The following is a 72,089-nucleotide window of genomic DNA, read 5'->3' on the forward strand; positions in this document are numbered from 1 at the left end:
GGAGATCTGTACAGGTGACTTTTATTTACGTTAAGTTATCTGTGATTTCCTGTTATTATTATAGATCACATTAAGAATTTTAACTGTCCATGAGTTAATGTTTTCATAAATGGCAACTTACATTCTGTAAAAGCTGGGATTGTTGGAAGTTCAATTTTTCGTGCTTTGAAAGTATTTGATGTGAAATGTTTCTAAGTTTCCAAGTCAAAACATCTGGCTTAAATTTTATTGAATGCAGCTTGGAACAACCTGGACTATCTGAAACCTGCTTAAATTAATTTTTAACATTTGTTTTTGGAAAGTGCTAATTTTTATTTTTCTAAATGCTTTAGATAGAAAACCTTGTCTTATTTCCATGAGCAGCAAAGCAATACTTATAAGCTTTCGTGGTGGAAGTTGATTATTGGCTAATTTTTGATAGGCATTGGAGGCCATTGAGAGACTGCAGAAATGCGTAGATACTTTGATTGTCATTCCAAATGATAGATTATTAGATATCGTTGAAGAGAATACTCCTCTTGAAGATGCTTTCCTCCTTGCTGATGATGTTCTTCGTCAAGGTGTACAGGGAATTTCTGATATTATAACAGTAAGTGGGATTCAGACTTAGTGGGTTGTCGAGTTTACATGGTTTTCAAGCATATAAATGATTGAATATGAACATTTCATCTTTGAAATGTGCAAGATAACAGTGTGTCAAAACATCAAGTTTGCTGATATAATGTACATATGAAAACGCAGATTCCAGGTTTAGTGAATGTAGACTTTGCAGATGTAAAGGCTGTTATGAGAAATTCAGGAACTGCGATGCTTGGAGTGGGTGTGTCATCTGGAAAAAACCGCGCAGAAGAAGCAGCAGAGCAAGCTACATCAGCTCCCCTTATTGAGAGATCAATTGAACGTGCGACTGGTGTTGTATACAATATTACTGGGGGGAAGGACCTTACACTACAGGAAGTAAACAGAGTTTCTCAGGTATACCAGCTTATTATAAAGTATGCTAATGGGTGCTTTTTGGTTTTCTTTTAGAAAGACATTGAAATCAATAGCTACGTATAGCATTATTTTTTTGAAATCTTTAGCATGATTGAAAATTGATTTTGAAACCGTTTGCAATTTGTTGAGTGGCTGAATAGCTGGCAGGGTGCATCACCACTTAGGAATTTTGCAGTAGTGTGAATTTGCATCAAAAAGCATTCCCTCTGTATGCTTGTCCTGCATCCATTCTCACTTAGGGTCCGAAAGGAAAAATCCATACTTACCATCTTTTCTGTAAAAACCCCTTATATAAAATCTAACCAAAAGCCTTATGCCTCACCATGATAGATTCAGAGACAACATTCATTGTCTTCCTCTTTGTTTACCATTCAAAATATAGGCGTATTCATCAAGACAAGCATTGACTGAATCAAAATGTTGACATTTAATTTTTTATTAAGTTCCACATTGTGAACTGCTAACATTTTTTCCTTAGAGAACATGCAACAATTTTATATTGAGACTACTTCCCTTTTGTCTTGCTTACTGGCTTTCTTAAGGGAAATAATTTATCCCAGCCAAGATATTCAATATATACATAAGGCAACGGCATGCCATGTTATCAGTAACTCAAATGCATATCACAAGTGCCAGGCAATTTAAACATACCATCTTGGTGGGTACGTTTGAATTGCTGATACTCATTGAATGCTGTTGGGACTTGTGTATCTTGAGAATGGAGCCTACATTTGTAAATGTGTGATTAGGTTTGTAGTTATATTTATGTATATGATGCCAGTTTGAGTATGGGTTTGGCCATATGACAATTTTTTTGGGTTGAACCTTACTCAACTTGCTTATGTGACAATAGGCACAAGTTGGAATGCACACAGACCGATTTTGCAGCCAGCTGGTTGTGCTTAATTGAGTGGATAAAGTAGTATGTAATCTAATGTTGTTGGAATCCAATAACACTAAGAGAGGGGGGGGGGGGGGTCACTGTTATACCGGAATGATTAATTTTAGCCTTATTAAAACATGCATACACCAACCAGTATACTAGTACATACAGAATTGAAAGAAGTAAAGCAACCGATAAGCCAATCACATAAATGAGAACCATAACACAGATTTATATGTGGAAAACCTCAAAGAGGAAAAACCACGGTGGTATTTGTGATCCACAATATCAATCCACTAGCCATATGAAGAGATATTACAAAATATGAGGGGCCTGCACTTGCAGGAAGGCTTACAGCCTAGAGCACACTGCTCAATCACAAAAGGAGCCTCATTGACTACATAAAATTCCAGACTACAATTTGGAGAAGTGGGAACTACTAAGATAGGATCTTTTATGCCAGAATACAGTTCCGGTTTAAGCTCTGTTTGTTCTAGTCTGAAACCCTAAACCTTTTATTGGAATAACTCTTACATGAATTTCCTCACATACATGATCTCTCTGATATATTTCGCATCATATTACATTCCCATATCCATAATCTCCTATCTCATGTCTATATCAAAATGATCTATCAAACTGACCTATATACCCTATACAAATTTACATGTCTTATGTCGGCTTACAAAGATATATACAATATCAAATTACATGTCGGCCAGATAACATAAATGTATATACTATAAACACTAAAATCAATTGCCGATGCCGGATCCAAGATATGTCGGCCTCCAATACCGATAACCTTTACTAAACCATGTCGGCCTGCATTGCCGGTGAGCAATGAAATCCTTCTGCCCTGCCGGTGCCGGTGCCGGTGAAGTATCTGTGAAGTGCCTGCCGGTACACAACTGAACCAAAGTATGAAGCCGGAACACAATACCATGTTGCCATCAATGACAACATAGTGAAACCAACCAATTGAGTGTCAATTGCCAACAAATGTTTCAGGGCATACTGCATGATCCACTATTAGGATACAAACAGCAAGAGTAGGATACAAACAGCAAGAGAGGAGAAGTGAGAATCTTGATGATGGATCATGGAATATGTTCCAAAACATTTTTGAGAAGGTTTTACGCAGTCCAACTTAAAAATATCCATTATACAATATCATGAACTGTGGAAATTTATTGACTTTAATTAGCATGTACTCCAATTTTGTATATATGAAGAACTTACAGCATGTTGAGATTGAAGACAAAAGTCAGTACAACATTCGCAATTATAAAATTAAAACATAATATACAGCTGCCAGAGAAAAGTAGGAAAGTTGTTTTTTAATCAAAATGTGTATTTATTATAAAATTTTGCTTGCTAGAGGCTCAGGTAAACAATGCATTGGCAATGGAGGTAGTGCCATGTGTGAGTGTTCTACATGTATTTGTCTTGAAGGGTGCTAAGATTGTGAAATTTATAAAATTGCTAAACTCAGCCACGGCAATTTCTCTACATTTGGATTTGGGAAGGGTCTAGTGATTTACAGATGGGGAATGTCTAGATGTCTCCTAGTGTCCCCTAATGTATCCAGGTGCAACCTGCAAATTTTTTGATGTCCCAGGGATGTTTCCAAAATTTTGTTTAAAAAGGGACAGGTTGAGGACATTTCCCACGTGCCCCTGCATCTGCTATAGGGGATGGGATCATTTTGGGGAGGGGATGCATACCTGACGACTGTAGCTATTATTCTCATCATCCATAGGGAAAAATAACAGAAGTAGAGAGGGTTGTAGGGAAAAATAAATGACAGGATTAATCTCCAAAATGAAAAGGGATGATTCTTCACAAAGGATAGCTCAAGAGTCTACTAAGCTTATAAATATCGAGATATTTTAACCTTTTCCTTTGCAAGATCTCTCAATGAGAATCTTTTTACCAGCTGGAGACCAGTGGCCTAACACAATAGGACTTCAAGTTTGAAGACCTATGACAGATAAAAGTTAGATTCCAGGAACTGGAACAAACTTTCATGTGATCTGATCAAGATTTAGCTCTTGAGTGCTGAAGACTATCTTCCAAATTACAGAGTTGATTTCTTTTTGAAAGATAAAATCTGCAATAGCCCAATCTGTTTAAAACTTATTAGAAATAGAAAGCCCTGGCTCCATTCTAGTCTCTAGAGCATGATAGCGAAGTATTCACATCTGTACTTCCAATTTCAAGTTTTTACCCAAATGCTTGCATGGTCTCCACACTAATATAGAAAAGGTAGTTTATTTCTGATTGCCAAACTATATCTATGAAATCAATTCAATCCATACTATTCCTATAAATTTTGACGGAGGGAAGTTAAGACTCTTGCAGTGAGGGGTATCATCACTGATAAATATTCTTGTACCAGTCAGTCTGTGTATTTATGTTGATAAGTAAAATTACGCTCATAAAATGGGATATTATTGCTAAGATTAAATTTCATGCTTTGCTTATATTCTTGACATTTTCTGTTGGATGTCTCTAAATGTTCTGAAAGCCGTTATTTTAGGAAATCCAGTTTGGACTGTTTTTTTTTTATGTTGTACTCATTTTTATCAAGGAAATTTCCTGTCATACATTATGTAGAGGTCAGGTATTTAAAACAAAAGTAGTAGTGGGACTTCTTGTTCTCTCATTGATACTGTAAAAAAGGAATGGCTATCTGGAACGAATGTAGTTCTCATTAAACACTTACTCTTGAGTTCTTTCCTCACAATGTGTATATTTGGATTGGATACATTCCCTTTGTAGGGATAGTAATGCATTTGATGATATTATGAGTAAAAATGAGAGAGCTGATCATACTTGTACCTGGCTTTTCCTGAGACAGGTGATCATCCTTGTATCCTGGCTCGTTCAAGAGGAGCTGATTGTCCTTGCCCCTGCTAATTCTGGATCTACTAACAGAAAATAAACTGTTTACTATTCAAAGTGCTTTTGATTCAGTGTTACCCACCCTTACTTGGGTAATGATTTGATTTCTAGTTAGAAATGTATAAGGGATCCTGAGTTAAATTCTATGGCACACTACTCCAGTGAGAGTCAGCCCAGTCTGCAATCTGAGATTAAAGCTCAGGAAGATGAAATTAGGAAATATTAATGTGCTCTGTTGACGGAATAGAGGCATATGAAAACCAAAGTTGCATATGAATAGAGGAATATGGAATTCCACCAACAGTTTAAATTTTGTTAAAATATGATTTTAAAAAAAAATTGAATGATTGAGTTTTCAAGGTTGGGGGACTCCCTGCTGTCCTTGGGATGGTTGAGAGATGCCTAGGTGTCCCTGGAGCATCTTGTGCATAGCAGGGAGTCCCCTGGCCGCCTCCTGTAGGACCCTGCAGGAGAAAATGTACTAGGAACATCCCAATTCTGCAAATGCCTCGGCGGGGTAGGGGAGGTGGTTTAAGATGCATACCCACAGAACACTGTTTTTCAACCATTGTTCCCCATAGTGGTTTCTAATTTTTTGTGGCAATTAGTTAATGTTTCCAAACTACATACATATTGATGCACCTTCCATTTTGATCAATTTGTTATTAGTAGTTTAGTATAGCTACACTTAAATCGATTTGCCCTTTTAAAGTGGAAAGTTCACACATTAACTCTTATTCAATTTACCAAGGATAAGGCTGTATTTTTCTATTTTCACAACATATAAGTGAGTTTGCTTTGATGAAGTTTCCTTTCCAATGTCTAGGACATCTAAACATTTGTGAAGGAGAAAATTTAGTTTGTGACCTAGCTTATCTCTTGCGTGAACTCCATCTACAGGTTGTGACTAGCTTGGCAGACCCATCGGCAAACATAATATTTGGAGCTGTTGTTGATGATAGATATACTGGAGAAGTACATGTAACTATAATTGCTACGGGGTTTTCTCAAAATTTTCAGAATGTATTGGTAACTGATCCAAATGGTGTGAAGAAAGAGGTTCCAGAGACTAAAGTATCAGAGCCTAACAGGAAAAGTTCAGCTTCTGTTTATTCAAGACCTTCTGGTAGAAAGTGGCTTCTATGATGATGCAAACTAATTTGTTTTGGAGTGTTGCAGCACCCGTCAAATTCACCATGCAAGGCAGTTAATTATTTGTAATACATAATAAATATGATTTTTCTCCTTAACACATAGGATTATTGTTGGCTTGAGCAGGAAATGAAGAGATGTGTTAACAAAAGGTTCCAACATTTAGTAAGCATTATAAGTGGTTCCGGTAACTGGTTTAAAAGCGCAGAAAATGCTTTTGGCACGTGTTTTAATTTGAAGGCCTTTTATCTCCAGTTTTACTCCTGTAAGCTTTATTTTATTTATATTGTGGTAACTCGTGCTGTAATTTGAAATTGGAATTTGAATAGATTTCTTGAATACTGGTCTTTGTTGCTCTGCATGTTTTAGTGTTTGGGACAAGAAGTTAAGGAAAAGGAAATCTGCATTACGTATGACATAGGCATACTTGAGTGGCTTTATCAAGTTTGTTTTATTTTGTTCAGAAATGTGTCTTGAAATTGAAAATCCAATGATTTCTTGAACCTTAACATAAAGTGATTGGAAGAAGAGGTTATTGGATAAGCGAATCTGCTTAAATATGGCATTTTATATATGACATAGGTATTCTTAATTGGCTTTATCAAGAAGATTTATTTTGTTCAGCAATGCGGGACCACAGAGAATTTACTATCAAATGCAAATCCATGCCAAAACAATGAACCATGGTGTTTGGGGAGGCACTGAAAAATTGACTGGAAGCTCTTCCACGTGGCACTTGACAGTTTCAGGTGCGTCAATAAAATGTTAAAGGCATTTGGAGTATGTATCCTAGACAATATGCAAAGAGTAAGATTAACAGGTGGTTGTCACGAATAGACACTTACAGCATCAGTCTAGAAAAGGCCACTAAATTCTGTTGTAGATTAATGAATTTTGCTGTTATGTAAACATGTTAAAAACATAGGAAAGACAATGTCATATGAAAAGCTTTTTTTTTGAGAAAGCAACCTTGCATGGTTTTCGACAAGTATTTTCAATACAATTTTGAAATTTCCAGGAATAATTCCTAGTAGCTAGAGAAAAACACTAATGTTTGTTTTCAATCATAAAAAGCCTTGACTGCATCATATCTGTAGGTTCTATTTGTAAGCTCTATCAACTCTTACAGTATTTACTGGAATGTATGCACCCTCATCTAATCTGAAGTTGCATGCCAGCAAGCATCTAGTGCAAGCAATTCGGGTCCTTGGATTGCAAGGTCAGCTTGCAAGTGCTTGACTTCAAAATTACTTTTTATATCACTTTCTATGATGTATTATAACTTCCAAGACAAACAACATAAGTAAATATTTTTATTAGGTGTAACTGCTCGGTTAATGATATGTTTCTGGGAACAAGTTTTCCTATCTCACGAACTAGCAGTGATCCATATAAATTTCGGTCCAAAGTTTTGTCGATATGTATCATTTCCAAGGTTTTTGCAGACTATTTTTTGGTCATAAGCAAAACAAGGTAATGAATTGTCAAAACAAAACATTAACTATTCAAGTAGTTTGACCAGAGACGTTGCATGCAACAGTTTGAGTCTGTACAACTGAAGTCTGTCGAATATCACTTTTTCTTACGAAGGACCATTTTGCATCCTTAAAAAATAATCAATGGCACAAAAATTGTGCGCTCCCTCATATTTTAGAATGTGTCTCCATGCTTTCTAACCAACAATTATAGATGCAAAGGAATCCTGTATGCACATTCAAAGTTACTAAGTTCAAATATGTGCAAATAGTCATTTAATTTTTTTTTTTTTTTAACAGAACATAAATAGGCAAGCATATGGACTGTAAAGGAAAAATAAGTCAAAAAAGCTTTCGAAAATTCGTGATACTCGATCACATTAGATTTGCTTAGTAGTAATAACATAATAAGAATGAATATAAAAAAGAGTGCTTTTTTTTTTTCTGTTTTGATATCATTTAAAGCCTATAGTTGATCACCAATGTGTTGTTAACATGTTAAAATAAAATTCCGTTACCTATTTTTGGTACAAAGAAACCAATTTCTTTCATTTTAGGCCTTCTTGAAAGAACAAAACACAAGTTGCAAATTACTGCATAGGGCTCATAAGTTTGGTTTAAAATTTCTCGCTCAAACAAAAGCATTTATGATTGCTTGCAATTGCAGTGACTAGCTTCACGTCTTGTTGAATTCTCTCCATTTTTTGATGTCACGACCAAAATTGAACTGAATTTTCCGTCTTGGCTTAATGCCTGACATTTCTTTATGAAACAAAAATAGGAAGGATGCCAACTGAGGACTCAAATTTTGCTAGTGCAATTAGATCTCCCTGTTTGTTCCACAATTTTGTGAAGTTTACCATTGGGAAGATCCAATTTAAAATAGCTACATGCTTTTTCAAGACTTGTAAGTACTTTGTAATTAGCTCATGCATATGGGACTTTGGCTACCCTTATAGTTAGCCCTACCATTTCAATTATGCAATAGATAGAAGAAGAAATAGAAAACAAGCATAGGTTTTCACTTCGAAGATCAAATCCACTTTCTTTTAGAGTTCACTTGGGTTTCGATGTTGTTCACCTTTGCAATGTGGCCTTCTAGGAGTAAGAGGACATAACCATAGGCTTTGGTTGACATCATTGGGAGGGGACTTGAGTATGTTGAAAACTTGATTATGTGACTCATCTAGCTGGGCCTACACTCTTGAAGTTGTTACATCAACCTTGTGATTTCTTGAGTCTTCACCTTCAAAGAGTTGATATCCTCCTTCAGGATGTTGATGTCAAGATTCTTGTCCTTATCCTTTTATGATTGATTAGTCTTTGCCACCTTTTAAAGGACTATTTCATCTCAACCTTACTACCCAAAATGTATAGGTAAATCTAGTTGTGGGGAATCAAATAGGGGAGATCTATGGGTTATATGTAAACAAAGCATAAAGAGGATCAGTGGAATGCAAGTACATGAAGAAATGTCTTCCCTTCTTGACATTGGAAAATTCTTTATCCATATTCCTTTTGATGACTTTCCTTGGTAAGAATAATTGCCAATAGAGGTACCTAGCTTGGGTACACATTGTCCTTTATAGTAGCGCTATACACTATTAAATAAAATTGGCTCATCTTTGATGGTTAAGATGATTTTTTTTTTTGATCGATAATTTTGTATTTTATATTATAGATTAAAATAATTGTATACATGATTTTCTAGTTTATGAGAAAAAACAAGGATGAACCCATAAAGTCTATAAGTAGAACATAAAACATACTAACAATAAGCCATTACAGGTTGTATGCATAAACATTACTATCTGGCTACTTATTCCAGCGAAAACTAGCAAAAATTGGAACAAGAATCAAAGGACTCCTACTTGAATTCCATACTCTTGCTCGAAGACCCATCTCGGTCGCCTTCAACACTAGTCACTTGTTGTTTTCCACGATCTTGCTTTTTCTTTGCCGCCCAAGCCAATTCTCTTGCCTCTGAAGTTGAGCAGATGTAAACTAGAAGATCCTCCCATGCCTCCCGCGCTCCTCTGTCCTTGCCACCCGGTCTACACCATCTCGCCAAAGCATGAAAGGCTAGTATTCCACATTCACCTAGTTTGGCATCAAACCTTCCCAAATGGACGCCTCGGCCCTTGCTTAGGAACTGCTCTCCCCAACAAAAGACCAAACCACACAGCGAGTGAAGGGGGACACACATTTTGGCCACCCATTCAACTTCTATCTTTGTCCTAAAGGAAAGACCCTAGGCCACAAACATTGACACAATGTCCATGTTTGTTCTGTAACGAAACTCAAAGACCAAATATTCATGACCTAATAAATGCTTGACGATATCCAAAATTCCTCCTCATTGCACAGAAAAATCCCACCCAGACGCTTATCCAAAATGCACCCTAAAAAAGCAAGCTGTTGTTTAGTGGAATGCAAGGTAAAATTTGTCTCCATCACAATAATTTGCCTGTGGGATGATAAATTTCAGCTCCGCTATACATCACACCTACACTTTAGAAAACTAAAAAAAGTTTCGCTTCAACAAATACAAATGCCACCAAATCCAGAAACTTCGATTACAAAGCCATGCCAACTCGTACACATGTTGAAAAACGTGTCACCCAACCTCCTAATAATCGCAAAGAGATTGTCATAATGATCAGTCTGGGTGGCACCTCAAATTAAATGATATTAAAGTGAGATCGACCCAAAGAATAATGCGAGAGTAAATTTAGTGAATTTGTGCATCCTAAAGGCAAGAGTCATCATTTCCACGTACTTGCTCAAGCAGACCATGCCACATCAGCCCTTGAGCCGTCCCACCACCGAGTCCCTTGGGGGTCCAACTCACAACCCAGGTTAGAAAGAGCATTTGCCTCCCGGTTGCCTTCCTGTCAGATATGTGAGATTTTAAAAGATTGAATAAAATTTAGTTTTGTGCGAATAATAGAAATAAATTTATTTATTCGCCAACATTGGGATGATCCACTAACGATTGCATCTGTTACTATCTTGGAATCCCCTTCGAGATGCAATTTTGGAATTTGAAGGTTATATACCAGCTCAACTGTCATCAAAGTAGCTTGGACTTCCGCCTCATTATTTGTTCCATTTGGTAACCTTTGAGCCCCTTTTACAAGAACCTTTCCTACATCATCTCTCGTGATACAACCAACACCGAAATGCTAGGGTTACCCCTTGAGGCACCATCAAAATTAATTTTTACCCAACCTTGCTCTAGCTTACCCCAAACCAATATAGAGACATTCCCCCATTAGGATTTACCCTAGACAACCCATTAACGGACCTAAATTTAAGAAGGAGCCATCGTGATTGAATAAGTTTATCTGCCATAGAGAAAGGATACTTATGAAAATTATGACTCCATGTTGATACTGACACCACTTCTGATATAGCCTGTTCAATTCTATCACAAAGACTTTCCCTTGATTCCTCCTTACTCTGAAAGATGCGCCTATTTCTTTCCTTCCAAATCTCCCAAATGACAATCGAGGGAGCAACTGTCCAAACAATTGAATATACCGATTTCCTGGGTTCAACAAGCCAACTCTTAAAAAGATCAATCAATTTACCAGGGAAAGGAGTTTCCCACGAAACTTCGCCTTCAAAAAGTTTCAACAATGCTGTGCCATTTCACAATTTAGAAGCAAATGATCAAGACATTCATTATCAGCTTTACACAAAGCACACCTAAAAGGGCCGTTAAAACCCAGTTTTCTAAGTCTATCCCCTGTCAAGATTCACCCTTTCAATGCCAACCAAGCAAACACTCCCACCTTAGGCAAACAATGAGTATTCCAGCAAAGGCGAGAAGGCCATTCCTCAATGTTATCAACATCTTCAATCAACTTATATCCAAGTTTAACAGAGTATCTACCTGTCTTGGACCCACACCATTTTAGTTCATCATCTCCATGAGACAAATAAGGGGAATATTCTGAAAGAATACCATCAAATATGATCTTTTGTTGTGGGGTTAAGGGTAAGGTTTGAGTATCCTTCCACCGCCACAAACTTAAACCATTGACCTTGATCATCTCCATGTAATTCCTGATTTTTTATCCTCAAGAAGTCTCAACAATGCGTTTAATATCCCCCATGCCATCTCTCAACTTTAAGGCAAGTCTACCTTTCCAGGAATCATCCCAAAAATCTGGTTTCTCACCACTCCCTAATTGCCAAGTGACATGATCAATAATAACCTTCTTGTAGGATAAAATGAAGTTCCAAACCGCCGAGCCTTTTGGAGGATCTTGAGTAGTCAGAATGCGCTCCCTATCTCGGGAGTCCAAATATTTGTGTGTCAAGACCTTGACCCATTTGTGATTTGGGCAGATATTAATTTAGCTCCCATCGCCTCATTAAGCAAATTCCAATTCCTAAGGCCAACACTACCAAATTCTTTAGGTTGACAGTGTTTATCCCATGCGACAAGAGGGATTTTATCCTGATCATGTTTTCCATTCCAAAAGAACTTCCTCATTCGCTGGTTAATACCCTAATCCACTTTCTTAGGAATTTTGAGGCACATCATAGAATAGATCAGAATAGCAGAATGTACCGATTTGAGCATAAGCAGCCTACCAACAGAGGTAAGCCATTTACTCTTCCAACCTTCTAACCTATTAACACAACTGTCCACCAATCTATGCCAAAGATTAACTTTGATTTTGCCCCCAAAAAGAGGAGTACCCATAAATCTTCCTAGGAGAGACCCAACCTTCACTCTAAGAACCCTACCAATATCTCTTTGTTTATCTAGAGGATTATGAAAGAAAAGGATTTTAGATTTTGCCCAATTTGCCTGTTGGCCTGAAGCTCCATAGAAACAACGTAAAGCCTTTTTGATGATGCATGCTTCTCTCAATGAAGCCTCCCCAAACAATATGATATCATCAACAAATTATTGATGTGTAGATGATTCAAGGCCTTCAACAATATTAACCCCTTTCCATTTACTATCCAACCTCAGTTTTCTTATGAATCTACCTACAGCCTCCGCAAGATAATGAAAAGGAAAGGGGAAAATGGGTCTCCCTGTCTAAGACCTCTCGAGGATTGAAAGAAACCCCAAGGGCTGCCATTTACCAACACTGAGAAACCATGGTCCATCTATATAAGCTTTTACCCAATTCAACTAATGCCCAACAAACCCAAAATGATTCATGACTTGAATAAAAAAAGAACAGTCCACCATATCATAAGCCTTCATAATATCTAGCTTAATCAACATTCGATCCACTTTGGCTTTCCTAATAGTGTGGATGGCTTCATGAGCAATTATGGTATCTTCCACTATGGATCTACCTGGTATAAAACCACTTTGTTCCTACGAGATTGTGAATTTTAGAACTGAACAATCAGTGCATCATGACCTTGGCAATAACTTTATATAGAGTATTACACAAAGAAATAGGTCAGAAATCATTACAGGTCTCCACTTTTTCAGTCTTTGGAATCAAAGCAATTAGAGTGCAATTCAGTTCCTTTGCCACCCGAGCACTCTCTCTGGATTCCTCCACAACCATCCAAACATCATGCCCCACTACTTCCCAAAAAACTTGATAAAAGAAAGCAGGAAAGCCATTTGGGCTCAAAGCTTTGTCCCCTTCCATAGAAAAAACAACTCTCACCTCCTCCATAGATTTTGGTGCATTCTGATGATCCTTGGAATATTAGAAAGTAACAAATTTTGTTGTTGATCATTCACTAACTCATTCCTCGAGAGTAATGAATTGAAATACTTCATTGCCTCATTGACAGCCTCCAAATCGTCTAGCTTATTAATACTGGAGTCTTTAATCTCTGTAATTCTATTCCAAGGTCTTCTCGCTTTCATTGAATAATGAAAAAAATTGGTATTATGGTCACCTGCCTTTAGCCAACAATCACGAGACTTTTGTCTCCAATGTTCCTCCTCTCGAGCTAAAATTTCATTATATTTGCCCTTAAACTCTTTCTACTTCTGAAAAAGGTCATTTGTCATTCCATTATTCATAACGTTTTCTTGAATCACTCTCATCTCAGCTTCAAGATTGTATTTTCCTGCAAAGATGTCCCCAAACCTTTTTCTATTCCACTCCTTTAACTTCTCCTTAATGAATTACAATTTCTTGAAGAACCGAAAAGCATTTGTTCCATCCAACTTAGGAGCCAAATTCCACTAGTGATTTATCAAATCCCGAATACTAGAGTCCCTAAGCCACATCTTCTCAAATTTAAAAGGGAATCGTAAGGGGGCACCGCGCAGCTCAACAATAAACTCCACAGGGAAATAACTGAGGCAACCAAAGGCTTAAAAGAAGCCTTAAAAGAGCGAGGGCTGATTAGCCCAACTTCCTCCCAGGAAAATCTGTCCAATTTTTTTGAAATGTGATCCAAACTGCATCTTCTATTAGGCTAGGTAAAAGCACCACAATTTGTCCTAATTTCCCATTGTCCATTATAGGAAACAAAGTTTTAGAAATCTGTCTGTGAATATTTAAACCCAGAATAACCTCCTTTCTTATCAACCAACTCTAATGTTGCATTAAAATCACCTCCATTGATCACTAAATTATCAACCAAACCCTATAGAATCATTGAAATTTGTAGCCACACTTCTGGCTGTAACCAAACTTTCGCAGGGCCATAAACATTCAAGACAAAAAAGTCACAATTTAGCCTGAAAGAATGGGCTTTACACAGCTGCCAAGGCTGAGAACTAACAAACTGCTCAACAGTTAAAGAAATAGGGTTCCATATAATGCCCAAGCCACCCGCAACACCAATCACATCCACAAAGATACCTTATAATGACCTCCATAGTCTCAGAAGGTTAGCAAATTCCTCTTTACGTAGCTTAGTCTCTTGCAAAAATATTAAATCCAGTTTCATTTGATCCAACCCCTGCTTAATAAAATGCTTTTTGTCAGGGGCGTTGCATCCCTTGACATTCAAGCTTAGGATTTTCATTGTCCTTTAGGAAGGCCCCCCCCCTTCCCTACTTTTAGTTTGCTTTGCCTTTGGCGCACCCTACCATTTCCAATCTGAGTTTGTTTGATTTGCAGCCCTGTGACTTCTTTTCACCAAACCTGGCCTTCTACACCAATGATTGGGATTGGTTAATAGTCCTCACTTCCACTATACCTTCTTCATCCATCAATCCTCATTCATCTTCATCATCCTCGAAGGACAAATAATCCAAATCATTCTCTAAAGTACTATCTTCACTCAAAGAGTTTGAATCATTTGGTTCTTGTTTATAATTCGAAGGGCCAATAGTCTTGGCTTGAACCACTAGTTGCTCCAAACAACCTGCCCCCATCGCTTCCATCACCTTTTCCACCTTAGCAATGGCTTCACCCACTAAATGAACAACTTCCTCCCGACTATTTAGGTTGATTGTATCATCCAGTGCCACCCTAGCTTGTCCAAACTGTCCTTCCATTTTAGAAGGAAGGGAGCCCAACTCTTGCTCAGTGGTACCCTTCAATCCCAAAACACCACCTGTAGTAGGAGGACCAATATCCAACTATACTAACTTTGACCCAACAACATTATTATATTCATTCTCCAACATTTGGTTGTCCATGGTTGGAATCTCATTCTCCCCGATTTGTTGTTGGTGCCTCTCTACTTATTTTCACCATCCTCAGATTTTTGTAACTTTTTGGGTCGCCATTCTTTGTTTCAAACTTTTTGCCATACCGTTCTTGAGTCTTCCACGAGGCCATGAAAATCCTTGAAAGCCGAAGAAGACTCATCCCTTTTCTAAACTTGAGCACGACCCCAACCACCAATAGCTCTTCGAGAAAAATCAAAACTCCCTATTTTGTTCTGATCCTCCCATACCCATCTAGGTTTGTTCCATGATCTAGACTCAGGTAAAACATGGTACCTATTCTGATCTCGCGGATGAAAAGCCCTGAAATCGCGTGGTTGAAGCCCTAGTCGCCTTCTCAATGCCATTCTCATGTTTTTTAGACCATCCTTTATGTTTTTTCATTTAAGATGAAATGTTTGATTGGGCAAGAGTGCTTTTCTTTCATCTTGAAATATTTAAGGAATTCATATTTGTCTTTCATAACCTCAAAGATATTTGATTCATTTTGGTCCTTGCATTAGTTATATAATGAGCTTAACCATATTTTGGAGTTAGGGTGTAGGAATCTTAGCATTCATTTAGAAGCCACACTTAAGAGATTAACAATTTATTTCCATTCAAAGGATAATGAATTTCATATTGGAGCTTAGAATGATGAAATATATCTCTTAAGGTATTAGGGCAAGGGAAAACTTTAGGTTTTGATGTTTCACTATGAAGAAAAAACTTGGTGTGAATATTAGGAGCTAACTAGACTTTTGTGTTGTCTTTTGGGACATCATATACATCCTTGAAAACACAAAAGAGTTTATTATAGTTGTCTATTGTTGAGAGCCCTGAGTTGAATATGGTCTTTGATTACTTGTGCAGTCATTTAAGAAACCTCTTGAGCCAAGAGACATGATTGATTTAATTCAATTCGAGAACTTTAGCTCACACAAAAGAGAAGACTAAAATGTTTGTTAATAAAATTCAACGGAAATCTCTTGAGGTTTAAGACTAATTTGTTAGAATTCAAAGCAAATCTCTTAAGAAATTTTGATCTTGAAAACAAGGCACTTAAAATTAAACAACCATTAAAACAAAGAAACAAACATTAAAATAGTTATGGTGCACACTTATCAAATATTAAAAAAATGATACTAAACACATTTAATTCCTAAATTCAATACTTTAACCACACTTTAGTTAAATGTTCTTCAAGTCATGTTTCTTGAGGTCTCAAGATGCTTAAGGCATGTAAACCTTATTCATCGTGAATTTTGAGAAGATTAACCATAATTATTTTAAAAGATAATCAAGGTTAGGCCCTAAGTTGAGTTCAAGTCCAAAACATCCTTGGAGAATTAGGAAAGTTAACTGTTGGCATTGTGTTGTCATTGATGTGAAATGGTAGTCATTGATGTCAACTAGTATCCAATATAGCCCGTCATTGGTAAGAAGAAGATGTCAACCGACATTGTGGTCATTGGAGTTACTGGTACACAAGTTAGTGTTGGCTTGTGTTGGAGACATAAGTTGGGATGTTGATCAGTGAATAGGCATTAGAGACAGTTGGCATTATGGTAATGCCAACTGGTGAGTGATGTGTTGACAGTGTAGCGTTGCCAACCGGTAAGCATTATGACTGGTGAGAAAGCAAGGCTGTGCAAATGGAGAAAGTGCACACAACCGGTATGCAGTTGGATGTCATACAACATGACTCCCACCGGATGAAGATGATATGATCGATAGAGTTTGGGCTGCTGAAAGTTAGTAAGGTAGACAAAGGGGATGTCTACTAGGTTATGTGCTTGATTGAAGATATGTCTGCTCAATGTTAGTAAAGTCAGGTTTAGTTCATTGGTCCATGTACTCCCACTGGTAAGTGGTCATGCTGATCTTATCTCACAACATGCATGGAATGCATCATAATCCTCTGAGATAAGACAGACAAAGAAGTTGAAGGCAGGTGGTTGAAGACACATACCAGATGACCAAAGTGAAACATCAGAAGACTCTAGCATGTGAAACCAGATACATGCACCGGTTCAACAAGTGAAAGCATGATGAGCTACCAGGATAGAAGATGAAGAGTGAGTTGTGATGTGTTTGCCACTTTGGCAAACCAACTGAGAGGAACCAGCCAAATAAAGATGAAGGTTAGGTTGAGCAACTGCAGACATGGAGTTACCAGATTGCTGACATCAACAGAGATGCCTGGTGATGACTAATGTCTGAGTTTGTCATATCACCAGTGTGCTAGAGAATGAGCCTTGAAGACTGTTCACATGCCAATGTCAACAGGTAAGAGAGCAAAGAGTGCAGAAGTGAAAGATTCCCATCAGATGGAGATGAGCATGCAATGGATTGACAAGGTTGGTGACCAGGCTGATGTGATCCCATCAGACATAATAGAAGACTGCATGGTTCGAAGATTGATTGGTTAGTGTATAATCAACAAGGTAAGATGAACACCGATAGTATGTTGGTCGGTGATTGGGCTTAAATCGACATAGTGGTATGAGTAGAGGTGGATGCCGACAAAGATAACACGTAGGATCCAAGTGGAAAGCATGCAGTGGTCAGTGAAGTGTGCTTCAATGAGGTTGGTGATGAGTCAGTCGATATTAAATGAAGACCCCGAATATCACGAGTCGATTGCAGGGGTTTGCGGCTCAAGACAGATCATAGGACATAGATCTGATTCATTGGCATCATGATCAATGTAGAGTGTCTAAGTGCAGATTGAAGTAGGTGAAGATGCAAAATCATTCATCGTGATTGACAAGTGCAGACCGAAAAACAAGCCGTGTTTGCTAAATATAACAAACTTGTATTGGAAGCAACGAGATTGGCGGTGATGGGTGATCTGTTGCAGGTTGACAATCTCAGAGAAGAGAGCTGATCTGACATGATGCACCTCGTAGTTGGTGGAGAAAATTTAGCGCGCCCAGATTGAAATGATGATTTGGCGGGAATGCACAAGTATATATGTGCAGGTCAAAGATCAAGGATGTTGATGCTGCCAGATGATTAGGTGCCAGATATTGAAGAGCAGAGTGTGAAAGTGCAGCATAGAGCCAACCAGTCAGAGAGTCCATCGAAGATCATAGTGATTGAATGTTGGAAGGTGTAACTAGTAAGTGGGTTTAGCAAAGGTTTAACCGGTAAGGTCAGAGTGAACAGTGAGATGCAATGTGTGTTGCAGTCAAGTGAACTGATGGTGCTAGAACCTACAGGAAGGCAACAAAGGGTGTTGTAGTGTAGTGGGAGTGTTAGTGAAGATTCAACAAGGCAAGATCAGAGCAGGAATTGACCAGTAAGCTAAGAACCGATAGAGATCAGAGTGAACAAAACCGGTAGAGTGAAGAGTACTGGTGGTGACAAGCAGCAGTGGATCTGAGTGAGTAGAGAACCGACATAGAACAGAGCAGAGGAAGACTGGTTGAGAAGAGTAGAACCAGTAGAGTAAGTTGATTGTGAGAGGTTACATAATTTATTTGTAACCGGGTAATAACTATTGTATTGTTTGTAATCATTGAGATCACTAAGTTGGAGATCGGTGCAGGGGTTGGTGCCCTAAACTTTGTATTCAGTCTTTATTGTGAGGTTGGATTGGAGCAGTAGACTCCAACAACATTTCACACCGAGGTTTTTCCCATATTAGGTTGTCCTCGTATATCCAGTGTTGGGTGATGTATCCTTGTGTGTGCTTGCATAATGTTCTTCTCCCTTATCTCACCAGTAAGTTTACTTGGTCTTTTGTATGTTAACTAATAATCACATTTAGGATTAAAAAGGGTTAAGTTTGGAAATTGCTGATTCACCCCCCCCTCTCAGTAGCATCTTGTGTTCTACAATTGGTATTAGAGCCTAGGCTCCTAGTTTAATAAGATTTCTCCAGCTTGGGTAGATTCTGGTTTTGAGAACACAATGGTTTGTTTTGTGTCAACCCCTACTCCGGTGTTTGATGGATCAAACTTTTCTATATGGAGTTGTAGAATGGAAGTCTACCTGTCCTCATTAGGCTATGAAGTATGGATGTCGGTTGTTAATGGTCTCTCTAGTTCGGTCAGTCCTCCCACCGGTATTGATGTAGAAAGAAGATATGAATGCAACACTGAAGCCATGAAAACTATACTTAGTGGACTTTCCAGTGATGTTTCTTCACAGGTGGATAGATTCAAATTGACAAAGAGCTTGTGGGATAGGTTGAAGAAGCTATATGGAAATGAACTTAGCATTGCAGAACCGATTTGTGAGAGAAAGAAAAGAATCACATGTGTCTGTAGATGAAGATAGATTAGTTAGCAGCAACAACAATGATGAAGAAGAAACCCACCTCTTCATGGATCAAGAGACAAAAGGTGAGATGCACACATCAGAAAGTGATCATGTAGATCAATCCTACCAGCAAGATGTGTTTGCCAGTGATGGTGAAGATGAAGAAGATGATGAAGCTCAAGTTGATCTTGAAAGAGAGATGGTAAGTGCCCTTGATGAGCTGAAAAATGTTAGGAATAAATTTAAGAATTACAAAATTTCAGTTCATGAAGAATGCAACCTTGAGAACATGTCTTGAAGAGTAAGACAAGAATATCTGCATATTGACAACTCAACTCGAAGAGGCAAAAGGAATGATTGATGAGTTAAAATCAATATTTGATGCTAAGGTGAGTAGATGTGAGGAGTTGGAGCTTGAAGTGGAGACAAAGGATAAAGAATGCCAAAGGCTAAAAGGAGAAATGGAGAATCTTGAGAAAGACCTTTAAAAGTGCCAAGATGAGCTCAAGGTGAGGATCCGATTTGATGGCAATGGTGATGCCTTGGACAAAATGTTGAAGAAACAAAAACACTCCAAGGATATCAGAGGATTAGGTCTTGTTGCCAGTGAATGCTCCACAAGCAAGAATGTCTCCAATAAAGACATTCAATTTGTCTCCTCAAGTAGATATAGCAAGGAACAAACCTTCATACTCATAAATTCTCCTAGGAAGAAGGTTGACCTAACTACAACCGGTGAAGATATGAGGATGAAGACCGGTGCTGCAAGAAGGAATAATGCTGATCCTAAAGGGAAAGGAAAGCTAAGAGAAGAAGGCTTTATTAGAAATGGGAACATAAGAAGACAACCTAGAAGACCTTTTGCCGGTGGAAGACAAAGAGATGCTGCTATTCCCAAGAACAATCCATGGAGAAGTATAAATGGAGAAACCAAGCTGGTAAGATCACCTCATGCTTGGAAAATAAATTTGTAAGTTGTTTCTCCAGTTATTGTTTTGCTTGCAAAGATTATGGCCATAAAGAAAATGAATGCAAAATGAGTTCTAGGAATAGACAAAATATTTTTCCTAGGAATAACAATGTAGTCTATCAAAGATGTAATGCATTGGGCCATAGAAGTCATGAATGCATGAAGAAGAAATTTCAGTCACATGGCAGCCGGTGTGACAGTTATGCTCAAAATGGAATCAATTTTAGAACATATGAGCATAAAAAACCTGCATGGAACAAATGGAGAAATGTTCCTGCAAGATCAAGAAATCTACCGGTTCCGGTAGCTGGCTACAATATGTTTCTACAACAATGCTTCCGGTCATGATGTAGATTTTTGTAGAGCAAGGGCCAATAAGAAGAAGAAAGTAAGACCTGCTTCAAACACTACAAATGGGAAGATGAGTGAGACCAAGCAGGTATGGAGGAAGAAGAAAGAGAGTAGAACCATGGACCAACATTGTGCACTCAATGCACATGTGATATCTCCTAAGGCTTAAAGGAGATGCTTGACTTAGGGGGAGTTATATATTGATCACATCATTCACCTGCATTGTTGAAATGGACAAATGGAAAGACAAGCTGCTACCGGTATAAGGGAAAAGATGAGATGGCAGTGTGTGTGGTTGATGCCTTGGCTACACATTTACATCTAAGGGATGAATTACTGCTGCACGTGTCAATGGATGGTTCAAACTGCAAATTGGGATCAAAGGCACTTGACACAAGAAGACAAAGGCTGATGGATAAAGTGCTCCGGTAGAGATATTGGACCGGTAGAGTAAACCGATATGTGTAGTATGTTACCGATATGGATTTTAACCTGTATTACAGGTTATGCAAGTCAATGTGTTCAGGGATCATTGCAATAACTCTAGTGGTGTGGATTGAGGAAATTATGTCTCAGGTGATATTGGAGAAGACCTGAATGACAATGTGTTGGTCCGGTAGTAGATCATATATGCATGCATAATTTTGATCTAACCAGTATGATAGTTGACATGATGGTTATATAGTTTGACATTGTGGTCATGGAAGATCATGTCGTAAGTGGTGATGGATATCATGGAGCTGGAAGATCATCAGTAGATCACTTATACATTCATCTCAACTGGTATGAGGTGCAGATTGGAGCTCTGGTTTAGAACTTGACAGGCAAAGAAGATCTGAGATCTATGGTTCAGGGGGAATTCACTGCTATATCTACTGATTGGTATCAAACATGCTGGACACAAGGGGAGATTAAGTGTCTATGCTGCACTACCAACCACCGGTTGAAAGGAACAATTGTATTGCCCACCGGGAGATATATCTGCAAAGGAAGAGAAAAGTCCTCAAGCAACCAGTTGTGAACAAAGAGGGAGAGTTACCTGCATAGGGGGAGAACATACAAGTGATATCAAATTGGTATCAGTATCAACTTCAACACTTGGTAACTAAAAATTGGAGTTAGAATATATTTTTGCATAACAACAGGGGAGAAGATGCAGTCTGACCAACAGGTAAGTGAAATTCACTGACACACTTTTCTGCAATTGGTGTCAGATTTGTATATACACTTGGTAGCAAAGCAATTGGTGCCAGTTGGTGTCCGAGACCTCTATCTCAAGTGCTGCTGATTGAGAGTTTGCAAAGTGAAATGGCCAGAAGGGGAGAAGCAATTGGTAGAAATCTTTGTCAATTCCCTTTGCCATTGTTGTCAAAGGGGGAGAGAAAAATTGTAGTATACCAGATACTACATGTGTTGACATCAATGCCAAAGGGGGAGATTGTTGGCATTGTGTTGTCATTGATGTCAACCGGTAATGGTGTCATTGATGTCAACTAGTATAGAATGTTACCGGTATAGCTCATCACTGGTAAGAAGAAGATGTCAACCGACATTGTGGTCATTGGAGTCACCGGTACACAAGTTAGTGTTGGCTTGTGTTGGAGACATAAGTTGGGATGTTGACCAGTGAATAAGCATTGGAGACTGATAGGGAGGCTACTTAGTTTACCAACAAGTAGGTTCCTTTGTTGGTTTGCTTCTATCCCTTTCCAGGTTCAAGTCTACCCCTCTAGACTTCTAAGGGCTTCCCTACCTTTTGTTTGCTTAACTCACCTTCCTCAAGCTCACAAAGTAAGCCTGCTCAACATATCCTTGCAGGGGTGAAGGACACACTCACTCTTTCTCTCCTTGCTAAACCACCCATCTTGTTTGGTTTAGTAAACCTTTCCCTAAGGTTACACAATGTCTTGCTTTCAGGATTGTAGCCTTCTTGATCTATTTCCAGTTCATAGCAGTTTCCTTCCCCTGCAAGTTATTTCTTTCAGTTTGCTGAAAACCTAGTCGAACTATCACCAAGATTGCCTAGGCTCAGTATGCAGAAATGGCGATTGTCATTTCCTGGTTTCCTCCTACTGCTACTCTACCCTTACTGTACATTTTTGGCTCTTCCTGAAGAACTCCAATGGTCGCGTGGATCCAATGGTGGAGGTTCAAGACAGAGCCATATTTACACTGTGAATTCAAAACAAAGTACTGAACAACAAAAAGGAAACTTTAGTATAGAACTATAATGAAATTTAACAAAACAAGATAGTATAACACTCAACGATAGAAAACCAAAAAACAGACTGTATGTATTTCCTGTAGTATTCAACCATCCAACATCCAACCCTTTACAAATGCCCATTGGGTCTTTTAAACATTCCATCCATCATGAAACACAAATGGTTTTCAAACTGAAAAACAGTTACAAAACGGTCCATCGGCGTAGCCACAGAACCTGGCTTCCAACTGCCAATGTCGATTTTCTGCGCTCCACACTTCCTATCTGGTCATCGAAAAATCTTCAAAACTTTACTTCCGATGACCGATGATAATGTTCACCTTTCGCACTTTTTCCAATCCGGCGTCGGGATAGCAAGAAATCCCTTTGTCCGATAGCCGATGCCTTTCTTCGCTTGATGGACGTTTCTATCGGTCTTCGAGAAGATAACCGAAAAGCTAATCTGATCGTCTGATCTTCTCGATCTCTCTTTTGTGCTTTGCAACATGGAATTCACTGATTGGTTCCGGGGGCTCTACCCTGACATCTCAGCACGACCTCTCTAACCGCTCGGAATGCTTTTCCTTTTCGTTGGGTCCCACCATGGTCGCCAAGTCACGACAGATAAACTTCGAGCACCTTTGCATAGAGGTATGGCGACAACCATCCGATTAGTCAGGACTTGATCACTCGTTAACTTGCGTGTGTTTTTCCCTTGCTGGGCCCCACCTTGGTCACCAAGTCGCGACAAATAAACTTCGATCATTTTCCCGTCGCGGCATAGCGACAATCGTCCGATCCTTTTGGAAGCCGCAAGACTTGCTCACTTGTTATCGGCTAGCACTTTCCTATCGGGTCTGCGGGATAGTATAAAAAAAATCTCTTCGATACCCGATAACTGTCATCGGTGTAGCAAGAAAAGATCTTCGGCCGATACCCGATGGCTCCACTCCATGCCTATGATTTCTCATCGGGTCATTGGGGTAACTTGAAACAACTCCCGCCAATACCCGATACAACTACTCCAACTTGGGCAACCTTATCGGGATAAGACTTGCCGATCGGGGTAGGTCTTGCCGATAAGGAAAAACTCAAAAACTGCAAAGAAAACAACCAATCAAATATCTACATGACCACAAGAGGGTCTCAAAAGTCAATATTGGTCAAGGACATTTCAACCCTTAGGTGCTCCTGCACCAGAGACAGTTGGCATTATGGTAATGCCAACTGGGGAGTGATGTGTTGGCAGTGTAGGGTTGCCAACTGGTAAGCATTATGATCGGTAAGAAAGCAAAGCTATGCAAATGGAGAAAGTGCAGGGAATCGATATGCAATTGGATGTCATACAACATGACTCGCACCAGTTGAAGATGATATGATCGACGGATTTTGGGCTGCTGCAAGTTAGTAAGGTAGACAAAGGGGATGTCTACCGGGTTATGTGCCTAATTGAAGATATGTCTGCTCAATGTCAGTAAAGTCAGGTTTAGTGCATTGATCCATCTACTCCCACCGATAAGTGGTCATACTGAGCTTATCTAACAACATGCATGGAATACATCATAACCCTCTGAGATAAGACAGTCAGAGAATTTGAAGGCACATATCGGATGACCAAAGTGAAACATTAGAAGCCTCCAACATGTGAAACCAGAGAAATGCACCGGTTCAACAAGTGAAAGCATGATGAGCTACTAGGACATAAGAGGAAGAGTGAGTTGTGATGTGTTTGCCACTTTGGCAAACCGGTTGAGAGGAACCAATCAAATGAAGATGAAGGTTAGGTTGAGAAGCTCCAGACATGGAGTTACCAGATTGCTGACATCAACAAATATGCCTGTTGATGACTGATGTCTGAGTTTGTCATATCACCGATGTGCTAGAGAATGAGCCTTGATGACTGTTCACATGTCAATGTCAACCGGTAAGAGAGAAAAGAGTGCAAAAGTGAAAGATTCTCATCAGATGGAGATGAGCATGAAGTGGATTGACAAGGTTGGTGACGAAGCTAATGTGATCCCACCGTCTAGAACAAGAGACTGCATGGTTCAAAGGTTGACCAGTTAATGTATAACCGACAAGGTAAGATGAACTGGTAGATGAACATCGGTAGTATGTTGGTTGGTGATTGAGCTTAAACCGACATAGTGGCCTGAGCAGAGGTGGATGCCGACAAAGATGACACATAGGATCCAAGTGGAAAGCATGCAGTGGTCGGTGAAGTGTACTTCAACGAGGTTGGTGATGAGTCGGTTGGCATTAAATGAAGACCCCGAATATCATGGGTCGATTGTAGGGGTTTGTGGCTCAAGACAAATTAGAGGACAAAGATCTGATTCATTGGCATCACAATCGATGAAGAGTGTCTAAGTGCCGATCGAAGTAGGTAAAGATGCAAGATCATTCATCATGATTGAAAAGTACAGACCGATAAACAAGCCATTTTTACTAAATATAGCAAACATGTATTGGAAGCAACAAGATTGGCGGTGATGGGTGATATGTGGCAGGTTGACAATCTCAGAGAAGAGATCCGAATATAATATGATGCACCTCGTAGTCAGTGGAGAAACCCTAGCACCCAGATTGAAATGATGTTTTGGTGGAAATGCACAACTATATATGTGTAGGTCAAAGATCAAGGATGTTGATGCTGCTAGATGATTAGGTGCTGGATATTGAAGAACAGAGTGTGAAAGTGCAGCAGAGAGCCAATCAGTCAGAGAGTTCATTGAAGATCATAGTGACTGAGTGTTGGAAGGTGTAATCGGTAAGTGGGTTTAGCATAGGTTTAATTGGTAACCTGCAAAGTGTGTTGCAGTCAAGTGAACCGGTGGAGCTAGAACTTGCAGGAAGGCAACAGAGGGTGTTGCAATGCAGTGGGAGTGCTAGTGAAGATCCGGCAAGGCAAGATCATAGCAGGACTTGATCGGTAAGCTAAGAATCAGTAGAGATAAGAGTGAACATAACCGACAGAGTGAAGAGTACCGGTGGTGACAAGCAGCAGTGGGTCTGAGTGAGTAGAGAATTGACAGAGAACAGAGCAGAGGAAGACCGGCTGAGAAGAGTAGAACTGGTAGAGTAATTTAATTGTGAGAGGTTACAAAATTCATTTGTAACCAGGTTATAACTGTTGTATTATTTTTAATCATTGAGATCACTGAGTTGGACCTTGGTGCAGGGGTTGGTGCCCTAAAATTAGGGGTTGATGCTCTTTGGGTTGGTTCCCTAAATCAGGGGTTGGTGCCCTAAACTTTGTATTCAGTGTTTATTGTGAGGCTGGATTGGAGCAGTAGACTCCAACAACATTTCTCACAGAGGTTTTTCCCAGATTGTGTTTTCCTCGCATATATGGTGTTGTGTGATGTATCCTTGTGTGTGCTTGCATAATTTTTTCCTCCCTTATCTCACCGGTAAGTTTACTTGGTCTTTTGTATGTTGACCGGTAATCACATTTAGGATTAAAAAGGGTTAAGTTTGGAAATCACTGATTCACCCCGCCATCTCAGTAGTATCTTGTGTTCTACATTAACTATCAATCATCACATCCACTCAAATATTGAGCTGAGAAAGAACACGATGAAATCATTTATAACATTTAGAGAAACTTAAGTCCTAAATTAAACTTGAGCCCAAAACATCATTTACTTGAAGAATTGGGAAACTTAACTATCAAATATCATGTCCACTCAAATCTTGAACTTGAGAAAAATCATGAAGAAATCTCATCCTCTTCTTTGTGCCAAATCATCCTGGGTGGTGGTTTATGGCTAAGATGTGGTGGAAAATGAGGACTTATACAAGTCTGAGGGGTTTAGTCTGTAGATTCTCCAATTTGTGGTCCTTTCTTCTTGATCTACACAAATGGGTGTTGGATTTATGGAAGTCTCTTGTGGTGGGTAAGGTTGAACTCTTCCCATATGCTAAAGGTTTTTGCATCTCCTCCTTTGCCTCCTCAGAGGATAGCGATTTGGTGTTCAGTAAGATATGGGCTTGGGGGAAGCACTTTCTCTCTATCAAGTGTAGGCAAACCTCCGTTAATCCTCTTATTGAGCCACCCAATATGCCTTTGGTGTCGGTTAGAATTATGAACCTCCCTCTACAACATTGGGAGCCTTCTTGTTATGAGGCCATTGTTGATTCTATTGGTTGTTTCTTGAAAGTTGAGATTCTACTTCATTCATGGGGCACTACAATTTTGTGTGCATTTTGGTGGACGATGACATCTCCAAGATCGTTCACGGAGATGCGGTTTTTATGGTTGGGGATAGGCCTCAAACTCAAACTCTTCATTTTGAGGGCCTCCCCTTTAGACATCGTTAGTGCTTCTCCATTAATCACCTGGCTATAGATTGTTTTCTCTCGTGTCGCAAGGGCTCTTCTATGTGGCAAAAGGATGCTACTGATGACCGTTTAACTATTAGTGCTTTGATTTTTTGAGTGACTCCTCGCAAGGTGATGATGTGTCTCTTGCTTTTGGTGCAACTCTGACACCCCCAAACTTTATTTTTGAACCTCTTTCCCTTTTTGTGCAAACCAATTTTCCTTTTGAACCTCCGTGTTCCTCTTGTGCTAATGGAATCCTTATGGGGGTATCCCCACTCATTTCTACGCATGTGGATGCTCTCTTTTTCGTGTGTTGATGGGCCCTTTGCGGGGGTTTCTCTTCACGCTTTCCCTTTTAATGAGCATTTGGATGATAATATCACTTGAACTATTGTTCGTAAGAGGAAAGATATTTCTTCTTCCTCTTCCCTTTCTCATTCTTGTGTTGATGTCGATAATTACAATTCCCTCATGACTTGGTTCTGTCTTGTTCAACAACTTGGCTGCAACTATTTCTCTCTCTTTTGTTTGTATTGCTTCTTTGCAGTTTTCTATAAGTTGCATGTTTTTTTTGACTCTAGGGATTTTTTTGTAAAGGGTTCAATACCCTAGTTTGCTTCTTAATTAATGAAAAACATTTAGGAACTAGAAAAATATAAACTTAATGCTGAAAAATATCTTCCAATTTACAATGGTCTTAATTAGAAAATTTTAAATGTTGGGTATAACAAATAACCTTTTTGGCATAAATACGCTTGTGTATTTAAAAGAGCCATAATGTCTCTAGTTATGCATGTGCCCAAAAGAAAATGCTTCAATTGAAGATAAGAAAACCTCTTCTTAACATTATCTTTATTTTTATTTTCATAACAGAAGACTTGTCATGCTTTACCAATTGGACATTGCTCAATTGCAAGTAATCATCTATAATGTAAGTGACTTCCTTGTATTGCTCCATTTTCACTAGGCATCCATAGCCATAGTGGGGTAAAAGGAGTCAATCATAGCCTTTGCATGGACTGCTTTTTTTAATCAAGGGAAAAAATGATGTCCAAGGGTTCAAATTACATAGATGGCAAACAAATAATTCCATATTTAAAATACATCCAATCTTTTTGCGACTTATAGGAACACCAAAATATCTTTATGTGTAAAGTTTGAGTGATATTCCAAGAGAATATTCTACTTCTTTATATCGAGTCCAACCTCAACTCAACTAGAAATTATCTAACTATAAATAAAAACTTTAAATTCTTAGAAATATGTAAATGTTTTCTTGTTGCATGCTAGGCTTTTGTAATGTTTGCTTTCTTAATTCTTCCATTTGGAGGACATTCATCAATTGATTCACTTGATCACAATCTTTATGATAAATTGAGAGTATGAGATTCACTAAAATAAAGATTGTTACCCATATACCAACAAGGGAATATTTTCAAAGCATCCTTACATTTGGTTCTATTAGCCCATTTGGCATATTTTAGCAAACCATGCTAATATCTAGTGTTCTTATCAATTTTTTAAATTTATTTTTAGACTTTGCCACTCCATTACCTTGGAGTTAATGAGTAGAGGCAAAATTTAAAATAAATAAACAATCATAAACCCATTGAATTTTTTTAGTAGAATTAAGGGCATGCTCAGTGAATAAGATGCACCCAACCTTAATTGTAAATTTTCTTCTACAAATTTAATGACCTAAATAGAACAAGATTTAATTGCAATTGACTTTTACCACTATGCGCAATGATCAATTGTAGTTAACACTAATTTATGTCCCTTAGAAAAATAGAAATTTATCATCCTAATAAAATCCAGACATATTAAAAATGGGCAAGTTATAATGACTAGTGACAAAGACATCAAAAAATTATTTTATATTTTTGTATTTGAAATTGGTGGTGTTTCCTTACATGCACATGTATCTCTAAATACTATAGACCAATCATACCCTACTCATAAAATTTTATTGGTGGTGTTTTTCAAAGAGTGTTCTCTTCCCAATTCCTTATGCAATTATTGCATGATTTGTTGAGATTCTAATTTGTTGGAGTACCTTAGCTAATTAACATATATAAATTAAAAATCCAATCTTTTGTAGGCATTATAAATTAATAATCAAATCTTTTGTAGGCATTGTAAATTAAAAATTCATTAGAAAAAATGATGCACACAGAATATCCCATAAATCATTGTGAATGGGTAAGAAAAGTATAGTTGAGTCTAAGGAATCCTCAAATAATTTTTTTTCACAATATAATAAATTATAGGAAATTAGATCATAACTACCCTACCAAAATTGGTTGATTTATTTCCGTTAAGATGACTTGCTCTCCTAGATTGGTCAAAAGACTTCATCATGAATGTATGCCTCATCTATCAAAGCAAACATTTGCCTCTAATGGTTTCAAATTTTTATCAAGTAGGCATGGTCAACCAAATAATTAATTGGACACTCTTTTAGGTAACTAGCAATGTCTCTAAACTATGTTTTATTTTCACAATATATGGACCTAAAAACCACACCCTCGAGAGATAGCTTTAGGAAATAATCTATTACATCATAAGACCCATAAATTAATTATACATGGTATGTGAAAATTTTATTACTATATTGGTCTCAAATGACAAACAAGAGATATATGGCAAGTCAGTGACAAATTTATTTTAGTTTCTTTACCTAGATGAATACACTCTTAGATTAACACCAAACAATAAAATTTAAGGAAGTTAAGTAGCGGAAAAACTTCCTACACCAACCTTGAGAGGAGGGCAATGCAAAACTTTTAGAAATCTTTACAATAGTTACAAAAAATTAATAGAAATATATTAACAATAGCATGCATACCACAACACAATGATTTACATGGGGAAACCCTTTCGGGAGAAAAACCCCACACTCCAAAATGTGCCCATTATATTATTCAAAAATCAACAACATATTACAATATACTTGTAGAGAAAGCTTCTTACACGAGTATCGCCAATGAGGATCCAAAGGATTCACAATGATAATTATAATAAATTTTTTGATTTGGGGGCATTGCTCTCGAACCTCCATCACCCATGTATCATTAGTAACCTTTTTATCAATATCAACCTTTCATTATTGCAATGTTTTGGATGAGGACAAAAATAGGTTTTGAAGGGACCAGAATCCCTTTACAAAAGAAGATCCGTTTAGACTTAATAAGACATTAAGCACAAACCAATCACTACAACAAAACAACCTCATAGAAGACAAATACAATGTAATACCGATGGGGCAGAGACAAAGCTAACCAGGGAAAGAGTTCCCAAAAACAAAGACATGTGTTTTAACAAAAGGCTCCCACAACCTGAACCAAAACTAGAGAAAGACCAGAAAATCCAGCCAAGGCTGTCCCAACCAAAAACCATCAAGATTAAGTAAACATAAAACACTCAATGAACAAACTAAAGGTCAAGTTTAAGTAAACAATTAAAGAGATTGGATATATTTTTTTATCTTTCCAAATGGCTTGAGCATATTGATTTTATAAAATGTGAAACAGTTATATGTTTGGGTTTTAATAACCTTCTGTTGGGTTTTCAAGTCATGGAAGATCATCTAAACCCCAAATGCATCTTCAACATTAAAAATATGTAGTTTTAAGACCAATCCTTTATAGATCTTTTGAAACATTAGTGAAGTGAGCTTCTAAAAATATGAAGCACCAAGATGTAGGCTTCTCATAGTCCTAAAACATCCACAAATATTGAAATTATATTAACAATTTATAGGAACACTGTATTGAAAAGAAAATGATCAAGATGGAACTAAACACTCTTAATGGATTAATCATAGTTAGAGGGATGAACTAGAACCAATTCATGAACGAAATATCTCTTATCTCAAAATTAATAGATTTCCAAGCAAAGGAAAATAAAATCTAGAGGTAAAAATCTTTAGAAATTTAGCTAGCTAAAGGTGAAAAGAACATAATTTTTTTTTTCAGAAATTAACTAGGGCAACAAGGAGCTACAATAATCACTTCTATCAAATCTCATAGAAGATAATATCTTATTGAGCCTAAACTCATTAGAGTTGAATCAATCTTCCTTTTTAGTGAATTACTTGAAAGTGAGAGGGATTTAAACATGTAAGAGCAAATAGTCTTCTTATATTTCATTTCCTTTATTATCACAAGTGAAGATAGTCAATATTAACGGTGCCTTTCACTAAGGAGGAGATCAATTTGGATTCCTTTGAAGTGAACTCAAACAAAGCCCAAAGGTCTAATGGATTTCATGTTGCCTTCTAGAAATGTTGATATTTCATAAAAAAATAAGTTGTGGTGGCTTGTAGTGAAGCCCAAAGATTTAAAAGCTACCAAAAGAGCTCTATTGTACTTTTATTACACTAATTTTCAAGAATGATTCCCTTGAGTCTTTAATAGATTTTTGAAAAATCCCCCTTTATAGCACTCTATATAAAATCCTGTATAAGTCAATGAAGAACCATCTAAAAATGGGTTGTCCCTTTTCTAATCTCCCAAGACCAAAGTAGCTTTATCTTTGAAAGATGATTGAAGGTATTGACATTGGACATAAAAAAGCATGATAATCAAGCTAAATATTAGGAAATCGTATGACGGAGTAGTAGGAGTTTGCTCATGAAAATCCTAGGAAAAAATGTCTTCTATGATGATTTGACGAAACTAATCTTAGAATGAAGAAGTAGAGGTCCTTTTTCTTGGTTTCTTATTGTTGAAATCATGTGACATTGAGGCAAATAATAATTAAAGATAATTTTATGGTAAATGTGCTACTAATTGAAGAATAGACATCACTTTGAATGAAGTTTGTGGTTTACTAGGTAGTTTAACATCTTTAATTACTATATATTACTATTAGCTTTAGCAATATATGGGACTAATAAAACATTTAATCTTGATGTTGCTACAATCAGTCCACCTTCCTATGTTGAAGTAACACTTCCACACATTTGGTTTAGTTCAAGAGGGCTTTGGCTTCTCATTATTTTTGCTAGTTGCTTCTTACTCCTTAACTATATACTTAATCATTTATTTCACTCCCTCTCTCCCCTCTAGGCTCTTTGTGGTACTTAAAAACTTACAATGGAATTGCTCATTTACTTTGGTAGCGAATTATAGTAGATGACTATCTTTATGAAAATCGACAAGTTTACTGATGATTTTCTCCATATTAGACTTATTGGATTTTGGTTTACTAACATGGCTGAGTTGCATGCAATTCAACAACTGGGACAATATGTAACTGAGTGAGTTATAATTTGCCATTTTTTGGGATATGAAAGTTGTATAATTTGCTAGTTTCAAAAGGAAAAAGCCATAGGATCCTCTTTGGCCCTCTACACCTTTGAGCTTAATCTTCCAAGAACTGGGACAATATATAACTGAGTGAGTTATAATTTGCCATTTTTTGGGATATCAAAGTTGTATAATTTGCCAGTTTCAAAAGGAAAAAGCCATAGGATCCTCTTTGGCCCTCTTCACCTTTGAGCTTAATCTTCCAACTTATAGGCCTCATATAGTTTTTAGTGCATAACTATTGTATCATTACTTTCTTCCTTTGTTCAATGCACTGAATGCAAAAGAACCGAAGTGGTAAAATCGGTTCTCATTGTAGCATGCCACTAGAAACAAGATTATAGTAGATTACAGTGGTGAATTATAATAGATGACCATCTTTATGGAGATCAACAAGATTAGATTGAGAAAGTTTTTCTTCTTTTAAGATGGTGATATTCTTGTTGCTATTTTAGAAATGCTTGATACGAATCTCATAAAAGATAAACACAATGAAATTGACATCTCTATTGACATCTCTTCCATGTTTGTGATGCATTAGTGAGAAAGAACTTACCAAAACCATTAGGGAGGGAACAATTGTTGTCAACATTTTTCTTGTGAATGTGAATATTCTTCCTTTCAAAAGATTTGAGTGCTATGGGTTCGCTTCAATTGGTATTATTCATGACATTGAGCACATATTTCTTTTAGGCATTCTGTCAAACAGCTCAGGTGCCTTGTCTATGCTTCCACATTTTGCATATCCTCGGCATTTCATGTGCCATGTCTAGTCTTACTCTATAATGGTGTTGCTTGGTTCGCTGTGTCTCGCCAATATTCCTTAAAATTGGACTATTTGATCTCATGAAGTCACTAAAATTCTTTTGTTTCATTGTAGAGAAATATTCCTTCTTGCCCTCAAGCCCAGTACAGGAAGATTTTTACCCCAAATCTTAGATCCCCTATTATTTCTCTTTGCCCTAGAAGAGACGTCATATCTTTTCTGTATGCCCCGCAGTGACTTCAACAAATGAATTGATTCTCAGTTCTCTATTCAAAAGTTGGGAAGAAGATCGTTCGGGCATTGCAGGGGAACCATCAAATTATTGCAAAAGCGGCTGTGAGTCCACTGTAGAGGGGTGGGGACACAAGTACGAGATAGGGATGTTGACATATGTGCAACTCCATTTGTTTTCGTTCCGGTATAGCTACAAATGTAACTATCTAGGTAGGGCTTCTCATCTTGCTATACCATACTATCAGACTAAGCTTGGAAAAAAGCTCTCTTAAGAAAAATCCACTACAACTTACCATTAGTGCGTTCCCTTCCCCGTAAAGCAACCAAACCCTGCTTACACCCATCCTTTATTTATCTAACTTGCACCCATGGGCTTTTCAGAAAACTAGCTAGAACTCATATCAATGAACCAATCCATTAGAGAAAAAGGACGAGAATAACCAGATCAACAACGAGAATAACCAGATCAATGGACCAGAACTCATATCAATGAACAAATGCCTTTGCTGATGTTACTGCTGCTGTTGTAGACTCTTCCGTCCCCTTGGTTCTTACATCTGTTGCTCCTGTTCCTCAGCTTCGCTCTTCTCCTGGCGATTTTGTTCTTTGCAGCAGCAGCAGCAGCAGCAGTCTCGCAGTGATTCTGGGGTTTTTGCGGCCTGATTTTTCTTTGAATATTCCTAATGACAGTGTTGCCTTGTTTGTCGCAAGCGGAAGGGAAATCTACCCCTTTCCCCAGCTCCCCCTTCGTCAAGTTTTGGGTTCTCCCCTCTTGAGTTGGGTTGGGTTGTTGAAGGTTTGATAGGTTGGTTTGTTTGGCCTCTGTTTAAATTAGATAGCCTGTTGACTTTGTAAAGGGTCAGCGCTCTAGTTAACGCTGCTTTATTTATCAAAAACAACAATATTGGGGTCAAAATCTTTTATAGTAGGGTAGGGGTGGGAAATATATACTACTATTCCACTATGTTGGGGGTAAGGGATATTCAGAGGGGAAGGAAGCTCCCAACAACCGTCTATGAGCAGAAGTTAAAATGCATCTATTTAGGAGGGAGTGTTTTCGAGCCTTTTTTCTTAGTGTCTGATTAGGAGAACAATCACACAATCAAATTAAAAAACAATGACAGTAAAAGATATGGATTGTGGAAATCTAATATCAAATTATCTCCTTATGCTCTCTTTTTCATCCTCATGATGGATCACTAGTGAAACATTGATGCAAAAAATTCTTTACACAATCTAGTCCATAAACATTTGCATTTATCTTAAAAGTTATCTTAATTAATGAATTATAAATAACATTGAAAAATATTTCACAAAACACTTCACATATCATGTATTCTATTATAAGATACACTTTTCTTGTAAAAAAATATAGCTAATAAGAGCCATGCCCTTTATATAAGTAATAATATTTAAACCAAAATTACATAAACATAGACTCTAAAAATACCAAACATCATGATAACAACAAATAAACAATGACAGAAAAGATTTAGTAAAACTCTAAAATCCTTGACTTAGGTTTCACTCTATTCATACCCATTTAAAAAAAACACAATATACAAAATTAAATATTTTTTTAATTGAATCTTCCTTTCTTTTCAACACTACAATCTATGATTTGACATCACTCTCATCATCAAAAATCGAAAGAAAAAATCCAAAAGCCACCTAAAATGAAAGCATTATTAATTCAAACTATATTTCACAAAAATTGAAATCTTCCATAACTTAAAAAAGAAACATTCTACATTAATTGTAAGATACAACTATAAACCAAATTTTAATCACCAATTAGAAAAAAAATTAAAATTAAATTTAAAAAAAACACAATGAATATGGAATGGGCAAAGTAAAGAGTAAGAAATGAAAATATAAAACATAGGAAGTAACAAACAAAAAAGAAACGTGCAAGTCATACCTTTATTTGTATCTCACAAAGAGCCAAATAGGAAGAATGTTGCTTAGACATTAATTTTCTTGGTACATTTTTTGTTTTGTTTATTCTTCTACTTAACCTTCGATTCCTTTATTGTTCTTGGGGAACACTCTTGCCGACAGGCATTGGGCAGTACATAAGACGTGAATTTAAAAAATACTTTCCAAACTTTTAATTCGAAAGTCTTCTAAAATATTGTATTAAATATAAAAAAATTCAAAAATTGTATTTAAAGGGTTTGTTATTAAGGTAGAGTTCATTATACCTAATATTTAAAAAAAATTATATTGGAAGTGGGACATTTTTGAGGTCTAATGAAGATTGGGAATCTAATTTCAGTGTCTTTAGTTATTATTAGTTTCAATTCTCTATCTGTAGTGAAGCTACTCAAATTTTCTTCATTGCAACATCACTTATAAAGTATAAATGTAAAACTTAAGTATCAATGGTATTGTTAAGAGCAAGTAAAGTGACTATTGCATCACAACATCGTTAGGAGGTGGTTGTTATGTCTTTAATTTATTAATTATGTTGGGATATGCGATAATTAATTATAATTCATTTAGTCTTTGAGTTATTTTAAGTTCTTAAATATAAATATTGTGTGTTAGGTTGGTCTCATTGGAATTATAGTTCAAAGGTTACACTATGATGTCTATATATAAGAGTGAGTAGTAGTTAACTATCATTTTCCTAATTCTATTCTTATTGGAGAATTGAGGGTCGCACCCTAGACATGACTTTTTTTTTTGATCGGTAAATATATTTTAATATCAATACTAGAAAAAACTTATATAAAACTTCCAGAAAAATAGTATCAAAGTCAAATGACCATAACAATCATTCTCCAAATCTCCCAAAAATCCACTTACAAAATTTCCTTAAAGCTCGCCAATAAACTACTTATAAACACAACTATTAAACAAACCCATATTAAAAAAGAGACACGTAATTAGTATCTAAACCAGCCCAACTGACTCACATATCAGAACAAAGGAGAGATTTGAACTGTAGCTCAGTCAAATGGTTTCTTGCGACTGAGCCAATAATCATCCTTCTTGAAAACCAACTTCTTTTTACCTCCCTTCGTGTCCTCCGGTCCTGACACTTTTCACCACTATTTCCTATTTCGTAAGTAGTCCTTGATGTAATTCCACCCTATTTGAGTTTCCTTGTGGCGTGCCTCTCTATCCATATCCGCTCCCCACACGATGAACGACCTTAGAGGAGGGACAAAATCTGTAGAGTGCAACCATTCTTTGCTAGTTGACACACACCCCTCACCCGATCGTGCCACTACCAAGAAAGTATCTAACCGATTCTTCCACTCTTCCTTCAAACACTCTCTCATCACCCACTTCACATCCTCCTTTGTACCAAGTTCCAACCCCCAAGCCAAAAACATTGAAGCCAGATCAACATTTGTTTTGTATCTAAATTCTGACTCCATATACTCTTTCTCGAGGAGAACATCCACCATCTATAGGAATTTTGGATCTTCAATATTAAATAAGTTCTGCATTCTCTCCTTAAAGATTTCCCTACAAATGCCAGCTACTGCTTGGAAGTAACACGAAAAAATCGCCTCCATTGAAGAAAAGATAAAAGCCAAAAAAAGTTCGATATTTTTTGTGCACAAAACAACTTCATTCAAAAATGCAAAATGGCCTATATATTAGCTTAATAACTCCATCCTGACATTGCAAAAAAGTTGTACCACCCAACTCCATCATGCATTAAAATCTCACACTTATATCCATCATACCGTATACGGGAAAGAGCAAATCTCCAACAGACGTAGCTATTTTGGCTCCAAAACGGTAGTGTCGTACTGACGACATGCATAACATACATGCATACCCTTGCCCACTTGTAGGTGGTCCCAGGCATGGGCGGTGACGAGCTGGACATGGTGGGACATCACGTAGGTGGGAGCTCTGATGACGTGGACTCGCCGGAGGTGATGTCCAGACCGCACGTCATGTCACCAGAGTTAAGGGTGCGTATAACACGCAATCGGTCCTTTGCTAACCACCGGGACTGCGACTATAGAAGGCTTGGTTGGGCGGGCCAGAAAGTAGTGGGAGACAATTGTCTCCCACTGCTGTACATGTATGATAACACGCAGTGGGTGTGGTCAATAACTATGGTCAGTGCCGTAGGTAGATTTGTTGTTCACGATTTTGTAAAAATCCTTCCCATTTAGTTATCCCGCACAACCTCTTATGATTCTTTGTTACCCATGTAGGATAAGCCTTCCTTTGCTTTCACCTTGTTTCCTTATCCCATGTTGTTTTAATCTTATTCTACTTACCCTTGTGGGATAAGCTTGTGTATGGTCACACAAGCTTCCTCTTATCCTGCATGGCATTGCATTCCTTTGTTTCTTCGCTGCTTAGTTCTTTCCCCGCCTTATGCTTCATACCCGCACATAATAAGCCTTTTCTCTTTCGCCTTTGTATTTTCTAATCCCGCGAGCCCTCTTCTTATCCTCGTGTTATCGCACAGGATAAGGAAATCTTTTGCTTTCCTTTGCTCGCTTATCTCGCGTTGCTACTTCTGATTGTTAGGAACCCCTGCAGGATAAGAATTTCCTTTGATGCCTTTGGACCATCTTTATCTCACGTTGCACCTAGTCACACCTTTGGCTTGAGTTATAAGAGTATTAACTCTTAATGTTCATTTTGTTATCCTGCACAATCCACTTTCTCTTCTCTTCTTTTATCCTTGTAGTCGCGCAACACTCTCATGCGAGATAAGCAACTTAGCTTATTTCCTTATGTCCTTATCCCGCACAAGTAACTTACGAACTTCAAACATGACGTGGGATAAGCCTTGCCACTTGTTATTCCTTCCCTTTGTTATCTCGCGTGGTGCCGGACGACAACATGAAGATGCTGCAGGATAACAACTTCTTCTTTCCTCTATTTTATCTTGCTCTATGTCACTGCGGGATGCCGAGATTTACCATTTCACTTCCCCTGTTTACCCCGCAACATCACCCACAAGCCAACTTTACTTGTGCGGGATAAGATGACTTTACTTGGAAGACAAAGAAGGACTTACCCCGCAAGGTTAACAATAGCTTCTGAAAAGTGTTGTGGGGCAACATGAAGGGAAGAATAACAAGGGGCAAAGTCTAGGAAGCCAACCCCTTTTTGGAGGGGCTGTGGCTAAACTGGCTCCAAAATGACACGTCAATAACACGAACTTTTAAAAAAAATACAAATTGTTGATCGTGATCAACAGATTTAGTTGCGACTTTGCTTTTTCAAATAAATTCAGAAAAGTCAATAACACGAGTTTTATAACCCCTTTTTGGAGCTAGTTTAGCCATGAGGGCCGCGACTAAACTAGCTCTAAAACCGCACGTCAATAATATAATTTTTCAAAAATTAAAGATCGTTGATCGTGATCAGTAGAATTAGCTGCGACTTTCATTTTTCAATTTTTTTTGAACAAGTCTATAAAACGAGGTTTATAACCCCATTTAGGAGCCAATTTAGCCGCGTCCACACATCTTGTTTAACTTGACAAATGCCTTCATTAACATCAAATAACACGATGGTAATCACAACTAACATTGCAGATTATTGACCCGATTCGTATAACATGAAAGTTATTATAGCATTAAACGAAAGATTATTGAGCGTTTGCCGAATAAGATGAAGGTTTTAAACATAAAAACATGACAAATTATTGACAAAATTGCATATAGCACACAAGTTTTAACATGGAAACATTGCAGATTATTGACCCTATTCATATAACACGAAAGTTATCATAGCACTAAACGAAAAATTATTGACCGTTTGTCGAATAACACGAAAAGTCAATAACATGTAATTTGTCAATAACATGAAATGTCAACAACACACAATTTGTTATACGAAATCCTGATCAGGCAGCTAATGGCTCCAAAATTGGGCTGCGACTAAACTGGCTCCCAAACGATCGTCAATAACACAAATTTTTTCAAAAATTACAGATCGTTGATCTTGATCAACAAATTTAGCTAAGACTTTGATTTTTCGAAAATTTTCGAAAAAACCAATAACACGAGTTTTTAACATTAAGAAGGCCATGCGGGGTAACTCTTCGTTTTGACAAATCAGCTTCCCGCTATTCCTCACGGTTCATGGTGGATGCAAGAAGACTGTGCGGGGTAAAATAAAGCATTCCTCAATAGGACTGCCACTATCCAACAAGGTTCAAAGAAGATATAAGAGACCCTTGCGGGGCAAACCTCACCAACCATATACGACCAACCCTGTCATCCCGCAAGGAAGATGACATTGTAGAGTTGATGCTACAGGGATGCGAGGGGGTTGCGACTAAAGTGGCCCCAAAATCGAACATCAATAACACCAAATGTTTGCGAAAATTTTCAGAATAGTCAATAATATGAGTTTTTAACCCCTTTTTGGAGGTAGTTTAGCTGCATGCTAAACAAACTTGAAAACGTGTGTTATTGACTTTTTCAATTTTTTTTGAAAAATCAAAGCCACAACTAATGACAACATAAAGACTTAACATGAAAGGTTATTGATAGGATTTTGCATAACACGAAGGTAATGACAGGTTAGCCCGTCAATAACCTGTTATGTCAAGCTGTTCTAACCATCGTGTTATACACAAATCTAGTAAATCATGTCATGTTAGTAAATCTAGTACATTCTTCATGATAACCTACACAGTGAGCCTGTCTGGTTGTTCAAAGAGGCAATTGTGCTTTGTGGGGTGGTGGGATATAGAGTAATCCTTACCCCGCACGAGTTCCAGATGAAGAAGTTTGGTGCTACGGGATAGCAGGGGTTCTTGTAAGGAGAACAAAAGTTCACCCCACACGGGTGTAATCTTGTAATAATCTGTTACATTGTGCCATAATAACTCTCTTGTTATATGACATCTTGTCAATAATCTATCATGTTATTGTCTTATTACATTCATGTTATATGAAATCTTGTAAATAACCTGTCATGTTATCTGTTATTATTGTGTATACATTCTCAATATGTTTGTTATAATATTATTTTTAGTTGTAAAAATAAAAATTAGATTTTTTTTTAAGTGTTTTGTATCTATGTGCCTAGTCCCTAGTTTGATCTAGTATGTTGCATTGAGTAGAGCCTTTTCTTTAATCATTTTTGTTAGTGCGGGAGCTTAACCAATTTTTTGGAAGGATAACACGACAAATTATTGACTGCGTTTCCGTATAACATGAAGGTTAGTACCAAATAATATGATAGATTATTGACTGAGTTGTCGAATAGCATGAAGGTTAGTAGTATAGTACTGGATAACCTGACAAATTATTGATTGCGTTGCCATATAAAACGAATGTTACTATTAGATAACATAACAGATTATTGACATACCACACAACATTATTATACAAAGGTTATTATACACGGGGACAACATGACAGGTTATTGATCGGGTTTTCAGATAACATAACATATTATTGACACATTTCACAGCGCCGATGGTTTCCTTATGATATGTATGCAATTTAGTGGTATGAGATAGCGGGGTTTCAAAAAGTTTATATAAAGTGTTATTGACTTTTTCAAAAAATCAAAGCCCCAACTTTTTCTGCCAATCACGATCAAGGATATGGGATGTTCGGAAAAGTCAATAACACAAAGTTTATAACCACTTTGTGGAGCATAGATGGTGCATAAGATTGTGCATTTTTTTGTAGGGTAGTAGATCACATAAGATTGTGCAGTTTTTTAAAGGGTAATAGATGGTGCATAAGATTGTGCAGTTTTTTTAGGGTAATAGATTGTGCATAAGACTGCAATTTCTTTTATTTTTTATTTTTAGGATAACGATTTGTATTATATTATTGTACGCATGATAACATGTTGTGCTATATTACTTTGCATAGAATAAATCATCATGTTATGTATAACATACAGAGATAATCAAAATGTGTTATATAGATAGTTTATAATAACACAACATGTTATGTAGAAGCATGACTCAACATGGGAAAGAAGAATTAATAAATGTGGCATCACCTGATTGCCTAAGTATATTTTGTAAATTTTGTGTGAGCATGACCTCATTTTTTGAGTTTATAATATGCTTATTTACTTTGTGAGTTTAATATATGCTTATTTACTTTCTGAGTTCATATGTGGCATCACCTCATTCTCGAAGTATATTTTGTAAATTGTGTGAGCATGACCTTATTTTCTGAGTTCATAATATGCTTATTTACTTTCTAAGTTAATTTTCTGAGTTCATTATATGCTTATTTACTTTCTAGGTTCATTTTCTAAGCAATTCAGTTCTTAAAAACATGTATTTGAACTGTTGACTAACCTAATCAGTAATACATAAATGTTGAAGGAAACTATGATATAACTTTTACCAATTGCTATTAGTTTATTATCCACATTGAAGAACATAAGATATTTTCTAATATATTACAGTTAGATATATAGAGGCCACATGAAAAATCCATGTATAACCATTCATCATCCATTATAATTGTTGACAGAACCATTCAACTTGTTTAAATGAACTCAATTTGTTTCATTGAAAATATTAATTCAATAACCATTCAATCTGTTTTATTGAAAATAACAATTCAACAACTATTCAATATGTCTTATTGGAAACAATATGCATAATTACTGAGGTTTATTCAATAAAATTCATCAATATACTTTTACAAAGCTTCATAACATGCCATTAAACTGGTCAGTTAATTTTTTTTGGTGTTTCATGTCCATCTCATGCCCTACTTCTTGTTTCTTGATCAACATCTACTGTCTATGCAATTCCATCTCCAAGTCCACATTCTTATCACTTAGCTCCATGACCTTAGTCAGTTCAGTGCATCTCCTTTGCAACTCAGTAACCATTGCCTTCAGCCTTTCATTTTCAGCCTCGATCAATTCAAAATGTCTAGGAAACACTTCATTTTCCAAAGATTTTCAAGGACAACCTAGCATAGAAAGACTATGAAAAATGTTATCCCATAATATCCATATCCAGTCCTATACTAGAAACATCCAATGTTGAAGCATGACAACATTAATAACTAATTTACAAAGCACTATGCAATTAATAAACCGCATCCTAAAAAAATGAAATTAAGGATAAAAGATGTTCATAACATAAAGCTATCTAGCTGCTGCTGTTTTCTTTTCCTTTCAATTGCTATCAATGCAGATAAAATTTATATCTACATTCAAGATGTCCATTATCTCTATTTAACTCTTAGCTCCTCCTTAATAAGGTCCGGGCCTACCTAGTTCATAGGATTTTGTAGCAACTTTTGCAGCTATGTGAGCTGATATTTTTTTGATATTTTGAAATGGTGGATAAATGAGACCCTTATCTAAATGCTCTTTAGTAACCCGTTGAGATAAAGTCCGAGCTGTTACACAAAAAGACGGGGTTTATGTCATTTATACTGAGCATAATCCAAAAGGTTTCATGCATAGGATAAAATTAAAAAAGAATTACAAGTTGCCAATAGCATATCATTATGGACATGAATTGTTCCTGAAATGACCAAGCCTAAACCAAATCCAAGGAAGATATATGCATTATTGGCCTACAAATAATTAAATAACAAATATAATCTCAAAGGCTTCTAAAGGGTATATTGACAATTATGATGAGTACCCTTCATGGATACAATAGAAAATGGTTACTCAACTACCAGTGTGACAATGAAATAGCATAGGAAGAAAATTTATTAAAAGTAGCTATCCTGCAATACCTCTTTGTCTATTTCAAGTGCAATAAGATTTGCAATACCTGTCCTTGCCTACACATTTTCACAGTAATTACTAATTTATTTTCAAAAAAGGCTAGAAAAAAGTGCAATATTTCTAAGCTTCAAAAGAAAAGTCTTCAATTCCAAACAAAAAAATGACAATGATATGTAAACCAAACAAATACTAAAATATGACAGAAGACCAATTCTTTTGGTTGAAAGAGAATATACATTCTTCATAATTTTTTTATTCTGCATACATTGTTTTTTCAAATATCTAAACATGGTAAATTAGGTATTAATTGAAGATACAATTGTTACAAAAAAAATGTGTTAGGTATTCACTATTAGTTACTGCTAGGAAATGTAAAACTTAAACCATATCCTTAACCTAATTTGAAAAAGGAATATCAAGTTAAAGATACATTTCAATAAAAAGCATGGGCTCCTCTTGACATGGATAAGAAATTTCTCTCCATAAGCTTGTTTGACAACATACATGAACTCGTGAAGGTCATTATATTCCTTGAGCACATAATATAGTTATAAACTTGTACCGTGTAGAATTGAGCCATACGAAAAATTAGAAAAGTAAAGATGAAAGATTTTATAGTCAAGAACAAAACCTAGCCTGTAGCATGTCTCTGTCTAAGCCCTATGTAGAATTTATCATTCAACAATGTTTCCTTTTCGGTCCCAACATCAATAGTTACTGGAAGACACTAATCACATACAAGTTGTCAAACCAAACTTGTGTCATAGATGACTATCATGTAACATAATTCAGATCCCGATGACCCAAAATGCATTTTATTTTAGAACTTACTGCCGACCTTTCAAAACATACACAAGAAAAGGGGAAAACATTGAAACCTTTTACATGGTATCTTACTAGCTAAAATCCATTTAACACAAAATGAATAATGAAAGTTTGTGCATAAGAAGCAATACAGATAGTACTCTAATCAATAAAACAAGGTGGTCTATGCAACTTAATAAAAGGCTAATTCAAGTTTTATTCTGTACCATTTTTTTAGAATCAATCAGAAATAAGTTATCACTAATAGCTACAATCATTTGATTTTTTAAATCAATAATCACTGACTAGTGAAATAAATGGGTAACATCCTAAAATCAGACAACTACTTTAAAACAAGACCTACTATTACAAGGGCTAAATACCTTTGAAAGACGAACTCCCCCAAGTGTTGTATACAGAGAAAGTTTTCCAACATGAATTCCTATTCCCTGATAATTATTCTACATAACAAACATGTCAGTTGAAATAACACAAAATCCAATAGTCATAACATAAGAAAATAAACATTATTATGAAAGTTGAAATGAGTAATTTATGCATTTATAGAAAGGTGATGATTACTTGGCAAAGTGGCAGAATTGCAATAAAAAATATTAACATTCTGCACACTTTGTGGGTTATCATTTTCAAAATTCCGAGAGACAACGGGAAGAAAGATTTGAGCTTGCAGAAGAATAGAGGTGACATTCTGAAACTGAATATGGGAGGGGATCTAAGGAGGGAGGAACCAGACAATATTTCTAGATGGAAGGAAATACCAAAAGTATGGACGAAGTTGTAAAAAGGGTCCCTGGCGAGTTTTATGGAGAAGTTGGTTGATTACGATAAAGGTAGGGTTAATCTTGCAGTCTCCAAAATAACTGAAAATTGGAGTAACGGGTCTTTTAAAATCCATGGTGTGAGGTTCAAATTGGACATGGGCCTCATTGCAACTGTAATAGGTATGCCCCACTCAGGGCTCAGTTTTTTTAGAGATCTTAAAGTTTCCAATAATGCGGTTAAACTTTTTCCGCGTAAGGAAAAGGAGAGGGCTAAAATTGGTAAAGCCACAGGGGGTTATTATAATGCCTCCAACATCAAGAAAATTTGGGGCAGGGTGTTGAATGCTGTCATGGAATACATAACTGTTGAGGGTCGCTTTACTTGGGGCCATACATACCACTTTGTGCTTTTAAACCACTTCAGGCATGAAAAAAGGATTTCCCTGCCCTACTATCTCTTCAGGTCTTTGTCGAGGTCCCTCAACAAACACAACAAGAACCCCTCGAACCCGATGCTTCATTGTGGCCTCATTCTGCTTATTTATGAGCACTACAAAATCCTTGCCATTCAAGAAAACAAGAGGTTGTCAGTTTCTCCAGGGAAAGACAAGAGAAAGCTGGAGGAAGGCGGACCCAGCCAGGAAGAGCCGATTTAGAGCAAAAAAAGCAAGAGCGCCACTGGGATGAAAACCCAAGATGACAAGAATGGCACAGAGGAAACTGGAAAAGATGGCAGTGAAATGGAAACAAACGAGTCTGGAGATGAGGAAAGCTGGAAAGATGACGGCGTGGGTGCAGAGGAAGATGAAGCTGAGGATGTGTCCGACCAAGATAGTCCAATTCACAGTGCCAGCTTAGGTAATGACAACAACTAGCCTATGGAGGAGAAGGATGATAAGGTTAATGAGGAAAAAGAAATGGATTCTGAGAGGGAGAAGAATAAGGAATCGGAGAAGGAAACGACTAAGGATAATCTGGGTAAGGATAAGGAGAGTGCTGGAGAAGGGTTATTCCTGGATAACCTCAAAAACCTTACCGAGGCTAGATTGGGGTTTGATAGATGAATTTATGAAGTTGTGAAGAATTTAAAAAAAGGGGAAGCAAATGGATGAGAAAAGGAAGGAGGATGACAAGAACCAGAAGCAATGGAAGCAGGACATGGAGGAAAAAGCTAAAAAGATGGCAGCTCGGATTGACTATCTGGAAGAAGGTAAAGTGGCAATGAAAAATTTGTTGGGAATGATCCCGAATATCTTGTCTGCTGTTACAAAGAACCTAGAGGATATTTCTAAGGTCCTTGAAAGTTCCAGCTCTCCCAAACCGGTGGTGGACCTCGACATTGAGGATGATGTGGTCGAGACTAGGAGTGGGGAAGCTACACCTGGTAGAGCAGCAAAGAGAACTAGGGCAAGTGTGAAGAAAGCAACTGCGACATCTGCTAAGGAAATCCCTAATCTTAGGGATAATATCAAAGATTTGTATGGGATTAGCAACAACTTGGCTAATGCCCTGAAAAACATAAATTAGTTCCTTATCTGTGCTTTGTCTGGTCGGGCTGGTTTTCGTTGGTTTTTTGGGGCTTTTTAGCTAGTTTCTTCTAGTTGTTATGCTGGTTTTTCTTATGTTAGTACCTTTTGGCTTCTGAAATGCTTTTATCTCATAAGGATCTATTGTAAAGGGTTTCAGGGCCCCTTCAAAACCTGTTTTTACCTTAATAAAAAACATAAGAAAATAAACATAACATGTTGGAAAGAAAATAATGTAAGAATAAAGAATTACAAGATGCACCCTTTATATTATAGATAGTAGAAATATTGACACATGAAAAGTCAAATTCTTTGCATGAAATTTACCTGGCATCCAAGATCTCCAAGTCCCAGAATACGTTCACCATGAATGACAACAATGACCTTGATTTTATGTTCAAGCTAGTTCTTCAAAGCCTCAAGGACCTTTCCCCTGCCAATTTCAATTGCCTCTAAATTATATCCTAGAGATAAGTGAGAGTCCTTTCATACGTGAACAAGAAACTGAAAAATATTATCCAACTTTGTAACAAACATATGATATATTTATTATGAAAGACAACACATGATTCAATGAAGGAACATGTCAATGCCTACAGAGTTGCTGATAGCGGGTTACAAGGCACTCTACTATTTACTATCCACAAAATGTTAGATGACGATAAATTAGGCACCCCAACTCAGACAATCCTTAGAAATGTTCCTCAAACAAAAAAATATCTTGGTAGCAACTGTATAAAAACAAGAGTTGACCAAAAATTGAAAAGAAAATTTCAGATATCAATTGAATGCACATGCCATACAACTACATGATCCTGGTTAGTAATAAGTGAAATTGCACATGATCCCAATACTAAGAAAAGAAATTGAGGATGACATAGATATACATATTGTGAGATTTTGCCAAGATCAAGAGCTCAATGAAAAGTACAATAGAGAGACAAAATATAGGCTAAGAATAAACTATATTCTCATCAATAGATAAATGATCAATTGTTCCATTTACATACAATGTAGATGAGCCTTCTTATATAGGCAAGGCTTATGGATATGTGAGCACACAAACATGACATGTGACTCAATAAGAAACAAGGGTAGGTAGGAAATAGGTGTGGGTAGGTAGGAGAAACAATATAATAGTCCACATGAGGTGGATCACCCATTGAATGTGGAGTGTAACAACAAGATCAACACCATAAAAGGTGGAATTTCTCCTACACACACTATCCCAATGTGGCACAAACACCCAAGTGTCTCATACCCAAACTACTATGAAATACATTTCCTAAGTAAACTTAAGTAAGGTGTAATAATATCCAAGATGAATAATTATTTACACCAACACATAGTTTTCTTTCAAGCTTATGTAAAGACCCTGTGGATGCCTAAAAATAGTACCAAATTTTTGGCAAGCTTCACCAACAGTGGGTGTGCAGACTATAGGAAGAAATTCTTCAACATGGTCAACTAAGAGTTTGTAAAACAATCTTTCATTCCTCTCCTACCAATATATATCCATGTCAATGCAAGCGAAAATTAATTACAAAAATGAGTTTGTACATAAGTCACATTGTTATTGTTTTCAACAAGAAGGGATGGTCAAGGAGTCCCAGACAAACTAATGTAATACAACAAAACAATTCTATAGGAAAAAAGTGAAATAAATTCACTTAAAAGTTTAAAAGTCCAGAATTAAGATCATGACAATATCAGAGATAATAACACTAAATGAAAGTATAGGTTTCATCTGTCCAATTCCACAAACCCACAATCTCTTCAATAATGAAATAATTTTAATAAAATACAACTGTGCAGCTATGGAAATTATCATTTGAAGTAACAAACTGCTCAAATCAATTGATACTCACGTATATTCTGGAGTGAAAAAAATGAAATACTTGAAGGTTCATCATAGCCATGTATTTCTGCAATGGTGTATGGTAGTCACAAATGATATTTGTGCACTTGGTTTGCTGGAGGCCTGCAAAACAACAAGAAAACATCAAATGCACCCATGAAACATTATATCAAGAAATCTAAATGAAGAAAACATGTTCATCAAATCAAATTGCTCAAAACCGTCTCATGGTCCTCTATCTCCAAGGATCTTCAAGATTCAAGGTGGCCCTCACTTGGGAGAGCACTTGATCTTTAAGATGACAACCTAAAGAATGAGTTTGAAGGATATGATCTAGGATCAAAATGGATGCAACTAAGATCCTAGTGATGAGATGAAAAGCTATTGAAATGATATGCAAAATGGAAGTGTATTTCCAAATTGAAAGATTAAGTGATCTAATTAAGCTAAGATGAAGATGAGATATGAGAATGCTATGAAATTGATATGAGATTAAGCTAAATGATAATCTAAAACATGATATAATCTAAGCTATGATGCAATTAAGATGGCCTAGATGCTTGAAGATGAACAATTGGAGCTCCTTGATAACCTACAAAACAAAATAGCTATCATATGGATGCAAAAGATGATGGGTCCTTAGATTGAAGAAATAGGCTCTATTTATAGAGAAAATAGAGAAATGGATGGTTGAGATTGAGTAGTCTCAACAAGGGCTAGGATTGAAAGCTATCAATCCATGAGGGGAATTCAATCCAATCCCAAGTTGACAAATGTCACCTTGAGATGGCTTGAGAGGATGCTAAGTAAGCATTAGGGGTAACCTCAAGAGATGACATCATGGGATAATGCCATTATCCAAGGGAGCATGCTATTGTCCAAGAGGTAAACTCTTGTGCAAAGTTGAGGGATGACCAAAGGGACAACCATCATGGGCTAGGATGATGTCTTGTAAGAGGCAATAAATGCTCTTTGAAGACTTTGGAGGTTAACTTGTTGAAAGTTAGATAACCTTACAAGTTTGGAAGACTCAACAAGTTAACTTGTTGAAGAAGGTAGAGTCTTCAACACATTTAGAAGACTTTCTTCCAAATTTGGAGAAGTGACTCCCCAAAATTTATGGATGTGACATGATTAAAAGAATTAGGCTAATTAATGATGGGCTAGAGGGGCTCTAGAAGAATATTAGCATGCTAATGGAAAATGTAGAAGAATGCAAGTGGACGAAAATAGGCATTTTAGATAAAATAAAGATTTATTTTAGCCAAAAGGAATGCAACATGCATTTTTAGGATTTTGCAAGTGTGGGGGGGGGGGGGGGGGACTATTTACAAATAAATAATGATTTATTTAAATGCAAAGGGATTTTTAATCAAATGCAAATTCAATTAAAAGGGAAAAGGGGTTTTAACTAAATAAATAATATTTATTCAATTAAATGGCTAGAGGAGACTTAATCAAACCTTACTTTAATAAATAGGTTAGGCGAGAAGAGATGGATTTTAATAAAATCTTTAATTTGATTAATAGGCTGATTGGAAGAATCAGGATATTAATTAAACCTTAGTCTAATTAATAGACGACTAAATGTTGATTAAACGAATAAAATTCATTTAATTAGTTGTGCAAGTTTTATGTGTCTACAATATTCACTAGCTTCTTTACTTGCATCAATAAGATAAAGAAGTCAATAACAAATCTGCCAAGCCTACATTCAACTGTTGTTATCCAAGGCAAGAGTGTGATGGAGACCCTTGATTACAATGATTATGCGTAGCAAAACATCTATAAAGACTTGGACTCATTTCTTCGTAACAATTATTTTCCATTGTATTTGTTTATGTGGGTGCAAAGCTTGGCATTAAATATACAAGCACTAGACTAATACGTGAACATGTACCTTGCCAAAGACCATAGTTTTATCTTTTGGTTAAGAATATGCATTCATTAACAAAGGGTTTTGTCTTTTTTCCAAGTACTAGCAACATAAACTCCACAATAAAATAGCTAAGTTAATGGGGGTGTAGCTTGCCAAAGATTGTAACTTTTGGCTTAGGTTCAACATCCAACATGTCATTTTTTGAGTATCCTCTTTGTGTAGAATCACATTCACATTCTCCTTATAAATTATATCATCCAATTTATTAATAAGAATTATGAAGTGTGATCTTAAATATTAATGTAAAAGAATAATATGAAATAATTTATTAAAAAAATTACTCTATACAAAATTATAAAATGATAATTTGCAAAAAAGTAGAGAAAATGGTGATTGGTAATAGAACAAAAAGTTCACAAAGGAAGTAATGAGATGCAAAAGGAGAATTAGGAAATAGGTGGAGTCAAGGTACAAGAAAATGAAGGAAAGGTAAATACCAAGATTACCTAGTTGATGCTTAATGCTAACAAGAGTCAAGATCTACGGAGAATTTTTTAGGAGGTCAGACAAAAAATTGTAGAGGATTGTGAATCTCTAAAATTGTGTAAGATTTTTGTATTTAATGTGAATTTTGATACCAACATGAAAATTTCAATTGTGAATATTTTGAATAGTCTTTTGAATCCTATTTTAGAGGTTTCAAAAAGGACAATATCATAGTGAAGCTCATTGGCATTTGGACTATAATGAATCAAATTAAAAACTTGATGGGGTAACATTACTCAAATTGTCTCAAACTAGTTATCATTTTTTTAGCATCAAGATTTCTACAAATAACCTTTCAAACTAAAGATGACAGGGATAAAATATTTAAGGGGGGGTTGTGATAAATATACATACCTTCACCCAGCCACCACACATACAACAAACCTTGGTTTCCTGACACGTCCACTTGAACACTGCAAATGATAAACAAATTTTAGAGTTAAAAACACACCGCTCTGTTATCCATCATCACATTGAGTTACAACCAAATAATATAAAATCAAGGAGTAAGTGTTGATTCCTGGGGAGATTCTAGTAGTTTATTAAATCGATCTACCCAAAACAAAGGAGAACAACTCAACCCCAATTGTGAAACAAGGGAGTCTCTATTTTTCTAGCACTGTGGACTATAGATTAAACCCTTATTTAAAGCTGAACTCATCTTATTTAAATAAGATGAACTCATCCACTACTTCTTGTAATTTATTTCTTCTTGCATACTGCGGATTGTCCATTAAACCCAGGTTAACATTATATTTTTAAAAACTTAAATCAAAACTCACAATGAGGTAATCAGGGTGGACTATGATCATTTGAATAGATTAAGCCTACACTATTAGGCCTTTTGTATAACTCAATAAGATTGATCTTTCTGGGGTAATTAGGGTGAAAAAAGTAAATGTTAGAGAAAATCCCCCTTACTTTGAATAGATTAAGCGTATATTTGAATTTAAATGCCCTACATTTTACAACAAATTGCACTTCCTGGGATAGAATACAAAGATTAAATACATCTAAAAAGGGGGGAAATATTAAATACCCTATAATGAAGAGACTAACAACAAATTGCATACTTGTAATAGTAATCCATTTAAAAAAAAAATGTATGTTCATAAATACAAAAGATGACAGATAGGATTAACACATAAATACAAAAAATAAATTTTGTGTTATGCATTAGGGTTTGAACTTATCGCTTTTGCCAAAACCTACATTCCAATCTTAACACCTCCCGCCCATCTCTGCACTACAATCCCTCCTCCCTGCATAAAAAAATCCCTCACGTTAGCAAGTGATATCAGTAAACCTATACCACTCACATTATGCATGTGGGTTTGACCTCACCTTCGCAGCCACAAATGCACACCTCTATGATACAATCCCTCCTCCCTACACACAAAATTGGAGGCATGTTAGCAGACTCAGGAAAACCCCAAGGAGTTTAAAAAATAATTTATACAATGCAAATGTTAAACATATCTTGACTAGATAAAAATCTCTTCTCGCGACAATCGCATCTCCCCTCACTCTGTGATTCAATCAAAACCTCCACCTCAGATTATTTCTCTCGACCTTTCGACTCTCTTTCTGGACGCAACTATTTTGGCTCCAAAATGGTTATTGAGGCTTTTTCTTTATTTTACATGGGCATTTCAAATTTTTGGACACACGTGACTACAAACTGCAGCCGTGCCCGCGACCATGAGAGCGACTTGCAAATGTTAGTTGCGTGCAAATGTTTTCCGTCAACCGTAAAACAACAACATGCCTCCACATCAGAAGCCCTATGGTGGGTCCCAAAACGTGTCTCGACATCATGGGAGGGCATGCGATTTTGGAGCCTCATCATGACATGGCATGCCGTTTTGGAGCTAGAATAGCTACAACCATCTCCAACTAAGCCAACATCTCTGGTGGTGTACGATAACCTTGCAACCATCACTAAGGTGACCTTGAAAAGATATATTTTCCATCACATAGATACAATTTTCATCTCCTTACCCTGTAATTAAAGGCTTTTCTTACCCTCGTCTCATCATTCCACCACCTCATTTGCTTCGATCAGTTGGGCACCACGTAAGTCCTCTCACCACTCATCTCGAGACTCTTCACTAAGAACACATCCCCAATTAGATAGCATGTCTGCCTCCCTATTGCCCTCCCTACAAACATGAGAAATTTTGAATACATGGAAATAATTTAATTTCTGATTGATAGTGCTAATGAACTTTTTAAATTTCCTGCTTTGTGCTTCACCTCTCAAAATTTCATTGACCACGATCTGAGAGTTTCTTTCCAGATGGAGTTTGGAGATTGATAATCTTCCGTCTAGATTGATAGCAAGAAGGGCAGCCTAAGCTTTCGCTTCATTGTTCGTTCCTACTCTCAATTTTTTTGCTTCAAGTATTAGTGTATTCCCAAGGTCATCTCTTGCAATACAACCTGCTCCCAAGGGTCTTGGATTACCTTTTGAAGCTCCATGAAAATTAATTTTAACCCATCCTTCCTCCAGTTTCTCCCATACAATATTGTTATTCTACTTCTTGCTAGGATCAATCCTGTATTGCTTATTAACGAGCCACTAGACATGACTTATTATTGTCAAGTATTTGTATCTTATTTCCTTTTAAATTCTTTTCTCATACATGTGATTTCATTACGAGTTGTATTAGAGCAAGTTCTTCGAATCTAGCAAGCAAGTAACAAAATAAATTTCAATTTAAGAGGTTAGGTTGTAAATTACACATTCCTCTCAATTTTATGATTATTTTTTCTAAAATCTGGTAGGTTGATCATTACCACATTGAAGTACCTCCAATCTAAATTCAATATTTTTGAAGCATTTTTGAAGGTGTTATTGTGAAATTAATATTTTTACCAAATTCACATCCAAGGCTTCAAAACATCAAGTTGCTTGGAGAACTTTTTATCCAAAGAGAGGTCTAGGATCAAGTAAGTTACATATAAATATCAAATTATTTGACTTTCGTAAAGTAAGTTATTATCAAAATTATTTTGGTTGTAGCATGATGGAGCGATAGAGATTGAGAAAAAAAATTCTACACATTGAGAAAAACTTCTAACAAGGAGGACACATATTTAGAGTTAGGATAAGGTGGGACTTCAAAAAAGATGGACATCATATTCATTAGATGCGAAAGTGCATCATCTAGAGGAGATAGTGCACAACATACATGAAGAATTCACTAACATCAATATGGGATTGTCATCTCTCTAAAATTCCATCAAAGGACTAGTAGTCTCACAACCAAATACACAGACCTACACCCCACCCATTCTTAATGGGTGGATCATTGAGAAACCTCAATCCCATTCCAAATGCTAACATGCATTTTAAATATTAGAACCTACTAGCGAAGGTGGATATGTGTAAGTTTGATGCCAATAATCCACTTGGATAAATCAAAAGGATATTTTTTAATTTGCATAAGATTTCAAGTGGGCAAAAGGTCACGTGAATTCTTTACATCTGGAACCTAAGAGATACATTTGATAACGATGGATATGTATTGAAAAGAAGAAAAGGGATCTCACCAACACTTGTTAATTTGTTTGGAGGACTTACACATACACTATAACTATAGTGTGTCAAATTATTGCTTTATCTAGTAGAAAAATATATAATGAATAATTTTTTCAAGGATCATGCCAAACAATTCCAAAAAAATAATTGAATGACCTGTTTCTTATTAGACTCAAGGATCACATTTAACATGAGGTACACATATTTAATCCACTTAATAGACCTGATTATATTATTATGTTATGAATGATAGAATAAAATTTATTATTAAAAATGATATATATTCACTATTAATAAAGACCATAACAAGCATTGCAATTTCCTTCATATACTAGCTTGAGCAAAAAAAAAATTGAAAGAAAAAGACAAAACAATTATATTTCAAATATGATAGAAAATAAAGTCAAAGACATAAATGTATTAAAATAAATTCTATACTAAGAACACTAATGAAAAAGAGGTAGTAGAGGTTGTTGATGAACTAGATGAGTTGAAAAATCCCTCCTAAACTCTCTCTTACCATGCAATATCATGTATTAACACACCAAAACCCTTAAAGAAGCAAGTATTCTAAAAAATAGAAGGTGATGATATTAATCAAAACAACTACTAATAACTTTTTAGTATAAAGTTGGTGACATGATTGAATTACTTCATTTACCTAGCTTTAATATTTTAGGTCATGATTATCAATACAGACATAGTTACATGTTTAGGAAAATGTCATAATATTAATATCACCATGGTGTAAATATGGAGATGTAGCTTATGGTCAATTATTAATGACCTACGCATGCCTCTAAATATATTTTGCTAGCTTCTCCATTCAAAAGAATCTTTTGGTGTGTTGACTAATGAGACCAACTAAAGACTCAACTATAAAGAAAAAAAAAAATAGTTTGAGTGAAAGGTGGGAAAATATTGAGATTTCTGGTTAGTCCAAAAATAAAAAATGAAGTATACTAAAAATACAAAAATACTAAGTTTATCATTTTATTCCTTTAGATAATATAAATATATGATTATCTAATTTGTATATTCTACCCAAATAAAGATTCTCAATTCTTAAAAACTATATAAATTTTAGAGAAAAACAATTTCTTAAATTAAGTCTACTTCTCCAAATCAATACTATATGTTTTTTTTTGAAAAAAGAGAGTTGGCCACAACCTTACAAATTAGAAAAAATCCATTGTTGAGTCTCATTTCATAAGACAAGTGATAATGACAAAAGAATCATGACATTAACATCTATAACCAAACTTAACCATTGTGAAGATTCTCAGTCAAATAAAAATAATTTAAAAATATATAAGGGAGGGGTCTAGTTACTACCCATGTTCTAATTGATGTTCATTGAAACATGCTAATTAAAAGCTGATGCAGCCATAACCGGTAAAACCCTCAAAGAGAATCAACCGGCTTATGTAGCAAGAGTAACACAACAAAAGCAACAAGAAAAAATAACAAAATTACATAAAAAAATCATATTATTGCTTTAGAACTTTCGGCAACCATCCGATTATCATCATATAATCATCAAAGAACATTTGGTAGTTAACCGATTACATCCAGGCTATCAACTAGATACAATCCAACCGGGACTCTAAGAATCAATCGGATCACAAAATGCGAATCTCAATCCTTACTCTCAATTCTACTTCCTCTGCCCCTACAAATGATTACATAACATCATATTTATACCCATCGGAACATATCTAGGTTGACCTCATAAGATTACATTTACCAATGTAGGAAAATGAAACGTGTAACTAGGTCGGCCCTAAGAATTAAATAAGTCTTTCCGGAAAATAACAACCAAGAGGTGTGGTTCAATAGGAAGGTCAACCACACGCCAAAGAACATAGGACAAGACCCAAAATAGATCCACACAAGAATCATGTCGGTAATGAAGGAAAACCAACCAGTAAGCACAAGAACTGTCCCAAAACCCAGAAACAATCAACTGAAAGTGATAACTGATCGGAAAAGAACCCAAATGAACTGAAAATTTGGAATTAAGCACATGAACAAGCCTGGAAACCGAAAATAAGACCTGCCACGAAAAACAAGCAACTACTGGCACCAACTGGTAAGAGCATAGAAAACTGTACAAAGAACTAAACAAGAACAAAACTGAAAGGATTTATTTTTGGTTGATGCAAGATTGCTCATCGATTGGGGATGCTCTTGCATCAAAAGCCCACTAAAAAAATCATCTACTGGGCCAATAGTCACCCACTTGTATACCCAGTAGTTGAGAAAAACGTTACTAATTAGAGGAATTGTGCAACTTTATTGGTACTCATAGTCCACGATTACTATGCCATTGGCAAATTTAAGTATTGGACCAATTCTGTAAATTTTGTGGTGGTCAAAGTGAACGGTTAATGGGGCAATATAGGATATGTATTGTACGTCACCTCAAAATAACCACTTTTTGACTCTTGCATGCATAGTGAATCCTTCCATGTTTTTCGCAACTACCTAGAAGCTGAAGCAATAGTTATAACATATAAGCCATCGACTTGTGTACCTAGTGGTTGAGAAAAATGTTACTAATTAGAGGAATTGTGCAACTTTGTTGGTACCCATAGCGCACGATTACTATGCCATTTGAGCATAAGTATTGGACCAATCGTACAAATTTTGTGGTGTTCAAAGTGAATGGTTAATAGGGCAATAGAGAATATAGATGTTACCTTAAAATGACCACTTTTTGAATTTGTGCATAACGAATCCTCCCATGTTCATTGCAACCACCCAAAAGCCAAAACAATAGCTATAAGCTCTTAAGTTACATACAAGTAAAGCGAAAAAACTGTCAAAATCTGATGTACCATTTAAGAGCTTAAGATGCACGAAGTTAACTATAATGACTACTAGTACCTTTCCCTTAGAAAATATACAATTTATAAATGAAAACCTCCTAATATGATAAAATACATAACCTCCATTTCAAACTAATTTATAATCAAACCCACCTTTGACCTCTATGCTTACTACATATAATACATATAATATGATACATTACTACCATCTTAAACTAATATACAATCAACCCACATTTGACCTACAACTTAACATACTATTTAAATTGGCCTACATCTAACATATCCCTTTCCCAACTATTAAAAAACCTCAATAATGAGAGAGAAGAACTAGTCTAGTTAGTGGAATTTGCTAGAAACTCAAAAGTAAATTCAATCTGAAATTTGATGAAAGTAGCTGAATCTCTCTAATTTCCCATCTTTTCAATGTTCCCCAGTTGTTGAGAGATTCAGTAACTTGCTCTATAGGCAACATCAATTTTTATGCCATGATGTTGATGAGTGTTACAATCAAAACAGTATAAAATAGTAACGTTAACTTCAATAGAAACTTGTAAGAGCTCAACACGCTAACCTAACGTCACTCCAGAGGAATATCTTTCTTTTCCTCCTTGTCTTCTTTTGCTGCTCAGAATTTATATATTGTATGTGCTGTACCGAATATCATACAGTTATACCTAATGCCAACCAATTAACACAGAAAATTCTGCTGCAGTCCACTCTGCATAATTATTGTCAATCAGAGAACATGTTTAAACTTGTATTTCCTGCTCTCTGAAGCTCTCTGTGTCAAAAATGGATGGTTATGGAAGCCTCAATCCTGTGCTGGAGATAACAGGTAATGTCAAATCTTCAATCAAAATTTTTATATCTAGGAAAATTGTAGTTGATTTTGTTCATTCTAAGTTCTTAAATGGTAGATTAGATTTTTTTGGGTGTCTTTGTGTGCAATTTAAAAGTTTACAGCTATTGTTCTGGTTTTTGATGTAAATAAATGGTAATTTCAAAGTGTCATCTGTGATCCATTTATTTTGACAACAAAAAAAAGTGCACAATCGATCCAGCACTTATGCACAGATCCAATAATTGTGCACTAGATCCAATAATTGTGCACTATTGGTACCAATAACGTTACACAATTGATCTAATTATTAACTTTTTCCTCCAAAAAATGGACGGCTATTGATCCACTGGATGATTTTTTAATAGACTTTTTTATTAGTGAAATCTAATGAACAGTAATTGGAACATGGACTGACGCTCTTCCCTTATGCTGTTGTAAATATGAGATTTTCAGTCAATAAATTTTTTTTTATAGAAACTTTTAGATTTTTATGAAATTTTCTGATTTATCAAGAAGTTTGATCAAATTTTAGTATAAAAATGCACTCATCTTTTTAATGGCAGAAAACCCAGTTCATATAAATTAATTGTTTTTTATTGAAATGCTGTATATTATATATTTGTTCTTTTGTCTGACCTGGCATGCCACATTGACAGTCCATGGATGCAGCAAACTGAAGAACATGAGCTTCTTTACAAAGCAGCATCCCTACGTGTGGCTTGATTACGTGGGCATGGAGTTCAGAACCACAACCCATAAAGGTAACCTTTTTGCTGAGCTGGATAGTTTTGAGGTCCAAGTGTGTATAAACTGATGACGTGGCTCTGGACTTGCAGAGGGAGGTAACAATCCGACTTACAACCAAAAGTATTATTTTCGTCTGATTGAAGATGTTGACCAGCTGGATGTCCACGTGTACAGCAAAAATTCTGTGGCCACTGACACTTTCATTGGCTCTGGAAGGTAATTTAATGAAAATTATAGCTTTGGCATTTGTATTTTTGGAAGAGTATACACAGCTGAGCTGATAAGTTGCTTTTTATTTGGGATATAAAAAATAAATAAATAATGAAGTGTAACTTTTGTTTGTTCGTTTTAGTGTATGTTATCAGATTTTATATCTTATGGGTCATAAAGGAATGGGTCATAGGGACTTTTTAATAAGATCATCTATGTTATACTAGTCTAATATAAGTGCGTTCAATTATTAGGTTTCTCTAAGATCAAGTCCATTTAACTTGCTATCTTATATAAAACTCTTAGTAATGAACTATTCTACTGTAGAGTTCTTTAGTTTCATTATCAAATGGGTGATTTTTTTGTAGTTTATGAAATTAAGTGATTTTTTTTATCAGGAATTAACCATATAGTAGTTTGAATCAATCTCATTGACTCATATTTTAGGAGCGGTGGTTCAAAAGAGCCCATCTCTCATGAGTATGAATGGTCTATGTCGCAATCATCACAATTCGTGATGCTTACAAGGGTGAAGCATCGAGACTTATTGAGAGGTCATCCATCCCAATACCATTCCAAAGTGTACTTACAATATAACTTTCACCAACATCAAATCCACTTAGCTTACTACCCAATAGTATTTTGATTCAAGTCATTTAACCACAGAGTTTCCACCAATATCAAACTCATTTAGATTGCACCCATGATCAAGTTAGAAGATGGGAGACCTTTGAGGAAGTCTCAATGCTTCATCCATATGAACATCATCACGAAGATGTAATGAATACTAAGTGAGTATGAATGGTCTATGTCACAATCATCACAATTCGTGATGCTTACAAGGGTGAAGCATCGAGACTTATTGAGAGCTCATCCATCCCAACACTATTCCAAAGTGTACTTACAATATAACTTTCACCAACATCAAATCCACTTAGCTTACTACCCAATAGTATTTTGATTCAAGTCATTTAACCACAGAGTTTCCACCAATATCAAACTCATTTAGATTGCACCCATGATCAAGTTAGAAGATGGGAGACCTTTGAGGAAGTCTCAATGCTTCATCCATATGAACATCATCACGAAGATGTAATGAATACTAGTGAGTATGAATGGTCTATGTCACAATCATCACAATTCGTGATGCTTACAAGGGTGAAGCATCGAGACTTATTGAGAGGTCATCCATCCCAATACCATTCCAAAGTGTACTTACAATATAACTTTCACCAACATCAAATCCACTTAGCTTACTACCCAATAGTATTTTGATTCAAGTCATTTAACCACAGAGTTTCCACCAATATCAAACTCATTTAGATTGCACCCATGATCAAGTTAGAAGATGGGAGACCTTTGAGGAAGTCTCAATGCTTCATCCATATGAACATCATCACGAAGATGTAATGAATACTAAGTGAACAATTCATACTTATTAGAAATAAGTTCTTGTGAATTTCTTTTAAAATACAAATCAATAAGTTTGATTCAACAAACTATACAACTAAAATCCAATAAAACATCACATAATTTGATACAAAAAGAATAACCATCTACTAAATAATTTAACGAAACAACATAATATTATATTTATCTATAAATATAACTTTCTAGGCCACATAACAAAAATATTTTGTGTAAATACAGGGTATACTTGCAGAGAGTTCTATCTGTAGGATATGATGAAACAGCTTGGCCTATTGTGGACAAACACAAGAAGTATGTATCTATTGCTCATATAGTCGTTTTAATTCTGATTTTAGATTACATGTTAATCTTAAATGTAAAATATCAGATTTGCTGGAGAAGTAAAGCTCAGCATGGCGATTCTACAAAGTGAAGTGAGTTAAATATTATTTTTAGTTTTTAAATTTCCATTGTAAAGCATTTTAATATTTATGTTGGTGTTCAAAATCAAATGATTTGGTTGGGGCTTTGTAAAAGAAAAGGCCAATTTAATTGCAGGCAAGAATTACAAGAATTGCACCTAGTGCCCCACCTTTGATGAATGATACTGAGTCTGTTGAAGATGTGGGTCTTCCCATGTTCACCAATGCTTTAGGGAATATCTCAGTTGAGAAGCTTTTGGAAAAGTTAGGCCTCTTTCTCATCACCAAGGCACTAGAGGTAACTATTTATTGTAGTTAGTTTTATTATATATATATATATGAGTAGTAGATTATTTTTTTGTATATTCATAATTAAGAAATTAAAACATTTTATTTATTTTGTGAAGTACATAGGATTGAGGTCTTAAGGACACTAAAGATATGTGAAGCAAATGATAAGTGTGTGAAGGAGGAACGTGATTTATATGACCATGGATCACTGATGGTTCAATCCAAAAAGCTTTATCATCTATAATTTGAGTATTGTATTGATGAAGGAAGATTTGATAGATGGAATAAAGCTCTTGGAGAGAAAGTTACACCATAAGGAAGGAACTTTATGGGAGTGTTTCACACTTTTGTCTTCAAATTTTGAATTGAATGTTATAGATATTACATTTTAATTTTAATTTTTTTTTAATGATTTTGAATGTGTAATCTTTTTAGCAGTATTGAGTTTAATAGTATTTTTGATATTTTATTTAATATATTTTTATTATAATTATTAGTCATCCTTTTGACATTGAGACCTAATTAGCAAAGAAAGATAACAATAGATTAGGTGATACTCCACAAAATATGAGGAAAATAACCTATCAGTTCTCGAAGCTATAATTATTAGATTATACTTAACTTTGTTTTTTTTAACAAGAAACTTCTCCTAATTATTAGATTACAAGAAAAACCATTCCCAATAGTAATAAATTAATCCTAAGAAATTTTAGCTGGGGGTGAAAATTCTGCTGGTTTTAAATATATTTGATTTCAAATTCATCAAAGTCAAAAGATTTGCTTTTAATTTTATACTTGACTAAACAACTTTACATCATGATCATCCATTCTTATAGGAAATCAAAATGTTGGCATATGACAAGAAATTGGGGATTCAACAAAAGTCTAGAGAATAACCCTCAATTGACTTCACCAAATTGTATCTATATTTGAATAAAAAATACATGTTGGAATGTTAATGTTGCATGATGTTGATTTATTCTACTTGCATTACTTAATGGTGTATTAGTATAATGTGCAAAAATTTATGTATGTTTATTTATCCTTTATGTATGTTTATTTATCCCCCATGGATCATACCTCATAGATCACTAGTCAAGTGATATTGTATCAAAGTTGTACAATGTAATTATTATTTGTTGTGCGTTGTTCAATGAAGTAAAGGTTATTCAATATACTCATTTTCAATTATTTGTTTGTCTTATATCATATATCATATCCTCTAACAAAGAAATCTTATGCATTTATGTTTCTTTGACATGGTATCATATGTGTCAGTTTGTGTGCGAAGGCATAGTTTTCATATTATGCCAATCTTTGGCATGTGATAAACATGATGATACTTTATGGGTGTATTTTTCATTAGTTTTTAGCTTTATTTGAGATTTAGCATAGATGGGAATGCCAATAGAATAAGATTCTTGTGACATATTTTAGATCTATTAATTAAATTTGTTGGGTTTCAGTGTACAAAGAAAGTTCACCTTTTTAATATTTTTTGTGTTTTATTTCAAATTTGTTAGTAGCCATTTTTATTTTGCTAGTGTTGTTATCTTTGATGATATTTTTTTTTTTTTTTGGGCATGAATAGCTAAATTTGGTCATAATTATTTCTTCAAGATTTAAGAAATCTTACTAATCATCATTATTGTTTCGTACATTCTAATGGTTTTGTGTCACAACGATCTTTGGGTTGTATTTTTATTACATAATCATTTTTGTGTTTTTAATGGCATGGGTTGCTAAGAGGTGGCGGTCACCTTTGAAATGTTTTGATTGTAATAAGTGGAAACATATTTGTAGCGTAAGAACACCTCACAAAGAGATGGATTCTTAGGGTAGAGTGGTTGAGGCATGGTGTGAAGTTTTATTTTGAGCACATGGAAAAGTGTTTAATATCCTTGTTGGCTGAGTATACTATTCACATATTGATTGTAATTGATTTCTAGATTCAACCGTGTAAGAAGTTTTTATGTAAAAAATATTACATAGTTGAATCTAGAAATCAATTACAATCAACATCATGGACTTTGGAATTTTGAGAAATTTAATTCACATATTGTAACATTGGGTTTTGGGGCATATGATTCCATAGAGAACCCAAGGGATGCATAGAGTGATCAAAGATCCTAAAAAAGGTTCACAACAATAAACAAGGTCTCATAGGGGAAGTAGTAGTTGTAAATTGGAGTGTAGCCAACGAACATGCCCATAAAATTCACTATTTAACATATACAATGCATGGGAATGTATTTATGAAAGAGTCCAAGGGATGAAGAGTTTGAGAAATCCTAGTGTTGAGAATATGAGATGGGTGTAAAGATATAAATCCAAATCTTGTAGTATTTCAGGCATACTATGTTTTGAGAATAGAAATATCTTTTAGTTATATTTCTTCAATTTTTGAGTTCCATTCCATGCCAAGTTTTCCTCTTGATCATGTGATGAGGAGTGTTTGAGTTTCAAGGTGCTAATTTTTTTAGATCTAGCCTCCTAATTATGTGGAGTTATACTAAGTTTTTTAGCCCATGGTAATGTTAGGACTAGACCGTGTTGTACAATTTACAAATCATAGGAAATAATGCAATATTTGATTAATGCAATATTTGATTATTGTAATATTTTACAGTATTTGGGTCCTCATAGAATGGGACACTACATTAGGAAGAATCTTGAGATTCCTTGGATGTTACACTAAACAACTTGTCAGGTGTATTATCATGTCCCAATCTCCAGACACAAAGACAAAATATTAAGTTCTTTTAAATGATATTATCATCATGTATATGTGTTTCCTATATACATTCTATGTTGTACCTTTTCCCTCCAAACCACAAGTATCAATTTTACTAGCTGAAATTCACCACTTCACATCACATTTTTGGAGCCAAATGAGGTCATACATATAAGAAATTTCATAGATAAGTGGCACTCATTCTTAACTTTCCAAAAATTATATTTTTTTATTATGGTTTCATTTAAATCTACCACGTTTTTAAATTTTAGAATCAACATATATGATACAAAAGATAATTACCTCCATAATTTTGAGATAGTAGATTTAGAGTCAAATCTTAAAACTTTGCACTACACTATGCATAAATTAATTTGGATAGATATGCAAAAAAAAAATGACATGGGAAAATATAGGTATAAATTTTATTTCTTACCAATTAATAAATCATTAATATAAAAAATCAATAAACATTTGACAAAATGTGTCTATGTGCAAAATATTTGAGATAATGATCTATATCAAGGAAATCATGAAAATATTTGTTGAACACACCTTAGGACTGAGAGTGGTTGGGGGGGGGGGAGGAGGAATCAGTCTAGACTTTAAAAAATTGGACTTTACAAAATTTAACCTCAAATTTATTTCTCCAAAACACAATCAACTTATCTTGCACTTTATCTGCAACAATCAAGAATAAAGAAAATAAACAAAATGCATAAGAGAACACCAGATTTATGTGGAAAGCCCAAACAGGGAAAAACTATTATAAGAGTCAACTCACAATAAATGAAATGATTACAAATATGTTTTAGACTCACTACCAAGGAAGCATATTGCCACCTAATAGACTTGCAGGTTGAGTTGTACTATCCTAGGGCAAGATACACAAGGTGGGTGTATTTCATAAGTTTTTAGCTTTATTTGAGATTTAGATCTAGCATAGATGATAATGCCAATAGAATGATATTCTTCTGACATATTTTAGATCTATTAATTAAATTTGTTGGGTTAGTGTAAAAAGAAAGTTCACCTTTTTAATATTTTTTTGTGTTCTATTTCAAATTTGTTAGTAGCAATTTTTATTTTGCTAGTGTTGTTATCCTTGATGAATTTTGTTTGGCATGATTAGCTAAACTTGGTCATCATCATTCTCCAAGATTTAAGAAATCTTACTAATCACTATTATTGTTCGGTGCATTCTAATGGTTTTGTGCCACAATGACCTTTGGGTTGTATTTTTATTACAACATCATTTTTGTGTTTTTTATGGCATGGGTTGCTAAGAGGTGGTGGTCACTTTTGAAATGTTTTGAGTGCAACAAGTGGAGACATATTTGTAGTGTAAGAAAACCTCACAAGGAGGTGGATTCTTAGGGTAGAGTGGTTGAGGCATGGTGTGAAGTTATATTTTGAGCACATGGAAAAGTGTTTAGTACCCTTGTTGGTTGTGTAGACTATTCACATATTGATTGTAATTGATTTCTAGATTCAACTGTGTAAGAATTTTTAATGTAAAAAATATTACATAGCTGAATCTAGAAATCAATTACAATCAACATCATGGACTGTTGAAATTTGATAAATTTAATATTCAAATATTGTAATATTGGTTTTGGGGCATATGATTCCATAGAGAACCCAAGGGATACATAGAGTGATCAAAGATCCTAAAAAGGGTTCACAACAATAAACAAGGTCTCATAGGGGAAGTACTAGTTGTAAATTGGAATGTAGCCAATGAACATGCCCAAAAAATTCTTTATTTAGCATATACAATGCATAGGAATGTGTTTATGAAAGGGTCCAAGAGATGAAGAGTTTGGGAAATTCCAGTGTTGAGAATATGAGATGGACGCAAAGATATAAATCCAAATCTTGTAGTATTTCAAGCATACGACATTTTCCATCTTGAGAATAGAAATATCATTTAGTTATATTTCTTCAATTTTTGGGTTCCATTCCATGTCAAGTTTTCCTCTTGATCATATGATGAGGAGTGTTTGGGTTTCAAGGTGCTAAAATTTATTAGATCTAGGCCCCTAATTATGGGGAGTTGTACTATGTTTTTTAGCCCATGGTCATATTAGGAAGTTAGGTGTTACATACAATTTACAAATCATAGGAAATAATGCAACATTTGATTATTGAAATATTTTGTAGTATTTGGGTCCTCATAGAATGGGACACTACATCAGGAAGAATTTTGAGAATCCTTGGATGTTACACTAAACTACTTGTTAGTTGTATTACATGGCTGAATCATAATAGCTTATCCCATTCCTAGGTTTAATTTATGAATTTATGTAAAATATCATGTCCCAATCTTAAGACACAAAGAACAAATATTTTCTTTTAAATGATATTATCATCATGTATATGTGTTTCCTATATACATTCTATGTCGTACCTTTTCCCTCCAAACCACATGTATCAATTTACTAGATGAAATTCACCACTTCACATCACATTTTTGGAGCCAAATGAGGACATACAAATAAGAAATTTTATAGATAAGTAGCACTCATTCTTAACTTTCCAAAGATTATATTTGTATTATGGTTTTATTTAAATATATCACATTTTTAAATTTTAGAATCAACATATATGTTACAAAAGATAATTGCCTCCATAATTTTGAGATAGTAGATTTAGAGTCAAATCACAAAACTTTGCACTACACTATGTATAAATTAATTTGGATATATATGCAAAAAAAATGTGACATGGGAAAATATAGGTATAAATTTTATTTATTACCAATTAATAAATCAATAATATACAAAGTCAATAAACATAATTTGACAAAATGTATCTATGTGCAAAATATTTGAGATAATGATCTATATCAAGGAAATCATTAAAACATTTAACCTTAACTTCTTTATCTCTCCAAAACACAATCAACTTATCTTTCAATTTATTTGCAACAATCAAATTTAAAGAAAAGAAACACAATGCATAAGAGAACACACGATTTATGTGGAAAACCCAAACAGGGAAAAACCATTGTAAGAGTCAACTCACAATATATGAAATGATTACAAATATGTTTTAGGCCCACTACCAAGGAAGCATACTGCTAGCTAAAAGACTTGTAGGTTGAGTTGTACTATCCTAGGACAAGATACACAAGGACTTTTAGGCTAAATCTCACTGCTCCAAGGAAACATACAAAATGACTTGTAGGCTAAAGCTCACTACTCCAAGGAAAGATACAAAGAATTGAAAACTGAAGATCACTTCTCTAGGGCAAGATACAATATCACAATAGCTGAATTAGTAGGATAATGTCTTCTCCAGATATGAAGCTGCATTGAATCACAATCACAAGTAGCCAACTCCAACAACAATCATCACCACACTATCACTACCATCGTACCACACAACTTTGTGAGTGATATAATCCTGAAATCATATTCACACATATATTGATTTACTCACTCACATCACAACTTCCACACTCCACAACTTCAAAATGATCTTCTATACATACCATCATCTTCATTACAAACATCAATTAGGTCAATAAAGAAAGGATAAGCATAGGTCCTATTAAGCTAGCCACCAAACATAATTGTGGTGAATGTGGTCCAATCCAAGAGATAGAGAGGGCCTAAAACACCATATTACGCTTATCTAAGATGTTCCAAAAAATATACATGCTAGCACACATCATCCAAGGACAACAACCAGGTAATGTATAGATAAACAATGTAGCACATAACAAATAGACTCCAAAACATAGCATCCAAATGAATAAACTCAATTTAAATCCCCACACACCAAATGTAGGACCCAAATACAACTTAACACATACTCCAAAGTTGAAAAAGATCATTAAGGTCATATCACAACCTAGAAAGAAAAAATCTATTGGCCAAACCACAACAATTAATCAAAAGATATCCAACATCAGACACAATGTAGCACCAACTAGAACATTCAATACCATACAAAGGACATAAGGAAATTCCTAGAACATCCAACATCATTTCCAAATACTTCTTTCTTGCTGTCACATCTATAATGATGATGCAACATAAATAGACACAAAACACTTCATTGTCAGAATGCCAAGAAACACAGTCCTAAACAAAACATCCATATATATTCTTGCAAAACACTTCAACACTTGAAACTAGAATTGAGACAATGCACAAACATCAAAAGAATTTTCTCCAAGTTACAACACCTAAAAAACCAACACAGAGAGATTTTTTGAACCAATCAAATCCACTTTTAATAGATGACCAGATTTTCGGCAAACAACAATCACTAGCCACCTCAGCTACAACAACAAGAACCTAAAATGATAGTAGTGCAATTTTCATAGAGCATAAATATCATTTCCAAATTTGCAAGACCAAATTCTCAAATGTGGAGGAATGTAGAGAATTCTTGTATCTAGAATTTAAATACTCTTTTTTGCATATCACATCTCCTCATACAAAAAATATTCCATAAATAATATTAACCTAAACAAGAGTGCTAGAACTAAGGAAATAACATCCTCACCATCATTATTATGCTACAAATCCGCAACATATTATCATCACTTCATACAAAGTGTAGGCATCAGATACTGAGAAGGTGGACTTCATACATTCATACTTTCTACTATTCTGTTCAGCCTCTTTTTGAAACTCTGGTAAGTCTTTTTGTTTGTAGCATATCCCAGAAATATTCCTTCATTTTATCTAGAATCCCAAGATTGTCTTCATCTCTTTTGATATAACATTTTCTTCCAAAGACCTTAATTTACTTCATAGTAGGAGGTCTACCATTCCACAACTCATAAGGTATTTTGGTATGATTTACTCTAATCTGCACCCTATTAAGAAGATATACTGTAGTATGAACTGCTTCTTTCCAATACACATTAGCCAAATTAACATCTTTTAATAAGTTACCAACCATCTTGATAATAGTTCTATTTTTCCTTTCCATAACACCATTCTATTAAGGGGTCCTCAGAGCAGAAAAATGCCTTTTGATCCCATGAGTTTCACAAAAATGATCAAATTTACATAAAGTAAATTCTCCTCCTTTGTCTAATCTTAAACACTTAATCTTAGCATCTACTTGATTCTCAACCATGGATTTTAAAACTTTAAATCTATCAAAAGCCTCAGATTTATCCTTTAGAAATGTAACCCAAGTCATTCTAGAAAAGTCGTTAATGAGTAACATAAAATACCTTTCTTTGTTTAAGACTCTTATCCTTGTCGGTTTACATTAGTCTGTATGAATCAACTCTAGAGGTTTTATAGTAGAATATTCCTTATTCATGAATCTTCTATTTGTCTGCTTTCCCAATTGGCATTCTCTACACATAGTATCAATAGGCTTCACAAGTCTAGGTAAATCTCTAATTGCTTCAGATTTGCAAATCTTGATCATATTATTAAAATTGACATGCCCCATTCTCTTGTTCCATAACCAACATTCATTACTATGCATTAGAAAATACTTAATCTCCTGTCTACTCGAGATGTAATATACATTTCCACTTGTTCTAACTCTTTCTACAACTCTTTTACCAGACTTCTCCTTTTTGATCACACATCTAGTAATACTAAACAAACTTCAATACCCATTTCTATACATTTGACTAACACTTAACAAACTATGTCTTAAACCTTCAACATTATAAACATCATTAGTATTATGCTTACCATCAATTGAAACACTTCCAATACCTCAAATAGCTGCACCATCTTCTTCAACAAACTTCGCTAATCCTCCATCATACTTCTTTAGATTAATAAACCTATCTTTATCACTAGTCATATGATTTGAACATCAGGAGTCTATAATCCATGCATTAGGTTCTATCTTAGCATGTAATGCAATCTTCATAGCCTTCTCATCTTCTGGTTTCTTCAAAGCACTCTCCTTATCCTCAATTGCCAGAAACAATTATTCTTCATTCAAATCATCATCAACTTCATCTTCTGATTTATGCTCCTCAATAAAACATAAGCCCTTGTTCTCTCTTCTATTAGAATTTCATTTTTTAAACTTGTTCTTCTTCTCATCAACATCTGGTCTCTTATAGTATTCTTTGTAAGTTGAGTTAGAAGCATAATGTCCAATTCTACCATAAGAAAAACATTTCAGAGGTAACTTACCTTTGTATTTCCCTGTGCCATGCTACAGTCTTCTCACAAAATTTACTTAAGCTTCATCTAGATCTCCACTATATTTCGGATTATGAAGTCATGAAACATTAAATGCTGCTTCTCTTTTTTCTCTCTTCTCTTGCTCCATTTCTGAAATCTCATAGGTTGCTAAGGTACCGATACGTAGATCAATAGTATATTTACTCAAATCATTACTCTCTTGTATAGCACATCTCCGTGGCTTGTAGGAATTAGGCAAAGTTAGTAAGATCTTATGCACAAAATCACACTATTCTAAATTTCCACCAACAACTCTAATGCCATCAACAAGATCAATCACTCTATGAATATAGTTCTCAACACTCTCATCTTCCAGAATTCTCAAGTACTCATATTTTTTCTTCAAATTTATCAGCCTAGCCTACTTTGTCTTCAGATCACCTTCATTTGCCAAAAACAACTTGTTCCATACAACTTTAGCTTCCTTCAACCCTTTTACTCTTCCAAACACATAATCACTTATACAACTCAAAATTATAGCTCTAGCCTTCGCATTAGCTTCCTTCAACTTTATCTCATCTGGAGTCTTATCACCACCCTGCGGCTCTTTATATCCAGTCTGAATGATTTCCCAAATTCCATTCAGCAATGTCTCCAAATGCAACTCCATTCTCTCCTTTGAGTACACAAAATTAGTACCATAAAAGATCAGAACCTTGTAATGCACGTCCTGCGTCATACTGGATCTACCTCAAGTGGTTAAGATTACTCAAGAGGAACCACACTTTGATACCAATTGTTGAACCCAAGGAAGGACTGAGAGGGGGGTGAATCAATCCAAAACAAAAATTAAATGCAACATAATTAAACTTCAACACACATCCAACAAATGAACACCAAGATTTATACATGGAAAACCCAAACAAGGAAAAACCATGGTGAACACCTGCCCACAAGAATATATCCACTATGAATAAAAATGATTATAAATGAGAGCTCATTGCTCCAAACTTGCACACCAAGGCTAATTACTCATGGGGCAAGATACAAAGAGGACTTGCAAAACCTGAAGCTAACTACACTCAAGGAAAGATATAAGAAAATGATCTAAAAAGAAGGATCTGAGCCTGATCATGAAGCTTTCATCAAGAAACCAACATCAACACACACACAACTCTGATGTTATCTGCCAACACTTTGTCACAGTCTCAACATAGCTTTCATATAATTTGAGCACAACTCATCTTCTTCTCTTCACCAAACCTTTGATCTTCGCTATTCACCACATCTACTCTCACCCACATCCCATTCTCATACACTTAACTCAATCACACTCATTCTTATATACAAGATAGACCATCAAAGCTTAAATCAAGTCATCATGAATCAAAATATACTTTCTGAATAAAAAACACACATGCTGATCCACTCCAAGAGAAAGAGAGGACCAAAACACATCTTCCAAACATTAATTCACCAATCCACAATCACTGAAACATAACCAACAACATATGCACATGCTATGCAACCTATAGCATCATAAATTGTACACCCCTAATTGGGTGGCATAATTCCACGCTTAGGTTAACACCCACCTTAGTGTGTTGCATCTTGCATTTTAATTTCCCTTCAATCATTTAATTAATTAAATTAATTAAATCTAAAGTCCTCTTTCATCCCTCCACACATCATAAAATTGGGCCCTTAATTCTAAGTGTGCCCCTTTTTATTTTGTTCTTTCAATTAATTAATTCATCAAAAGCCCTAATTATGTCCTATTTTGACCTTCAAGGCCCGATTTCGCATATCTAAATGCCTTGAATCATCTCATCCACCCAGGGTTGACTTTATAATCATGATATCTCACATCCCTAAAAATTTGGAAAAAAGTTGATCGGACCATGGTGATTCACCATGGTCCCAAATTTTTCTCCCCGAATTTCGAGATCATGTTTTGGTAGTTTTATAATGTTTAAATCCAAATCAATGCAAAATTATATCATTTCTAGGTCGGCCTATAATAAAAAAAAAAGGTTAGGGTTTCATCTATAAAACCTTTCCTTTCCTCATTTGAAGGATCCAACAACTCTAGCAATTGAAGGAGCCTCTTATGAAGTGAAAGTACAGGTTATGTGGAGTCTTCAACTAGAAAATCAAGCATTCACCAAGTCTTCATAAACCATTTTCATCATCAATTGAAACTTTGAAGATATTGAAGAATAATAGGAGATCACTGACTATTGATTGGCTTGCACCTCTCCCTTAGGGTTTGGTATGGTTTCATGTTATTTTCATATCTTATATATAACTTTCAAAACACTTGTTTTTAGATTTACATTCATGCTTTAGATACATTATTACATTTATGATTTGAAGCGTTTACTTTCAATTTACATTCACTTAGGGTTTTATGC

General features: G+C 35.6%; 2 protein-coding genes and 1 pseudogene across 5 annotated transcripts in view; 2 read left to right on the top strand and 1 right to left on the bottom strand.

Moving 5' to 3' along the window:
- Positions 1–6,277, top strand: part of LOC131055054 (cell division protein FtsZ homolog 1, chloroplastic) — a 14,001-nt gene extending 7,724 nt beyond the window's left edge. For both annotated transcript variants that reach the window (XM_057989676.2, XM_057989677.2), the window contains exons 4-7: positions 1–14; positions 422–589; positions 742–975; positions 5,687–6,277. The exon at positions 1–14 is cut by the window's left edge and continues 216 nt beyond it. In XM_057989676.2, the coding sequence (XP_057845659.2) occupies positions 1–14; positions 422–589; positions 742–975; positions 5,687–5,932 (662 nt within the window). In that variant the 3' untranslated portion in view covers positions 5,933–6,277. The remainder of the gene's footprint in view (positions 15–421; positions 590–741; positions 976–5,686) is intronic.
- An 8,304-nt stretch (positions 6,278–14,581) lies between these two features.
- Positions 14,582–48,162, bottom strand: LOC131876000 (NADP-dependent malic enzyme-like; annotated as a pseudogene).
- A 9,369-nt stretch (positions 48,163–57,531) lies between these two features.
- Positions 57,532–61,214, top strand: LOC131055061 (elicitor-responsive protein 3). 3 transcript variants are annotated; one of them, XM_057989686.2, is made up of 7 exons: positions 57,536–57,730; positions 58,393–58,497; positions 58,573–58,699; positions 60,344–60,415; positions 60,492–60,537; positions 60,662–60,823; positions 60,933–61,214. In XM_057989686.2, the coding sequence occupies exons 1-7, from the start codon at positions 57,688–57,690 to the stop codon at positions 60,951–60,953; spliced, it is 576 nt and encodes a 191-aa protein (XP_057845669.2). In that variant the 5' UTR covers positions 57,536–57,687; the 3' UTR covers positions 60,954–61,214. The 3 variants fall into 3 exon arrangements, with proteins under 3 accessions (XP_057845670.2, XP_059076214.1, XP_057845669.2); XM_057989687.2 differs by lacking the exon at positions 60,933–61,214 and having other exon boundaries at positions 57,532–57,730; positions 60,646–60,817; XM_059220231.1 differs by lacking the exon at positions 60,933–61,214 and having other exon boundaries at positions 57,532–57,730; positions 60,641–60,720.
- Positions 61,215–72,089: the final 10,875 nt, after the last annotated feature.

This window comes from Cryptomeria japonica, chromosome 5 (assembly GCF_030272615.1).
Source record: "Cryptomeria japonica chromosome 5, Sugi_1.0, whole genome shotgun sequence".
NCBI classification, from domain to species: Eukaryota; Viridiplantae; Streptophyta; class Pinopsida; order Cupressales; family Cupressaceae; genus Cryptomeria; species Cryptomeria japonica.

What these genes read in the sequence shown, in the direction of transcription:
- LOC131055061 (XM_057989686.2), top strand. Translation starts at nt 57,688, where the DNA reads ATGGATGGTTATGGAAGCCTCAATCCTGTGCTGGAGATAACAG. An exon ending in TCCTGTGCTGGAGATAACAG is followed by an intron (nt 57,731 to 58,392) that starts GTAATGTCAAAT and finishes CCACATTGACAG; the next exon opens with TCCATGGATGCAGCAAACTG. An exon ending in ATTGTGGACAAACACAAGAA is followed by an intron (nt 60,416 to 60,491) that starts GTATGTATCTAT and finishes GTAAAATATCAG; the next exon opens with ATTTGCTGGAGAAGTAAAGC.